The 72,089-nt window shown below is 42.8% G+C and overlaps 1 protein-coding gene across 1 annotated transcript; it reads right to left on the bottom strand.

Moving 5' to 3' along the window:
* Positions 1 to 16,920: 16,920 nt before the first annotated feature.
* Positions 16,921 to 43,594, bottom strand: LOC141095874 (uncharacterized). The gene is made up of 3 exons (XM_073582251.1): positions 43,477 to 43,594; positions 39,217 to 40,496; positions 16,921 to 16,994 (listed from the first exon to the last, which is right to left on the bottom strand). Exons 2-3 carry the CDS (start codon positions 40,376 to 40,378, stop codon positions 16,921 to 16,923), a joined length of 1,236 nt encoding a protein of 411 aa, XP_073438352.1. The 5' UTR covers positions 40,379 to 40,496; positions 43,477 to 43,594.
* Between the last annotated feature and the right edge of the window lie 28,495 nt (positions 43,595 to 72,089).

Below are 72,089 nucleotides of genomic sequence, written 5' to 3'. Positions count from 1 at the left end.
AGCACTGTTTTTGTACTCAGGACACACGCACTGGCTCAGTGAGCAAGTGCAGTGCGGGGTTCCTGACATTATAGCTGACCATTTCAGTTTTTTTTTTCTCTGAAGTAAAAAAAAAAAAAAGTGTGTTATCCTCATGGATCCCATACAAGCTTTGGCTGATCAGGTCAAGCACCTGACCCAAATGTTCCACAAACTTAATGTGGAACAGCGCACGATGGCCCATACCCAGCAACAGTTGGTGAATACTGTGCAGAGGGCTGTCGCTGCAGGAGCTCCTAGTACTGGGGATAGAGATGTGTCATTGGCATCCCCCGAATCTCCGGTCAAATTGCCAGACCTTTTCTCAGGGGATAAAAGGGAGTTCAGGTCGTTCAGAGAAGGATGCAAGCTTTTTTTTTTCTCTGAGGCCCCGCTCCTCCGGGGATGAGTTCCAGAGGGTGGGGGCTCTACTTCGGGGGGCTACACAGGCATGGGCTTTCTCTCTCTCTTCCTCTGCTCCTGAACGTATGTCTGTGAATTTGTTCTTTGAGGCTCTGGGGCACATTTATGATGAGCCTGATAGAGTGCGTCTGGCAGAGGATATGGTGATGAGTGTGACCCAGGGGAGGCACTCTGCTGAATGGTTCTGCTCTGAGTTCAGACGCTGGGCAGCGCAGGTCTCCTGGGATGATGCTGCCCTCCGGGGTTTGTTCTGTAGAGGCCTGTCCGAACGTTTGAAAGATGCCCTAGCCCTTCATCCTCCACCGGATTCTTTGGAGGACGCTATGTTCCAGGCTGTCCGCATGGACCGTAGGCAAGAGGGGTCATGCTGCAGGAGACCCTTTTATTCTCCAATCTGAGAGACTCTGCATCTAGTCCTGAGCCCATGGAGGTTGGTGCCACGTCATTGAAGGAAAAAGAGAGGAGACACCGTAGAAGCAACCAATTGTGCTTTTACTATGGATCCGCTGGACATTGGAGAAGGAAGTGTCCTTCTTGCCCTTCTTCAGTGAAGCCATCAGGAAAACGACTGAGTCTGGGTAACAATCGAGGAGGTTGCCCAAACTCCCAGGTACCCTTTTCCTCACTTACTAAAATTCTGCTTCCGGTGGAACTAGAACTTACAGGCGGTCCGGTTGTGACTACCGCCTTTGTTGACTGTGGTTCTTCTATTAATCTGATCGATGCCAAAGTTGTGACTTTTCATAAGATAGGGACAGTCAGGTTAAAAGATCCTGTTAAAATCGTGGCAATTGATTCTTCTCCTATCACCCAGGAGGGAATTTGTTTCATGACTGATACCTTTTCTCTGAAAGTGGGTTCCACTCACGTGGAAAAATTAAGGTGTTTTGTTCTAAATAATCTGCCGCTTGGACTGGTACTGGGTATGCCTTGGCTTCAACGTCACAATCCTACTATTGACTGGGTCACGGGGGAGATCATTCAGTGGGGTTGTATGGCTAACGGTCTATGTTGTAACTTGACAACTCTTATCACCCCAGTAAAATCTGTGTCAGTGTCGTCTGTCAATCTGGAAGGTATTCCGGAGTACCTGAAAGATTTTTAAGACGTATTTTCTGAAAGCGAGGCTGAGGCGCTACCACCACATAGACCCTTTGATTGTGCTATTAATCTAGTCCCTGGAGCCAAGTTACCCAAGGCTCGCCTGTTCAATTTTTCCGGGCCCGAACGTCTAGCCATGAAGGAGTACATTACTGCGAGTCTCCGCAAAGGGCATATTAGGCCTTCTGTTTCACCTGTGGCAGCGGGCTTCTTTTTTGTTAAGAAAAAAGATGGTGGTTTGCGGCCGTGCTTTGACTTTCGGGAATTAAACAAAATTACTGTGAAAAATACATACCCTCTCCCCCTAATTCCTGATCTATGTAACCAACTCACCGGGGCCAAGTGGTTCTCTAAACTGGATTTACGTGGGGCATATAACATTATAAGAGTCCTGGAAGGGGACGAATGGAAAACAGCATTCCTGACGACTGAAGGGCTGTTTGAAAACTTGGTTATGCCCTTTGGTCTCACCAACACGCCTGCTGTTTTTCAGAATTTTATTAATGCAATTTTCTCTGATTTAATTGGTCGTTTTGTGGTTATCTATTTGGATGACATTCTGGTGTACTCGGTGGACAGTCAATCTCACTTGCACCATTTGCGGATGGTTCTCATGAGACTGAGGGAGAATCATTTGTATGCCAAGTTGGAAAAATGCTCATTTTTCATGCAAGAAGTATCCTTTCTGGGGTTGATTGTGTCAGGGGAGGTGTTCCGCATGGATCCTAAGGTCCAGGCTGTTACGGATTGGGTGCAGCCTCATGACTTGAAAGGGTTGCAGCGATTTTTGGGTTTTGCCAACTTTTATAGGAAATTTATTAAGGGCTTCTCGCAGGTGGTAAAGCCTCTAACGGACCTCACTCTCAAGGGAGCTGATGTAAAAAATTGGTCTGTAGCTGCAAAAAATTCTTTTATGACATTAAAAAAGTGCTTTTCTTCAGCCCCTGTATTGGTACAACCCGACCCGTCAAGACCTTTTGTCGTGGAGGTTGACGCCTCGGAAATAGGGGTGGGGACAGTTTTGCCTCAGGGCTCTCCTACCCTTACTAATCTGAGGCCTTGCGCCTTCTTCTCTAAAAAATTTTCCTCTGCCGAAAGAAATTACGATGTCGGCAATAGAGAGTTGTTGGCGGTAAAGTTGGCTTTTGAAGAATGGAGGCATTTCCTGGAGGGGGCTGTTCATACCATTACAGTCATCACTGATCACAAAAATTTGGCCTATATCGAGTCTGTCAAGAGATTGACCCCCAGACAGGCTCGGTGGGCGCTTTTTTTTTTTCGATTTCAGTTTACCATCACATTCCGCCCGGGATCTAAAAACATCAAGGCTGATGCCTTATCCCGAAGATTTGATTCGGTGACCCCTCCAGAACCTCCCTCCTTCATTCTTCAGCCAGGAGTAGAGGTAGCCGAAATCTCATCTGAGTTACAGAGAGGGATTTTGGAGGCCCAGGCTCAGGCTCCGGGTGGTAAACCCCCGGGTTAATTGTTTGTACCGGAACGTTTCCTGTTATGAATGAGTCACCGTAGGAGGCAAAAACAGAAATACTACCTAAGTCCAGAAAACCAGAGAAGTTGGCAGCTATCGGATTGCAGATCCCTGAACCTATCAACAACAACTAGCAGTAGCCGTGGGGGGTTCCTACGGTGCCCTAGACCCCTTGATCACAGCCGGAGAACTAAATAGCCTAAAGACAGAAAGGGAAATCTAAACTGCCCCAGAGCAGACCCCAAAGCAAAAGGCAACCCCCAACATATAATGACGGTGAAGCAAGATGAAAAAACACTAACACAGATAGAAAGATAGGCTGAGCAAATGATGGGGCCCAAGCTAACTAAATAGGACAGGATAGAAAAGCTGCTGTCTGCAATCCGCAAAAACCCTATCAAAACAAGAGCCAACAGACCGATCGGAAAAAAGCCCTGAAGATGCTAGGCTTCAAAAAGACTAAATCAGTACTGAGGTATTTTCTGAAGACAGAGCAAAAGGAATTCAGCTCACCCCAGCAGGGAATGGCAGAAATCCAGAAAAACAAGGCAAAACAAAACCAAAACACAAATGCAAAAAGCAGAGCAGAAAACTTAGCTTTTGAGGAGCAGGAATCAGACTGGTCTCCTAGAATCCCTCAGAGAAATCACCAGCAAGGCAGAAGGGCGTCGGCTGCATTATATCCAGTCAGCAATTCCCGTCACCCAGTCATCATCATCCTGCTCAGGTGCTTGGTAATCAGCCTCACTACCTTCCTTCACCAGAAGAGGGAGTTCATCAGACCTCAATGGTGAAGGGGAAAATGAACTCACAACAGTACCTCCCCCTTGAGGAGGGGTCACCGAACCCTCATCCACGCTACCAGGGCGATCAGGGTGAGCCCGATGAAAGGCACGCACCAATCTTTTGGCATGAATATCAGAGGCAGAGACCCAGGAATTATCCTCCTGACCATAACCCTTCCACTTAACCAAATACTGGAGTCTCCGTCTAGCCAGACGGGAATCCAGTATCTTCTCTACCTCATATTCCATGTTACCTTCAACCAATACAGGGTCCGGAGGTGCCACCCCAGGAACTACTGGTTCAACAAACCTCTTCAACAAGGACTTATGAAACACATTATGGATTTTAAATGTGACAGGAAGAGCCAACCGAAAAGAGACCGGATTAATAATCTCCAAAATCTTGTAAGGTCCAATAAATCTAGGCTTAAACTTAGGAGAAGCCACCTTCATAGCGATATTTTTTGATGATAACCAAACCATATCACCAACCTTAAACTGGGGACCAATGGTCCTATGTCGGTTGGAAAACCGCTGGGACTTTTCCTGGGAGAGAGATAACTTATCCACCACTTGGTCCCAGATCTGGTGCATTCTCTCCACCACAGTGTCAACACCTGGGCAGGCAGAAGGCTCCACCTGCCCTGAAGAAAATTGAGGATGAAACCCAAAGTTACAAAAAAAAGGTGACATCAAAGTGGCAGAACTAGCTCTATTATTTAAAGCAAATTCGGCCAAGGGCAAAAATAAAACCCAATCATCCTGATCAGCGGAAATAAAACATCTCAAATACGACTCCAAGGTCTGGTTTGTTCTCTCCGTCTGCCCATTGGTCTGAGGGTGAAAAGCAGAGGAGAAGGACAACTGAATTCCCAGCTTGGAACAGAAAGTCCTCCAAAATCTAGACACAAACTGAACTCCTCTGTCAGATACAATGTTCTCAGGAATCCTGTGCAAGCGAACCACCTGTTGCAAAAACAAGGGCACCAACTCTGAGGAAGATGGCAACTTAGGGAGTGGTACAAGATGAATCATCTTAGAGAACCTATCACAAATCACCCAAATAACAGTCATTCTCTGAGAGACAGGCATATCAGAGATGAAATCCATTGAAATATGGGTCCATGGCCTCCTGGGGACCGGCAAAGGCATCAACAACCCACTAGAGCGAGAACAAGGTTTAGACTGGGAGCAAGTCCCACAGGACTGCACAAAATTCTTGACATCACGAGACAAGGCGGGCCACCAAAAAGACCGACTCACCAGATCTCTAGTAGCAAAAATACCTGGATGACCAGCCAATGCAGAGCAATGAACTTCAGACATCACTCTCTTCTTCCACTGGTCAGGAACATACAACTTTCCACTGGGACAACGCTCAGGTTTGTCCTCCTGGAACTCTTCCAGAGCACGTATCAAATCGCGCGAGATGGCTGAAAGAACTACCCCTTCGCCTAAGATGGTAGCAGGCTTGGTCACCACAGGAGAATCAGCAAAGAGGCTCCTAGAGAGAGCGTCAGCCTTGACATTCTTAGTGCCAGGAAGAAAAGAGACCACAAAATCAAAACGTGTAAAAAACAAGGCCCACCTAGCCTGTCTAGGGTTCAATCGTTTGGCCAACTCCAGGTAAATCAAATTCTTGTGGTCAGTGAGGACCATGACTTGATGTTTAGCTCCCTCCAACCAATGTCTCCACTCCTCAAATGCCCATTTCATGGCTAACAGTTCCCGATTCCCCACATCATAGTTATGTTCAGATGGGGAGAACTTTCGGGAAAAGAAAGCACAGGGATTCATTTTAGATGTTACAGGATCCTTTTGGGACAAAACAGCTCCTGCACCAATCTCAGAAGCGTCCACCTCTACCTGGAACGGGAGTGAGACATCAGGTTGCCGCAAAACCGGGGCAGAAGTGAATCTTCGCTTCAGCTCCTGAAAGGAAGAAACAGCCTCCGGAGACCAATTCAACACATCAGCACCCTTCTTAGTCAGATCAGTCAATGGCTTGGCAATACTAGAAAATTTTGCTATAAATTTCCGATAAAAATTAGCAAAACCCAAAAACTTCTGGAGGGCCTTCAAAGAAGTGGGCTGAACCCAATCATAAATGGCCTGTACCTTGGCCGGGTCCATTTCAATAGTTGATGGAGACAAAATAAATCCCAAAAATCAAATCCTCTGTACCCCAAAAAGGCATTTCGATCCTTTGACATACAGGGAATTCTCCCTCAAGATCCGGAACACAGTCCGAACATGTTCCACATGAGAATCCCAATCCTTGGAGAAGATCAAAATATCATCCAGATAGATAATCAAAAATTTATCCACAAAGTCTCGGAAAATGTCGTTCATGAAGCACTGGAAGACAGAAGGGGCATTAGTGAGCCCAAAAGGCATCACCAGGTACTGAAAATGTCCCTCCGGAGTATTAAACGCCGTCTTCCATTCATCCCCATGCTTAATGCGGATAAGATTATACGCCCCCCTGAGGTCAAGCTTGGTAAACCAGCAAGCACCTTTAACTCTGGAGAATAGATCCGAAATCAGGGGTAACGGATACTAATATTTAATAGTAATTTTGTTGAGGGCACGATAATCAATACAAGGCCTTAATGAACCATCCTTTTTGGCCACGAAAAAAAAACCAGCACCAAAGGGTGAAGAGGATGGTCTAATATGACCCTTCTCCAACGCCTCCTTAATATAGGATCGCATAGCCTCGTGCTCGGGTACAGATAAATTGAAGAGCTGACCCTTGGGAATTTTACACCCCGGGCTCAGTTCAATTGCACAGTCATAACTCCTATGAGGAGGCAAAGACGCAGACTCATTCTCACTAAATACATCATAAAAGTCAGCCAAATAGTCAGGAACATCATGCGACTGGGGAGAGGTGGAGAAAACAGGAGCCTCACTAAGGGCACACCGACAACCCCAACTCACCACAGACACAGATTTCCAATCCAAAACTGGATTATGAATTTGCAACCAGGGAAACCTCAGAACAATGGTATCATGTAAATTATGCAACACCAAAAATCTGCAATTTTCTTGATGGTCTGGGGCGACCCGCATTACCACCTGGGTCCAAAGCTGTGGTTTATTTTTCGCCAAAGGAGTAGCATCAAACCCACTCAAAGGGATAGGCGTCCGCAGAGGTGTCATAGGAAATCCACAACGTTTAGCAAAATCCAAGTCCATTAGATTCAGGGCTGCTTCCGAATCCATAAAAGCCTTGGCGGAAAATGTGGACAGGGAGCAGATCAGAGTAATTGCCAGAAGAAACTTAGGTTGAACACCACCCACAGAAAACGTGTGTGCAAAACGTTTCTCTCGTTTAGGACAGACAGAAATAATATGCGAGGCATCTCCACAAAAAAAAATCAGCTTATTACGCCTTCTGAACTCCTGACGTTGCTCCCTGGACAAAACTCTATCACATTGCATAGGTTCAGACACTTGTTCAACAGGTGGCAACACCTCTCGTGCAGTCCTGTGTTCACGTAAACGCCGATCGACCTGAATGGCTAATGACGTAGAATCGTCAAGACCAGAGGGAACAGGAAATCCCACCATAGTATCTTTTACGGCTTCTGACAAACCCTTCCGAAAGAGAGCTGCCAAGGCATTATCATTCCAGGTAGTAAGGACCGCCCACTTTAGGAATTTTTGACAGTACAATTCTGCAGAATCTCGACCCTGGCTCAATGCCAACAGGGTCTTTTCAGCCTGATCAATAGCATTAGGTTCGTCATACAACAACCCCAAGGCTTGAAAAAATGTGTTCACATTAGTCAGAATAAGATCATCTGGTTTCAAAGAAAACGCCCAATCCTGGGGATCGCCACGCAGCAAAGAGTTGACAATTTTAACCTGCTGCGCGGAGCTCCCTGGCGAGTTAGGCTTCAAGGCAAAAAATAATTTACAATTATTTTTGAAATTCAAAAATTTAGACCGATCCCCAAAAAACACATCAGGAGTAGGGATCTTTGGTTCAGCAGCATGTGAATGAGCAAGGTAGGCGGAAATTCCCCGCACTTCCGCAGCGAGCTGCTCCACACGATCAGACAATTGCTTTATCTCCATTGAGAGAGAAAAAATAAATTCCCCCTACGGCCTCAAAGATATAGAGGAAAAAGTATACACACTTTTTTTTTTTTTTCAATTCTTTCCTGCTATTGAGTACCCTAGGATCTGCGGTATGGCTGGTGATTCTGTTATGAATGAGTCACCGTAGGAGGCAAAAACAGAAATACTAGCTAAGTCCAGAAAACCAGAGAAGTTGGCAGCTATCGGATTGCAGACCCCTGAACCTATCAACAACAACTAGCAGTAGCCGTGGGGGGTTCCTACGGTGCCCTAGACCCCTCGATCACAGCCGGAGAACTAAATAGCCTAAAGACAGAAAGGGAAATCTAAACTGCCCCAGAGCAGACCCCAAAGCAAAAGGCAACCCCCAACATATAATGACGGTGAAGCAAGATGAAAAAACACTAACACAGATAGAAAGATAGGCTGAGCAAATGATGGGGCCCAAGCTAACTAAATAGGACAGGTTTAGAAAAGCTGCTGTCTGCAATCCGCAAAAACCCTGTCAAAACAAGAGCCAACAGACCGATCGGAAAAAAGCCCTGAAGACGCTAGGCTTCAAAAAGACTAAATCAGTACTCAGGTATTTTCTGAAGACAGAGCAAAAGGAATTCAGCTCACCCCAGCAGGGAATGGCAGAAATCCAGAAAAACAAGGCAAAACAAAACCAAAACACAAATGCAAAAAGCAGAGCAGAAAACTTAGCTTTTGAGGAGCAGGAATCAGACTGGTCTCCTAGAATCCCTCAGAGAAATCACCAGCAAGGCAGAAGGGCGTCGGTTGCCTTATATCCAGTCAGCAATTCCCATCACCCAGTCATCATTATCCTGCTCAGGTGCTTGGTAATCAGCCTCACTACCTTCCTTCACCAGAAGAGGGAGTTCATCAGAACTCAATGGTGAAGGGGAAAATGAACTCACAACAGTTTCCGTCTCGGACTTATTCAGGAATTTTACGATTCTATGTTGAGTGCTCACCCTGGGATTGCAGCTACCCGGGGGGCACTTGCGAGGGGTTTCTGGTGGCCCTCTATGGTAACAGATATTAAAAAGTTTGTGACTGCATGTGGGGCGTGCGCTTGTTCTAAAAGTTCTCAGGTCCGTCCGGCCGGGGAGTTGGTGCCTTTGCCAATTCCGGATAGACCATGGACACATTTGTCCATGGATTTTATCACAAATCTTCCTCCTTCCAGGGGCAACTCGGTGATATGGGTGGTGGTGGATAGGTTTTCAATACAAGCCCACTTTGTACCTCTCCCCGCGTTACCATCTGCTGAAACCCTGGCCCGCTTATTTATGCAGCATATAATTTGGTTGCATGGAGTGCCTATGAATGTGGTGTCAGACAGAGGGGTACAGTTTGTAGCCAGGTTCTGGAGGGCTTTTTGCAAGAAGCTGGGGATTTCGTTGTCCTTCTCCTCTGCCTACCACCCAGAGTCTAATGGACAGACGGAGTGCATGAACCAATCGTTGGAGCAGATTCTGAGATTCTTGGCCTCTTCCAGGCAGGAGGACTGGTGTGAGGTATTGCCCATGGCAGAGTTTGCATTCAACGGTCGTGTGAGTCAATCTACTGGGAAGTCTCCCTTTTAGATCAACTATGGGTTTAACCCACATTTTGGAGAGTTTTCCAGCATGGATTCAGGTTGTCCTGGAGCTGAGGGTGCGACACAACGCCTTAGAATTCTTTGGAGGGAGGTTCAGAGGAATATTTCCAAGGCCCAGGAAAACTATAAGCGGTTTGCTGACAGGAGGGGGCCAGGTCCAGCATTTGCAGTAGGGGAGAAGGTGTGGCTATCCACCCACAATATCAAGCTTAAGATACCATCTATAAAGCTGGGCCCCAAGTTTATTGGCCCATACAAAGTTGTGGAGGTTGTTAACCCAGTAGCCTACCGACTGCAGCTGCCCACCTCCTTTAAAATTTCTGATGTCTTCCACAGGTCCCTGTTAAAGCCTGTGGGGATGGTGAGAGAGGATCCCTCATCAAATGCTCCACCAGTGCTGGTAGAGGGGCAGCTGGAGTATGAAGTAGGGTGCATTGTTGACTCCCGGTCGGTGCGCCGGAGACTCCAGCATCTGATACACTGGAAGGGGTACTCTCTGGAGGATCGGTCATGGATTCCAGCCAGTTCGGTGCATGCCGATCGTCTGGTGCGGTGTTGTGAGTTCATTTTCCCCTTCACCGTCGATGTCTGATGAACTCCCTCTTCTGGTGAAGGAAGGTAGTGAGGCTGATTACCAAACACCTGATCTGGTAGATGATGACTGGGTAACAGGAAATTCTGACTGGATATAAGGCAGCCGACGCCCTTCTGAGTCGCTGGTGATTTCTCTGCTGGATTCTTGGAGACCAGTCTGATTCCTGCTTCCCAAAGATAAGTTTTTGCTCTGCTATTGAACTTATTAGTTTTGTTTTGTTTACCTTGTTTTTTGGAGTTCAGCCATCCCCGGTCGGGGGTGTGCTGAGTTCCATTTTTGTCTCTGATCAGTTTGTCTCTTTGCTCTGTCTTCAGAATTTATCTGAGTGCTGATATAGTCTTTTTGAAGTCCTAGCGACTTCAGGGCCTGTTTTTTCTATCAGACGGCTGGGACATTTTTTGGTAGGGTTTTTTGCGGATTGCAGACAGCAGCTTTTCTATCCTGTCCTTTTTAGTTAGCTTGGGCCCCATCGTTTGCTCAACCTATCTTTCTATCTGTGTTAGTGTTTTCATCTTGCTTCACCGTCATTATATGTTGGGGGCTGCCTATTGCTTTGGGGTCTTCTCTGGGGCAGTTTAGATTTCCCCTCTCTTTCTTTAGGCCTATTTAGTTCTCCGGCTGTGATCGAGGGGTCTAGGGCATCGTAGGAACCCCCCACGGCTACTGTTAGTTGTTGTGGATAGGATCAGGGGTCTGCAATCCGATAGCTACCAACCTCTACGGTTTTCTGGACTTAGCTTGTATTTTTGTTTTTTCCTCCTTCGGTGACTCATTCATAACAGAATCACCAGCCATACTGCAGATTCTAGAGTACTCAATAGCAGGGAAGAATTGTAAAAAAAAAAAAAAGTGTCAGAATTTTTTTTTTGTGTATATTTTTTCCTCTGTTTCTCTGAGGCTGTAGGAGGAATTTTTTCTCAATGGAGATTACGCAATTGTCTGATCATGTGGAGCAGCTCACTGCTGAAGTGTGGGGAATTTCCGCCTATCTTGCTCATTCACATGCTGCTGAACCAAAGATCACTACTCCTGATGTATTTTTTGGGGATCGGTCTAAATTTTTGAATTTTAAGAATAATTGTAAATTATTTTTTGCCTTGAAGCCTAACTCATCGGGGAGCTCCGTGCAGCAGGTTAAAATTGTCATCTGTTTGCTGCACGGCGATCCCCAGGATTGGGCGTTTTCTTTGAAACCTGATGATCCTATTCTGACTGATGTGAATGCATTTTTTCAGGTCTTGTGTTTTTCACACACATTTGCTGTGGGTGATGTTCATCCTAAGTTTCTTCTGGCAATTACTCTGATCTGCTCCCTGCCCACATTTTCCGCTAAAGCTTTTGTGGATTCGGGAGCAGCTCTGAACCTGATGGACTTGGATTTTGCTAAACGTTGTGGGTTTCCTATGACACCTCTGTGGATGCCTATCCCTTCGAGGGGTATTGATGCTACTCCTTTGGCGAAGAATAAACCTCAGTTTTGGACCCAGGTGGTAATGCGGGTCGCCCCAGACCATCAAGAAAATTGCAGATTTTTGGTGTTGCATAATTTGCATGATACCATTCTTCTGGTGTTTCCCTTGTTGCAAATCCAATCTGTGTCTGTGGTGAGTTGGGGTTGTCGGTGTGCCCTTAGTGATGCTCCTGTTTTCTCCACCTCTCCACAGTCGCATGATGTTCCTGACTATTTGGCTGATTATTATGATGTATTTAGTGAGAATGAGTCTGCGTCTTTGCCTCCTCATAGGAGTTATGACTATGCAATTGAGCTGAGCCCTGGGTGTAAATTTCCCAAGGGTCGACTTTTCAATTTATCTGTACCCGAACACGAGGCTATGCGATCCTATATTAAGGAGTCGTTGGAGAAGGGTCATATTAAACCATCCTCTTCACCCTTAGGTGCTGGGTTTTTTTTCGTGGCTAAGAAAGATGGGTCATTAAGGCCTTGTATTGACTATCGTTCCCTCAACAAAATTACTGTTAAATATCAGTATCCCTTACACCTGATTTCTGATCTATTCTCCAAAGTTAAAGGTGCTTGCTGGTTTACAAAGATTGACCTCAGGGGGGCGTATAATCTTATTCGCATTAAGCATGGGGATGAATGGAAGACAGCGTTTAATACTCCGGAGGGACATTTTGAGTACCTGGTAATGCCTTTTGGACTCACTAATGCCCCTTCTGTCTTCCAGTGCTTCATGAATGATATTTTCCGAGACTTTGTGGATAAATTTTTGATCATCTATCTGGATGATATTTTGATTTTTTCCAAGGATTGGGACTCTCATGTGGAACATGTTCGGACTGTGTTCCGGATTTTGAGGGAGAATTCCCTATATGTCAAGTGATCGAAATGCCTTTTTGGTGTACAGAGGATTTGATTTTTGGGATTTATTTTGTCTCCGTCAACTATTGAAATGGACCCGGCCAAGGTACAGGCCATTTATAATTGGGTTCAGCCCACTTCTTTGAAGGCCCTCCAGAAATTTTGGGGTTTTGCTAATTTTTATCGTAAATTTATAGCTACAGTTGTGGCCAAAAGTATTGACACCCCTGCAATTCTGTCAGACAATACTCAGTTTCTTCCTGAAAATGATTGCAATCACAAATTCTTTGGTATTATTATCTTCATTTAATTTGTCTTAAATGAAAAAAACACAAAAGAGAATGAAGCAAAAAGCAAAACATTGATCATTTCACACAAAACTCCAAAAATGGGTCAGACAAAAGTATTGGCACCCTCAGCCTAATACTTGGTTGCACAACCTTTAGCCAAAATAACTGCGACCAAACGCTTCCGGTAACCATCAATGAGTTTCTTACAATGCTCTGCTTGAATTTTAGACGATTCTTCTTTGGCAAACTGCTCCAGGTCCCTGATATTTGAAGGGTGCCTTCTCCAATCTGCCATTTTTAGATCTCTCCACAGGTGTTCTATGGGATTCAGGTCTGGACTCATTGGTGGCCACCTTAGAAGTCTCCAGTTCTTTCTCTCAAACCATTTTCTAGTGCTTTTTGAAGTGTGTTTTGGGTCATTGTCCTGCTGGAAGACCCATGACCTCTGAGGGAGACCCAGCTTTCTCACACTGGGCCCTACATTATGCTGCAAAATTTGTTGGCAGTCTTCAGACTTCATAATGCCATGCACACAGTCAAGCAGTCCAGTGCCAGAGGCAGCAAAGCAACCCCAAAACATCAGGGAACTTCCACCATGTTTGACTGTAGGAACCGTGTTCTTTTCTTTGAATACCTCTTTTTTTCTCCTGTAAACTCTATGTTGATGCCTTTGCCCAAAAAGCTCTACTTTTGTCTCATCTGACCAGAGAACATTCTTCCAAAATGTTTTAGGCTTTTTCAGGTAAGTTTTGGCAAACTCCAGCCTGGCTTTTTTATGTCTCGGGGTAAGAAGTGGGGTCTTCCTGGGTCTCCTACCATACAGTCCCTTTTCATTCAGACGCCGACGGATAGTACGGGTTGACACTGTTGTACCCTCGGACTGCAGGGCAGCTTGAACTTGCTTGAATGTTAGTCGAGGTTCCTTATCCAACATCCGCACAATCTTGCGTTGAAATCTCTTGTCAATTTTTATTTTCCGTCCACATCTAAGGAGGTTAGCCACAGTGCCATGGGCTTTAAACTTCTTGATGACACTGCGCACGGTAGACACAGGAACATTCAGGTCTTTGGAGATGGACTTGTAGCCTTGAGATTGCTCATGCTTCCTCACAATTTGGTTTCCCAAGTCCTCAGACAGTTCTTTGGTCTTCTTTCTTTCTCCGTGCTCAATGTGGTACACACAAGGACACAGGACAGAGGTTGAGTCAACTTTAATCCATGTCAACTGGCTGCAAGTGTGATTTAGTTATTGCCAACACCTGTTAGGTGCCACAGGTAAGTTACAGGTGCTGTTAATTACACAAATTAGAGAAGCATCACATGATTTTTTGAACAGTGCCAATGCTTTTGTCCACCCTCTTTTTTATGTTTGGTGTAGAATTATATCCAATTTGGCTTTAGGACAATTCTTTTTGTGTTTTTTCATTTAAGACAAATGAAGATAATAACAAAGAATTTGTGTTTGCAATCATTTTCAGGAAGAAACTGATTATTACCTGACAGAATTGCAGAGGTGTCAATACTTTTGGCCACAACTGTAGTTAGGGTTAGGGCTATAGTTACCCTATAGTTGGGGTTAGGGCTATAGTTATGGTTAGTGTTGGGGCTAAAGTTAGGGTTAGGTTAGTGGTTAGTGTTATGGATACTGTTGGGATAAGGGTTAGGGATGTTTTGGGGTTGGAGATAGAATTGGGAGGTTTCCATGTGTCTGATCTCAATTCCAGCCAGTTCAGCATTGAAAAAGTCAAATGGTGCTCCTTCCCTTCTGAGCTCTGCCATGCACCCAAACAGTGGTTTGCTCTCACATATGGGGTATCAGCGTACTCAGGACAAATTGCACAACAACTTTTGGGGTCCAATTTCTCCTGTTACCCTTGGGAAAATAAAAAAAATTGGGGGCGAAAATATCATTTTTGTGAAAAAGTGTTTATTTTTACGGTGCTACATTATAAACTTCTGTGAAGCACTTGGGGGTTCAAAGTGCTCACTACACATCTAGATAAGTTTCTTAGGGGGTCTACTTTCCAAAATGGTGTCACTTGTGGGGGGTTTCCACTGTTTAGGTACATCAGGGGCTCTCCAAACACGACATGGCGTCTGATCTCAATTCCAGCCAATCTTGCATTGAAAAGTCAAACGGCGCTCCTTCTCTTCTGAGCTATGCCATGCGCCCAAACAGTGGTTTACCTGCATGCTCAGGAAGAATTGTGCAACAACTTTTGCAGTCCAATTTCTCCTGTTATCCTTGGTAAAATAAAACATATTGGATCTGAAGTAATTTTTTGGTGAAAAAAAGTTATTTTTTTTTAATCATTCCAAAAATTCATGTGAAGCACCTGAAGGGTTAATAAACTTCTTGAATGTGGTTTTTGAGCACCTTGAGGGGTGCACTTTTTAGAATGGTGTCACTTGGGTATTTTCAATCATTCAGACCCCTCAAACTCACTTCAAATGTGATGTGGTCTCTAAAAAAAAAAATGGTTTTGTAAAAAATAAGAAATCGTTGTTCAACTTTTAACTTCCTAAATAAAAAAATGTTGGTTCCAAAATTGTGCTGATGTAAAGTAGACATGTGGGAAATGTTACTTATGTATTTTGTGTGACATATTTCTCGGTTTAAAGACATGAAAATTCAAATTTGGAAAACTGCGAAATTTTAAAAACATCCGCCAAATTTCCGTTGTTTTTTTTTCCGCAAATAAACGCAAGTCATATCAAAGAAATTTTACCACTAACATGAAGTACAATGTCAGAATCACCGGGATACATGGAAGCGTTCCAGAGTTATTTCCTCATAAAGGGACAGTGGTCAGAATTGTACAAATTGGCCTGGTCATTAATGTGCAAACCACCCTGGGGGTAAAGAGGTTAAGTGGTGAAAAAAAGTTTTTGTTTTTTTTTTAAAAATAAATAAAAAAAAATTGCATAATTTTCTGAGACTCTTATCGTCTGGACTTTTCAGGATCTGGGATTGGGTGAGAACTTATTTTTTGCACGCCGAGCTGACATTTGTATTGATACTATTTTGGTGTAGATACGATGTTTTGATTGCCAATGTTGTCGCAGCTAAAAAAAAAACAAAAAAACACAATTCTGGCATTTTGACTTTTCTCGTTAGGCTGTTTACCGATTGGATTATTATATATTGATCGGGCAATTCTCAGTGTGTTTGTTTCTTTTTGTTTTATTTTGATTGTGGCGAACTGGGGTGACTAAACTTTTTTTTTTTTAATGGTTTTTAATATTTTTAAAAACATTTTTTTTTTTTTTTCTACTTCTGACTAGCTTCAATTTTTTCCATGGGAGATTGGAAGCTGTGATCATCCTATCGCCTGTGCCACTAATAGGAGGACTTCAGCCCTGCTTTGTGTAACTAAAAATGATCACTTCCTATGAGCAATAAAAAGTCACTGGATAGATTAACTAACATTTATTTTTATTGTTTTTTACAGATGCTGTGAGTTTTTTCTTTCACAAATTAAAAATGCCAGTCTGTTACGTTGAACATTGTAAAACTTGTTGGAAGCCTAACGATCCCTACAGCATGATGCATTCCTTTCCACGGAACAGACGTTTACTAAGGGAATGGCTTAGTCGCCTTCCAAACAAAAACCTAAATATTGACCAGACTCTGGAACGCATACTGTCCAGTAAGCAGGGGGTGTATCGGATATGTACCAAACATTTTACCGTGGACTGCTATTATGCTACAAATAGCTCTCGTAGATTGAAAAAAGGAGCCCTTCCCACAATTTTTCCACTGCCGCCATGTAAGGAAAGTGAAGATCAACCTGAATTAGATGATTCCGACCAAAGTAACGGACTTAAAAAACGGAAACCATCATCTTTCATTGAACACAGCTACGCGGTAACATCAGAGCCTATTACTATAAATATAGAACCGGATATAGCTTCTGAAGGACACATACAGACAGTAGTGGAAGAATACTTTACTGTGACAATTGAGTAATCTGATGAAATTACGTTGTGATTAACTAAGACTTCACCAAGCTCAAAAAGATCCTAAAAATCGACAAAATAAATTTCTGAACCATTCCATCATCTGTATGGTACACGTAACGAGCATATAATGGTCGACCCTACCTGTTTTACCTGTATTGTAGCAACCTAGCCCAATTGTCGCCACTTGATTTGCCGGGTCCGTTTTCAGAAATATTGCGTCGCAATCATTCTAATAGTTCTAATCCATCGGATATGACAAAGCTTTGTTAGTTGAAGCATCTTGCGATACACGTAATGGAGAAAAGCTGCTGCCTTAAAAAGGAATTGATTCAAAAGTGCTAAGTGTTTTAATAGACATTAAAAATGTCACATTTGGGGTTTTATTTATGTATTTGCCGTTTGTACATGGTGCTTCTATCGGGGACTAATAATTTGCACATTACCTTCTACAGCTGCAAGAGAAAATGAACTCTCTTGGAATTTCCGTGTTGATTACTAATAAAATGTGATCGGAGTGTGTCAATAAGTACCGTATTTTTCGGACCATAAGATGCACTTTTTCCCCAAAAAACTTTGGGGGAAAACGGGGGTGCGTCTTATGGTCACAATATACTTAAAAATCCTGTGGCGGCGGTCCTGATGCAGCCTCCCTTCCCAGGCTGGTGTGGTGGGGCTCTGTGGTGTGGTGGTAGCGGGCTGTGCTTTGGGGCAGTGGCAGCGGCTCTCTGTGCTCCGTGGGGGGCTCCGCCGGCATTTCGTCAAAGCCCAGAGGCCCCCGCACATCCGTTGCTGCCATGTTGCGATGGCCTGCGGGAAGATGGCCCCTGGGCCGGAGGCAGCACATGCTCAGATTTCAGATCTCTTTTCTGAGATTTGAATCTGAGCATGCACCGGCCCAGCAGCGATGTTCCCGGAGGCCACCGCAACATGGCAGCAACAGATGTGCTGGGGCCTCCGGGCTTTGACGAAATTCCGGCGGAGATCCCCACGGAGCACAGAGAGCCACTGCCACCGCACCAGCTTGGGATGAGATTTCCCGGAGGCCACTGCACCAGCCTGGACCACGGAACGACCCCTGCGACCACTCCTCCACCTGTACCGATCCCTTCCCTGGTAAACTGAATTAGGACTGTAAAATGGACCCCCATTTGACACTATTTTTTTTTCCCCCCTATTTTCCTTCTAAAAAGTTGGGGTGCGCCTTATAGTCCAAAAAATACAGTATGTAGATTTATTAACTTTTAGTTGAACACACTTGGTAAACATCCACAGCACAGAAAAAAAGCATGAGAACCATTACTCCCTACAATTGTATTTCAGCCCATCAATATTCCTTGTGTGCACAACCCTTTACAGATCATGCCATGCTTCTGAAGAGGGCTCCGGACAGGACTCTGCCTTGATGTTTCCAAAAGACAAATCTTCAATCTTTTTTTAAAACTATAATTCAGTTAATTTACTCGTGTACATTGTTGCCATGGCCTCCTGACCTTATATACTCCTGTAAAGTATTTTAATACCTTTTGAAGTTCCCTCAATTATTGTATTACATCCAGGTTCTGAGTCCGCAAAAATAGCCTTAAAAGAATTTGCCCTCTTCTTTTTCATCCATGCATAGTTGTCTGGTTGTGCTTTATGTCCTCAGTCTATAAAACAATGTGGAGCATCAAGCTGTTTCTACCAAACTTGAGCCTGGGCACAATGTATTTGCCTAGCTGAAGTTTAAAGGGGTTTTTCAATACTTCATATTGAAGGCCTATCTATAGGATAGGTCATCAATATCAGATGGCTGGGGAGACACCTGGCACCCTCGCTGATCAGCTTTATCTTGTTGCCGGCCATATGCGTTCAATTGTGTAGCAGAGCTACACAGCTTAACCAGCTTATGTAGACAAATACTGCAGATCATCAGGGTCCTCTCTCCTTCTGTACTTGAGTGTCCCTTGTCTTTCACATGTTTATTATACTTGTCTATATTTCCCCTTTTCACATGTAAAGCGCCATGGAATAAATGGCGCTATATAAATGCATAATAGCACCTATACAGTTGATGGACCTTTGCAGTTTCGCTCTGCAAGTGTGACATTTGGCTGACATGACGAAACCTAAATGATTGGAGGGAGGGTCGAGTACCCATGCACCCATGTACCTTTCTTACAAAAACCATTTCAGTATCCAGGCTTTTTGTGCATATACAGTCACGGCCAAAAGTATTGACACTCCTGCAATTCTGTCAGATAATATTCAGTTTCTTCCTGAAAATGATTGCAAACACAAATTCTTTGGTATTATTATCTTCATTTAATTTGTCTTAAATGAAAAAACACAAAATAGAATGAAGCAAAAAGCAAAACATTGATCATTTCACACAAAACTCCAAAAATGGGCCGGACAAAAGTATTGGCACCCTCAGCCTAATACTTGATTGCACAACCTTTAGCCAAAATAACTGCGACCAACCGCTTCCGGTAACCATCAATGAGTTTCTTACAATGCTCTGCTGGAATTTTAGACCATTCTTCTTTGGCAAACTACTCCAGGTCCCTGATATTTGAAGGGTGCCTTCTCCAAACTGCCATTTTTAGATCTCTCCACAGGTGTTCTATGGGATTCAGGTCTGGACTCATTGCTGGCCACCTTAGAAGTCTCCAGTGCTTTCTCTCAAACCATTTTCTAGTGCTTTTTGAAGTGTGTTTTGGGTTATTGTCCTGCTGGAAGACCCATGACCTCTGAGGTAGACCCAGCTTTCTCATACTGGGCTCTAAATTATGCTGCAAAATTTGTTGGTAGTCTTCTGACTTCATATGCCATGCACACGGTCAAGCAGTCCAGTGCCAGAGGCAGCAAAGCAACCCCAAAACATCAGGGAACCTCCGCCATGTTTGACTGTAGGGACAGTGTACTTTTCTTTGAATGCCTCTTTTTTCTCCTATAAACTCTATGTTGATGCTTTTGCCCTAAAAGCTCTACTTTTGTCTCATCTGACCAGAGAACATTCTTCCAAAATGTTTTAGGCTTTTTCAGGTAAGTTTTGGCAAACTCCAGCCTGGCTTTTTTATGTCTCGGGGTAAGAAGTGGAGTCTTCCTGGCTCTCCTACCATACAGTCCCTTTTCATTCAGATGCCGACGGATAGTACGGGTTGACACCGTTGTACCCTCGGACTGCAGGGCAGCTTGAACTTGTTTGGATGTTAGTGGAGGTTCTTTATCCAACATCCGCACAATCTTGCGTTGAAATCTCTTGTCAATTTTTCTTTTCCGGCCACATCTAGGGAGGTTAGCCACAGTGCCATGGGCTTTAAACTTCTTGATGACACTGCGCACGGTAGACACAGGAACATTCAGGTCTTTGGAGATGGACTTGTAGCCTTGAGATTGCTCATGCTTCCTCACAATTTGGTTTCTCAAGTCCTCAGACAGTTCTTTGGTCTTCTTTCTTTTCTCCATGCTCAATGTGGTACACACAAGGACACAGGACAGAGGTTGAGTCAACTTTAATCCATGTTAACTGGCTGCAAGTGTGATTTAATTATTGCCAACACCTGTTAGGTGCCACAGGTAAGTTACAGGTGCTGTTAAATACACAAATTAGAGAAGCATCACATGATTTTTCGAACAGTGCCAATACTTTTGTCCACCCTCTTTGTTAAGTTTGGTGTGGAATTATATCCAATTTGGCTTTAGGACAATTCTTTTTGTGTTTTTTCATTTAAGACAAATTAAATGAAGATAATAATACCAAAGAATTTGTGTTTGCAATCATTTTCAGGAAGAAACTGAGTATTATCTGACAGAATTGCAGGGGTGTCAATACTTTTGGCCATGACTGTATTTCATGGTCTAAGAACTGATGTGGGACACTCGCATTTCCATTCTCCTCTACTAGTTGAAGGGAATTTCTGCCAATTTGCTGTTAGAGAAGTGATTCATGCATAGGTTCACTTTTTTATCTGCACTTTGTGCTCATAAAACAGATTACCAGTGTATGTCTGGGTTATTACTTTGGGTTTGTGAAATAATCATATTTTATTAGGAATCGGTACAGAAATATGGGGATTAAAAGTTCACTGTTTTATTGCAACTGGCTGACAGTAATTAAAATGGTAAAGCACAGCCTAGGATCCCCTGCCACGTTTCACCACAGCTCCTGCTTCATCAGCGGTAGAGGGAGTTGAACCTTGATGGGTCAAAGTATTTTGGCTAACAACCGTTAAAAGTATTTAATTTATAATGGACATGATTGATGAAATGCTCCGTTTAGTTTATGAACAAGATTTTGAAACTGGTATTGTTTAATTTCCAGAGTGCTATTATGACTTGTGCTCATAGCTAGGGATGAGCGAGCATACTCGTGAGGATTCGGTACTCGCCGATTAATGCGGTACTCGAATCCTCGCGAATATTTCACTACTCGCCTCGCAATATTCTCAACAGCACGGCACAGTCCCCGCACAGCCCACCACAGTCCCACACAGCCCAGTACAGTTCCGCACAGTACCTGCAAAGCCCTGCACAGTCTGCCACAGTACCTGCAAAGCCCTGCACAGTCCCTCACAGTACAGGCCGGCACAGGCTGGAACAGTCCCGCATAGCCTGGCACAGTCCCCGCCCAGTCCATCAGTCCCCGCCCATTAATCGCATTTCCCATAGACTTACATTGGACTCGTTACGAGGAGGTACTTGTAACGAGTACAGCGAGTCCGAATACTACAGTACTCGCTCATCCCTACTCATAGCCGTTGTAATCATTTATTCATGAAGATTCAGCTAAACCTGCAGATTGTCTAAGTCTAGTTTCACACTAGCGTTTCAATGACCTGCGTCTGTCTGCGCATGGCCGCCGCTAAGCTCCACCCTCCAATGGGCGCATGACGCTGCATGCGACCTGCGTACCCTATCTTTAGCATTGGGTATGCAGGCCGTGCGCAGGTATGCGTTTGCCGGCGCATGGGTCCTTTTGGCGCAGGTCGGCGTGCCGGCAAAAGCATACCTGCGCACGGCCTTCGTACACATTGCTAAAGATAGGGTACGCAGGTCGCATGCAGCGTCATGTGCCCATAGGCAGAGTGGCTGGGAGGAGGCGTGTCCAGGGGCGGAGCTTAGCGGCGGCCGTGCACAGACTGACGCAGGTCAATGAAGCGCTAATGTGAAACTAGCATAACGTATATGGGCTCCTCACGTCTCTGCCCTGACAAATGGTTTTAAAGGATCCGGCCTAATGTTTTTTTTTTTTTTTTTTTTACACAAGCCACTGACAGAGGAGTCTGGCAGCCACATTTTTTATAGAGAACACAGGAGTGCTCTGCACGGGGGGGGTGGGAGGGTTGGGAAAGATGGCTGTCAATCGAAGGATCATTTGGTCCACAATCGTGGACGAAAGTGTTGGCATCCTTGAAATTGTTCCAAAAAATTGAATATTTCTCTGCCAAAATTATTGCAGCTGTTTGGCACTGGGTACTACATTGCAACCTAAAATCTTTTAATCTTTAAATTTCTTGATGCCTTGCACACAGTCAAGGCATCCAGTGCCAAAGACAGCAAAACAATCCCAACACATCTTTGAACCGCCACCATATTTGACTGTGGGTACTGTTTTTTTTTTTTTTTAAGGCATCATTACAATTATGGTAAACAGTACCATGATGTGTTTTACCATATAACCCTCTTGGTCTCATCTATTCACAATATGCTTTTCCAAAAGGATTTTGGCTTACGCTCGTACATTTTGGCAAACTGCCATCTTGCCTTTTTATGTCTGTGTCAGCAGTAAGTCATCTTGGGTCTCCTGCCATAGCATTTCATTCAACTGTTGACTGTTTGCACTGACATTGCACCTTGAGCCTTCAAGACTGCTTGAGTTTCTTTGGAACTTGATTGGGGCTGCTTATCCACCATCTGGACTATCCAGCATTGCAACTTTTCTTCAATTTTTCTCTGCTGTTCACTACGTTTCGCTATAGTGCCACGAGTTGTAAACATCCTGATTATGTTGTGTACTGTGGACAGAGGAACATCAAGATCTCTGGAGATGGACTTGTAACCTTGAGAATGTTGATATTTTTCAACAATTTTGGCTCTCAAGTCCTCAGACTCTTCTTTCTGTTCTCCAGGCTTAGTGTGGCGCACACAATGCAAAAGATTGAGTCAACGTCTCCCCTTTTATCTGGTTTTAGGTGTCATTTTCATATTGCCCATGCTTGTTACTTGCCACAGGTGAGTTTGAACCAACATCACATGCTTGAAATAAAGTTGTTTACACACAATTTTGGAGTGGTAAAAATTTTCTTGTCCCATTTTTGGGAGTTTTTTGTGAAATTATGTCCAGTTTGCCTTTTTTTTGTGTACCAATACTCACAAAGGAAATAAGACTATATCAAAACATGTGTAATTCCAAAAATTTTCTGGGAGAAATGCTTCATTTTCTGAAGCAATTTGAAGGGTGCCAACACTTTTGGCCATGACAGTGTGGAGGGCTTAATGTTCTGTCCAATTTTTTTTTAATCAATTGATTTAAAAGTGTACACAGTGATAGGAAGCAAAGTAGCAGAGTAGTAAGGACACGTTCAGTATTTTACATCAGTATTTGGATGACAAAAACTGGGAGTGGGTGAAGAATGCAGAAGTGGTGACGTGTTTCTATTATACTTTTCCTCTGATTGCTCCAACATGATATTGTCTTACAAATACTGAGCGTGTGAACGTGACCTAAGGAAGGGTCCTCGTACCTTGACTGCAAAATAACAAAAATTGATGGCATCCTTTTTGTTTTGGTTTGAGCGCTGTTGCAACAATGTATACAGGAATGGAAATTTTTTTTATGCATCCTCTTTACAAGAACGAAAGAAGAAAATAAAATATTTTTGTTTACAGGAAAATTTGATAAGAGAAGACTGGAAAACGCGTGAATTATGTAATTATATATTTTTTTTCATGTAATCATGATATTTTTGTTGGGTATACATAATTTTATTTTCAAGATTTTAAAAAAAAAATTATCCTCTAGCAAACAAAATTAAAAAAATAAAGTTGTGGTTTATGTTGTAGTTATACACAGTTGACCATTGATGTTGAATAAAGAATGATTAGATAATATTTCTGGGTCATTTTGAGAAAACTGCAATTCTGTGTGTTCATTCGCTCTTCTTTGTATTTCTACTAAAAAAATCAACTCGGCTAGAGCGGAAAGATGCAGCTGGCAGACGGCCTTTATCGACAGCTCAGCTGCAGAAGCATAATAGGACTTTTAGGTTGCAGGGTTTTGTTTGAGGTGACGTCCTAAGGGCAGGGTCTCCTGACTGTAGAGTCTCGTATCTGAAAGAATCGGGTCGGTTATGCTATTGACACTCTGATAAAACATTGCTCCAAGTTTGATCAGAGTGTCAACGTAGTGAGATTGATTCTCTATGATGACCGCGTCGGAGCACACTCTGAAAAGAAGCCGTAGAAGAAAATTTCTGCATTCTGGGTCCACGGAAATTGGACTACTCAGATGTCATTAGAGTGTAGTCGGATGTTTTCCACGCATCTGAAAGACACAAGAACAATTGAATGGTGGAAGCTGGCATGTCAGCCACCTCAGGGAACAACGGAATCCCACTTCGTAGGGCAGCAAAATCCAGCCACCAGACAGACGCCATGGACTGCCATGTCAAGTGACCCAACTGCACCCCTACTGGCTACACCTGGGGAAAATGCACTGCCTAACTCCCCGATCAGGGGCACTGCGGTTGCATAGGGTGTGACCAGGCCCATACAGAAGTGGGGGGAGCCGACCCCAGTACCTATTTCAGCTGGATGTACTTTGAACATGCACATCCAGCTGAAGTGTATTGCAGCGCACAGACCTTGCGGTTCACTGCTCTGCAATACACACTGCAAGCCAATTGGAGGCAGACTACGTACCAGGCATTGGCGTCACATGGCAGTGATGTCATGCAACGCCATAGAAGGCACGACGATGTTTGCTGCTGGCCTCTCCGCTGGCTACAAAAGGATACAGTACATTTTGTGTTTGGAGTAAGGTGTGAATTTATTTTCTATGCGGAGGCAGAATGCGAATATGTATACCAGGAAGGAGCCCAGGATGGGGGACGTGTCTACCAGGTTGTGGGTCAAATATGCCAAAAAGGGGCCTAAGATGGGGGACAAATGTACCACGAAGGGGCCCAGGGTGACATGTATACCAAGATGGGGGTCATATATACCATTAAAGGACCCTTATCACTAACAACCCATCCAATCCACACAGGCAAATCAAAGCATAGATGTTCATAACTTAAGTGTAATTAGAAATGACACAAGCAAAAAGTATTGAACACACGTACTGAAATTTAATACTTTGTATATAAGCCTTTGTTGGTGATGACAGCTTCAAGATGCCTACTGTATGGAGAAACTAGTCGCAGGCATTGCTCAGGTGTGATTTGGCCCAATCTTTCACACAAACACTCGACACCCTTAAGGTTCTGTTGGCTCCTTCTATGATCTGTGAATTTTAGTTGTTTCCACAAAATTTTCTATTGAATTCAGGTCAGGGCAATTCTAGCAGCTTTATTTTCTTTATCTGAAACCAATTCAAAGTTTTCTTGGCTGTGTTTTTGGGATCATTGTCTTGCTGAAATGTCCACCCTCGTTTTATCATCATTCTGGTAGATGGCAGCAGATTTATATCAAGAACGTCTCGGTACATTTGTCCATTTATCCTTCAATCATATGAATTTTTCCAGTGCTGTATGCTGAAAAACAGTCCCACACCATGATGTGGGAATTTCACTGTTGATATGCTGTCTTTTGGGTGATATGCAGTGCTTTTTGGCCTCTAAACATGGTGCGTATTATGGCATTCAAAGAATTCCATTTTGGTCTTATCTGATCAGACTGTATTCTCCCAGTATTTTACAGACTTGTGTAAATGTGCTTGAGCAAACTTTAAACTCTCCTGAACATGCTTTTTGTTCAGCGTGGTGAGCGTGCACACAGGCCATTGAGGTTGAGTGCATTACTTATTGTTTACTGCGAAACAATTATACTTGCTGATTCCAGGCCTCTCTGTAGCGCTCCACAGGTCGTCCTTGGCTATTGGACAACTTTTCTGATATTCTTTTCACTCCTCTATCAGAAATTTTGTGAGGAGCACCTGGTCGTGGCCGATTTATGGTCAAATTATGTTTTCCATTTCAGGATTATGGCCCCAACAGTGCTTACTGGAACCTTCAGTAGTTTAGAAATTCTTCTGTAACAAATGACATCAGTATGTTTTGCAAAAATAAGGTTGCAAAGGTCTTGAGACAGCTCACATAATAATCTTTATATAGCGCCAACATATTCCACAGCTCTTTACAATTCAAGAATTCATATACAAGTCATAAGTAGCAACGTTAAAGATAATAAAATAATTAAAGCAAAGATAATGATCCTGCTCGTGAGAGCTTACAATCTACAGTCTAAAATAGAATCTACAATCTATTTTACCCATCATGAGATGCTTCTTGTGTGGCATCTTGGTAATGAGACACCTTCTTATAAGCCATCAGTTGAACCTGCTGATATTTTTCACTAAGTGGCAGGATTGCTTTTTAATTGCTGATAGATTTCATTTGGTGTCATGACTTTCCATGGCTTTTTACAACTCTCTTCATGTGGTCAATACTTTTTCCCAGTGTCTTTTCTCATTATTACACAGAATTTATGGTTTCATTTCTTTGCCTGTGAGGATTGGATGGCTAGATACTGAGATCTGGTGAGAGTTTCGTGGCAATAGCACCTTTCAAAATATATTTACTTAGGTAATTGGTGACGTGTTTAATACTTAATTCACCCTCTTTATATACCAGCAAGGGGTCCAGAATGGGTAATATATACACACCAGGAAGGGGCCCTGGATGGAGAAATAGTATACCAGGATCGGAGACATATTCCAGGAAGGGGATCAAGACGGGGGGACATTACTACATAATGAAGGAGGGGCGAACACATATGTCCTTTATAGGATCTAACACACTACTAGGGCCCATACATCTGACCACATGCAGAGGGGAGTAGTACAAATTTCACACCGTGGCCCATCGGACTCTAGTTACGTCACTGGCTCCAATATACACTCCTGTACATAGTACTCTTTGTACCATGATTTCCATTGCGATCAATAAAGTCTATCTTATCGTAACATCTATTAATTTTAACAAATATCCAACTCAATTTTAAAAGGTTCCAAAGGTAATGAAAATGGGTTACAGTATGTGAAGCTCAGTTTGGCTGGACAGCCAGGTCTAGGAAGACTTCTGGTGGTCCCAAACTTCCATTTAGGGATTATGGAGGCCACTGTGCTCTTAGGAACCTTGAGTACTGCAGAAATTCTTTTGTAACCTTGGCCAGATGTGTGCCTTGCAACAATTCTGTCTCTGAGCTCCTTGGCCAGTTCCTTTGACCTCATGATTCTCATTTGGTCTGACATGCACTGTCTTATGCAGACAGGTGTGTGCCTTTACAAATCAAGCCCTATCAGTTTAATTAAACACACCTGGACTCTAATGAAGGAGTAGAACCATCTCAAGGAGGATCACAAGGAAATGGGCAGCATGTGACTTAAATATGAGTGTCTGAGCAAAGGGTCTGAATACTTATGACCATGTGATATTTCAGTTTTTCTTTTTTAATACATTTGCAAAAATGTCTACATTTCTGTTTTTTTCAGTCAATATGGGGTGCAGAGTGTCCATTAATGAGAAAAAATTAATCTTTTTTGAATTTACCATATGGCTGCAATGAAACAAATAGTGAAAAATGTAAAGGGCTCTGAATACTTTCCATACCCACTGTATGTAGGTTTTCTCAAATTTTTTTATGTAGTTACGGACAGACTCGATGATGTTGAGATCGGGATTCTGTGGGGACCATATCATCACTTCTAGGACTCCTTGTTCTTCTTTACACTGAAGATAGTTCTTAATGGCATTGTCTACCTGTTTAGGGTCTTGTCCGGCTACTAAATAAGTTTAGAGCCAATCGGACACCTCCCTGATTGTATTACAAGATGGATAAGGCTCTGTCTTCATGTCTCAGCATTGAGGATACCCTTAATCCTGATAAAATTCCCTACTCCATTTAATGAAATGAAGCTTCATACTTGCAAGGACCCTTCACTGTGCTCCACTATAGCCTGCAGACCCTCATTATTCTACCGCTCTTCAGCCCTTCAGCGATCAAACTTTCACTTATCCGTCCAGAGCACCTGCTGCTCTTTTTTCTGCACCCCAGTTCCTATTCTTGTGCGCAGTTGAGTCACTTAGCCTTATATCTATGTTGAAAGTATCGTATGTTTCTTGGATACAATTCTTCTGTGAAGACCACTTTTTGTCAGCATGGAAAGGAACACCGTTGAAATATATATATATTTTTTTATTGTCAATAAGTTGCCATACATTCTGGGAAAGTTGCTTTAGACTCACAGGAGTAAAGCATTTTTTTCTTCATTTTTACACTTTATAATTTTGATGAATTTCCATTTTAAATGATTTTCTTTTTGGAGTAGTCTAAAAATTGCAATAAATAAAAAATGGAGATTTTTTCAATAATTACTCTTTGGAGAAGTGTCTAAATACAAGCAAAATATTTAGAATTGAGAGTCCTCAGTGGTTGATACCTTTCAATGGCTAACTGAAAAGATGGCAACACATTGCAAGCTTTTGAGACTACTCAGGTCTCTTCATCAGGCATAGAATAAAGGAAAATCTGAAGAATTACATATTTATGCACAGCACAGAAAGAAAGAATGCAATAAATAAAACAAGTGCTAAACAGTTGTGGCTATAAATATTGGAACAGTTTATAGATAAGGAGTGTGAATGTTTTATAGTCTGGTAATGTGTTGTGATTCCCCCATAAGGTCTGAGGGGCAATTCCTTAATTGATATAAAAATACATATATCCATGCGACACATTCATTCCTGCACTGAGTGTGTCAAAGGTCGTCATGAGTTTGTACTCCCAGACCCTTCTGTCTTTCTGAGATTTGAAATTAATAAATTAACAATTTAATGTCCATCATGCTATGACCGGGGATACAAAAATGTTTTGCCACGAGTAGATCCATTCTTTTTTCTCTTATCGTGTGACGATGAGAATTCATCCTTGTTCTAAGCTTTTGCCCTGTCTCCCCCACATACAGACCTCCAGTTGGACATTTAGTACAAATAATTAAGTACACCACCTTAGATGTAATGCAGCTGAAAGTACCTGGGATCTCGTAGTCCTGATCTGAGTTGGGGATCTTTATCTTGTCTGTGGTCATTATAAATGAACAGGTTTTACATTTTTTCTGGTTGCAAGGAAAGGTTCCTGCAGCTGTTGGGGAGGACAGGAAGCTTCTGACAATGATGCTTCTTAAATTTGGGGTCTGCCTAAAACACAGTAGTGGGAACTCTGGAAAAACGGATTGTAATCGGGCATCTTTTTGTAGTTAAGCTTGTAATTTCCATGCAGCTCCCCTTAGCACCTCCAGATTTGGATTGTAGGTGACCACTAGAGGCACCCGGTTATTTTCATCTTTAGCTTTGAAATATAGGAGGTGATTCCTTGATATTCTGGTGGCTCTTGTAATTTGGTTTTCAATTGTTCTTGGGTGTTAGCCCTGATTCAAAAAGGTCTTTCTGAGGCGACCAAGGTGTTTGTCTCTATCCATGGGGGTGGAACATATATGATTGTATCTGATGGCTTGGCTGTAGACAATGAAGTTTATGTGTTTTGGATGGAAATTGTCCCATTTAAGGTATGTTGTAAGGTCAATTGGCTTTCTGATACAGGGATGTCTCTATTTCATTGTTGTTGAGCTTAATGATGGTGTCCAAAAAGATAATTTCTGTGCTGGAGTAGTTGAGTGTTAAGTCGATGGTGGGATGAAATTGATTAAACTGTTCGCGGAACGTCTTTAGCTGTGGCTCAGACTCCGTCCAGATGATAACAATATCATCAAGGTAGCGGTAGTAGGCCAGAGGCCTGATGGGGCGTGAGGACAAAAAGTCACTTTCAAGCTTGTCCATGAAAAGATTTGCATACTGTGGAGCCATTTTCCTTCCCATAGCTGTGCCAGTCTCCTGTAGATATATCTTGTTGTCAAATTCTAAGTACGGTAATTGTTGGTGAGGATGAATTTTGTGAGTTTCTCCACAGAATCAGCATCATTCTTGGTGTTTTCCATGAAGACTTTGGAGGCAATTAATCCATCCTGGTGTGGGATATTAGAGTACAAAGATTCCACATCCATGGTGGCCAGGATGGTTCCTTCTGGAAGAGGACCTATTGCTGCTAGTTTAGTCAATAGGTCAGTTGTGTCCTGAATGAAGCTGGGTGTATCCTTTACCAGGGATTTAAGAACACCCTCTACCCATCCAGATACCTGCTCAGTAAGGGTGCCCACACATGAAATCATTGGCCTCCCTGGATTTCCAGATTTGTGGATTTTGGGAAGCATGTAGAATGTCCCCATTCTTCAGACCTTATGGGGGCATCGCAACACAGAACCAGACTATAAAGCATTCACACTCCTTATCTATTAACTGTTCCAATATTTGTGGCGACAACTGTTTATTACTCTCCCATAATGATAAATTTCTGCTTCATGTCACTTCTCTTATCTATTGCATTCTTTCTTTCTGTGTTGTGTTGTGCATAAATATGTGATTCATCGGATTTTGTATTAGTCAATGCCTGATTAGTCTCGAAAGCTTGCAATGTGTTACCATCTTTTCAAGTAGCCATTAAAAGGTATCAACCACTGAGGATGCTCAATTCTGAATATTTTTGTATCTACTGGCTAACATGGAACAAAAAGATATATATCCTTCCTGTATGTAAATACAAGCAGTGTTTCGGATGGATACCAGATATAAGATACCGTACTTGTAAAATCTCCACATTTTGAGTTTATGTATAATGTGCTATCTATTTATTATTAGTTAAGAAGAGTCATGATACTGGCTGACTGAGGCTATGTGCCCACGATGCGATTTTTAAGCGTTTTTGCCGCGATTTTCGGCGCGAAAACGTTTAAAAATCTTGTACATGACGCCCCCCATGCATTCCTATGGGATTCCGCACATGCTGTGCTAATGCTGCGCTTTTTTCCGCGGTGGAATCGCATCGCGGAAAAAATCGCAGCATGATCATTCTTTTGTGCGGAATCGCAAAGAATTGCCGCGATCCCGCACCCATAGGAATGCATGAGAATCGCTTAATTCCCGCATGTGGCTATGCTCACCATGCGGGAAGTTAAGCGTCTCATGTGCGGTTGGTACCCACGGTGTGGAGGAGAGGAGACTGTCCTCCAGGCCCTGGGTACCATACCCCTGTAAAAAAAAGAATAAAAAATAAAAAATCGGGGTATATTTACCTTCCGGCGTCCCGCGCTGCATTCCCGGCCTAAGCGTTCCCAGTAATGCCTTGCGGCAAGGCCCTGTGATGACGTGGTCTCGCGAGATCGCTATAGTAACGCGAGACCAACGTCATCACAGGTCTCGCAAGGCATCGCTGGGAACGCTGATGCCCGGGATGGCAGCGCGGGACGTCGGAAGGTAAATATACCCCGATTTTTTATTTTTTTATCATTTTTAACATTCTATCTTTTACTATTGATGCCGCATAGACAGCCTCAATAGTAAAAAGCTGCTCACTCTTGTCAAACACTATGTTTGACGAGTGTGACCAACCTGTGAATCACTTTCCAAGCGATGCTTCAAATCCCTTGGAAAGTGCTTGAGAAAATCGCGGCAAAATCGCAGTGAAAAAAACGCGCGATTTCTGGGAAGGAGTCTGGTTTTCACTGTGCGTTTTAACACGCAACGTGGGCACATAGCCTAAATATTTATCAGTCTATTTGTACACAAACATGTGCTTAGCTTTCCATTGTTGTTCCACTAGATGGTGCTATAACTCCATTGATTTAGTGCTACTGTGCAGGACATAAATGATAAAAAATCAAGAGAAGCCTACAACCTATACAGGCAGCACACCAATAGCTGCTTGTCATTTGAAATTACTAAGATTTAACCCCTTCACCTCCTTGGGATTTTCCGGTTTTGCGTTTTCTTTTTTGCTCGCCTTCTTCCAAGCCATCACTTTTTTTATTATTGTTCCAGCAATATGACTGTAAGAGGGCTTGTTTTTTGTGGCACAAGTTGTACTTTTGAATAACACTATTGGTTTTACCAGATAATGTACTGGAAACCGGTAACAAAATTCCAAAAGCGTGGAAATTGCAAAAACATTTTTTACCATGTTCACTAAATGCTAAAGAGAGGCCTGGAGTCAGAACCAGAACCCTTATTGGAATTGCCCTAACTTCCATACTGTGATACTTGGGCGAGTAACGAGTAGTGGCGAGCACGTTCGCTCATCACCAGTCACCACCCCTGCCACCATATACACTATGATGTTCACCACCGACCCCCATAAATAGTATGATGTTCTAAACAGCTCTCATGTATACTAAGATGATCCCCACAACACACCATACATTATAATGGCATATAAACAACACCCCAAACAGTATGATATTCCCCACATCCCCCTATCCAGTATGGTCCCCACAACCCCCAGTATGATGACCTCCACAGCCCCATAGACAGTATGTTCTCCACAGGTACTCATATATACTTCGCTGTCCCACATTCACAGCCCCTCATTTCATGACCCAAATGGACATCCCCTCATTTTATTGCCCCCGCACTGCCTCTCATTTCATGCACCCCTGCACAGCTCACAAGTATTTATATGTTTTTTGCACTTTTTATATTTTTCGGGGTGCAGTTGGGCCCAGATAGCTCTGTAAACTGTGGCCTCTGTTCACATAGGATGCATTATAGTTAGCACTGGGCAGCCCGCCATAGGGCGTCATTAATAGGCTGTAAGCCAGATGCTCTGCCTCCTTTGTGTGTGAACAGTGCCGCATACAGATTATATTTGTTTGCACTGGTGTACCAAATGGCCAATCCCTGATTGTAGGATGGCTGTCTTATCGGTATTACTGCACCTGTGTAGCCACCATCTATATTTGGGTCTGCTGCATCGTGTTAGTACATTTGACTTGAGTCCTAAACATATAAGCATCTCTGCCTGTTTTGTGATGTTTCATTTCTTGATCCCTGCACAGCGCCTCATATTATTCATCCCATCTGCACAACCCCTCAGTTTATTGCCCCATCTGCACAGCCCATTTTTCCCCCATCTGCATAGCCACTCTTTTTATTTTTCCCATCTGCACAGATCCTCGTTTTACCCCCTCTTCACAGTCCCTCAGCTGATTCTCCCATCTGCACAGCACCTAATTTTATTCCCTTATCTGCACAGACCGTCAGTTTATTCCCCCATCTGCACAGCTCCTCACCTCATTTTATTCTCCCCCATTAGCACAGCCCCTCACCTCATTTTATTTCCCCCATTGGTACAGCCACTCACCTAATTTTATTTCCACATCAGCACAGCCCTCACCTCATTTTATTGCACCCCCATCAGCACAGCCCCTCCACTAATTTTACCCCCATCTGCACAGCACCTCCCTCCATTTTATGCCCTTCTGCACAGTGATATAAAAATTAAAAAAAAGCTCATACTCACAGAATCCAGGCTCCCAGTCTATCGTCTCCTCCATGCAGCAGTGAACATTGGATGGCGCAATGACACTGCGCCGCGCCATCCAGAGTCCTCTGCGTGTGCATCTTCTCCAACAAAGAACAGTCCAAATGTGGCCTGTGTCTTGCTGGAGATCCTGGCGGAGCAGGAGAGATGACAGTTCCTCTGCTCGTGTCCCATGCGGCACACACAGCGCATGGAGGGAGCGGCGGTCGATGCACGGGACAGAGAGAGGGGTGAGTGGTGTCAGTGGCTGACATCGCTCACCTCCATGCCTGCACACCCCTTGGGTAGGCAGGAGGAAGCACTCTAGGCCGGTGCTTACCATCCCTACCACTCATCCTAACCAAGTGTGGTGTAATGTCACGTGTGACTGGATACACCGCCTCCAGCAGGGCGAATTTCTATAACACCCATGAACCTGGATACACTGCCTCCAACAGGGCGAATTTAAACAGAGTTAAGGGAAACACTTTGGAAGCTGTTACAATGGAAGGCCTTGCAATAGGGAAGGGGACGTGGAGACCTCCTGCACTCCCCTGAGTCAGTGTCCCTACACTCCTGACGATCCCTAGAAAGGTTCCGCACCTGGCGACGAGCTGGATACCTCAAATCCCTAGCTCGCCCTGCACCTATCCCTTTCTAGTGAATTGGACGGTGCAGAAACTAATCCCACCACTGAACTAATACACACACAAGGAAAGTAATAAACAGGGAAAAACACCACTTAGCTTAGCTCTGTTACTATTGCTCCCAGCAACAGAGTACAACACCAAAGTTTAGCTTCACCCCTGAAGCTCGACACCTGAATTCAGCTTCCGCCAGGAGTTCCTCTCTATAGTTCCTTCCTTCACCAAACTAGGTTGGAAATGAGCAATATCACCAACAGTGAGTGAGACCACCTGCTACTCCTTTATAGGTAGGGAATCACACCTGCTTCATAATAACGTGCAATAACACTAGCGGCCACCGGGGGGCAACTAAACTAAAGTAACCAGAGCGCAATGACCCTAACGGCCACCGGGGGCAAAACTAGAACTAAAACAACCACAGTGTAATGACCCTAATGGCCACCGGGGCCAAAACTAACTTTAAGCAAACAGCTTAAAGGAAAAAAAAGGTTACTTGTGCAAAATCCGTCATAATCCAACCTGGATCATGACATGTGGGTTATGTCATGCTCTACCTGCCATCTGTGTGGAGTCTGTCACTATCTACCTGCCCACTGTGTATAGTGCAGGATTCTGTCACTCCCTACCTGCCCTCCATGTGTAATGCAGGGGTCTGTCACTATCTACATGCCCTGCATCTGTATTGGAGAGGTCTGTCACTCTCTACCTGCCTTCCATTTGTAGTGCGGGATCTGTAACTACCTTTCCTCCATATGTAGTTCGGAGTCTGGCACTCTCTATCAGCCCTCCATGTGTAGTGCGGGGTCTGTCATTCTCAACCTGCCCTCTGTGTACTGTGCAGTCTGTCACTCCCTACCTGCCCTCCATGTGTAGTGCGGGATCTGTCACTCTCTACCTACCCTCCATGTTTAGTGCAGCGGTCAGTCACGCTCTACCTGCCCTCCATGTGTAGTGCAGCAGTCTGTCACTCTCTACCTGCCCTCCATGTGTAGTGCAGGGTTTTTCACTTTCTACCTGCCTTCCTTGTGTAGTGCAGCGGTCTGTCACTCTCTACCTGCCCGCTATGTGTAGTGTGGGGTCTGTCACTCTCTACCTGCACTCTATGTGTACTGTGGGGCTCTGTCACTCTCTACCTGCCCTTCTTGTGTAGTGCAGCTGTCTGTCACTCTCTACCTGCCTGCTATGTGTAGTGCGGCAGTCTGTTACTTCCTACCTGCCCTCCATGTGTAGTGCGGCGGTCTGTCACTCCCTACCTGATCTCTATGTGTACTGTGGGGTTCTGTCACTCCCTACCTCCCCTCCATGTATAATGCAGTGGTCTGTCACTCCCTACCTGCCCTCCATGTATGACGCGATGGTCTGTCACTCCCTACCTGCCCTCCAAGTGTAGTTTGGGGTCTGTCACTCCCTACCTGCCATTACTGTGTATTGTGGGGTCTGTCACTCCCTTTTTGCCTTCCACGTGTAGTGCAGGAGTCTGTCACTATCTACCTGCCCTCCATGTATAGTGTGGGGTCTGTCACTTTCTACCTGCCCTCCTTGTGTAGTGCAGTGGTTTGTCACTCTCTACCTGCCCGCTATGTGTACTGCGGTGGTCTGTTACTTTCTACCTGCCCTCCATGTGTAGTGCGGCGGTCTGTCACTCCCTACCTGCCCTCCATGTATAATGCGGTGGTCTGTCACTCCCTACCTGCCCTCCAAGTGTAGGTTGGGGTCTGTCACTCCCTACCTGCCGTTAATGTGTATTATGGGGTCTGCCATTCCCTTTCTGCCTTCCATGTGTAGTGCAGGCGTCTGTCACTATCTACCTGCCCTCCATGTATAGTGTGGGATCTGTCAGTCCTTACCTGACCCTCCATGTGTACTGCGGGGTTCTCTCACTCTCTACCTGCCCTCTGAGTAGTGCCAGGTCTGTCTCTCACTCTCTACCTGCCCTCTATATGTAGTGTGGGTTTTAACTCTTTACCTGCCCTCCATGTGAAATTTTCTCTATCTTCCTACACTTCCAGCAAGCATCGGACTGGAGTACCCTGGGCCTACCAAAGAAAATCATTCTTGGGGCCCACTTTGTAGCTACATAGAAATAAATACAATACCACCAATTGTACTGTTATACACGCTAATATCAGGGTATAATATAAGGTAGTACACTTCTTAATAATATAGTAGGGATTGGCACCCACATTTTGATACAAACTCAATGATAAATGTCTTCTGGTGCTTATTAACCATATAGAGTCTGCCTATGGGGCATGCATTGTGCAATATAGAGTCTGCCTATGGGGTTGCATTATACTATAGAGTGTGCTTATGGGGGCTGCTTTATACAATATATAATCTGCCTATAGAGGCCTATAGGGAGTGCATTACAGTATATAGAGTCTGCCTATGGGGAGTGCATTATACAATATAGAGACTGCTTATGGGTGGTGCATTATACAATATGGCATCTGCCTATGTGGGGTGCATTATACTATATAGAATCTGCCTATGGGGGTGCATTATACAGTGTAGAGTCTGCCTGTGGGGGTGCATTATTCAATACAGAGTCTGCCTATGGGGAGTGCATTATTCCATACAGAGTCAGCCTGTGGGGCTGCATTATTCCATGCAGTCTGCCTATGGGGAGTGCATTATTCCATACAGAGTCTGCCTGTGGGGCTGCATTATTCCATATAGTCTGCCTATGGGGCTGCATTATTCCATACAGAGTCTGCCTATGGGGGGTGTATTATACTACAGTTGAAACTAGATAAATGCCTTAAAACATTCTCTCTCTCATTTGGGAAATAATTGTGCTAATCCTAATTGACCTAAAACAGGAAAAGTTTATTCTGATTTCATGTCAGATTTTGAGAAAAACATGCATATTATTATTAGTATTTATTTATATAGCACCATTGATTCCATGGTGCTGCACATGAGAAGGGGTTACATACAAATTACAGAGATCACTTACAGTAAACAAACTAACAATGACAGACTGATACAGAGGGGAGAGGACCCTGCCCTTTCGGGCTTACATGCTACAGGATGGTGGGGAAGGAGACAGTAGGTTGGTGGGTTGCAGCAGTTCCAGTGTTGGTTGAGGTGATATTTCCGGTAGTGGTGAGGAGGTAGCGGGGTCATTGCAGGCTGTAGGCTTTCTTGAAGAGGTGGGTTTTTCAGGTTCCGTCTGAAGGATCCGAATGTGGTTGATAGTCGGACATGTTGGGGCACAGAATTCCAGAGGATAGGGGCTATTCGGGAGAAGTCTTGGAGGCGGTTGGGTGAGGAGCGAATAAGTGTGGAGGAGAGAAGAAGGTCTTGGGATGACTGTAGATGTAATTTTAAATAGTGTATGTAAACTTCTGGTTTCATACATACAGTATATGTGTGTCCCTATAGTTAGATTCCCTTTCTATGGTAGAAAGATAAATAGTTTTGGATGATTACCATTGTCCCTTCATTGTCTGCGCCGTTGCATCCAAATAACCTGTTCACAATATCAAAGTATGTCATTGGATGGGCAAGGGTTAAACAGTCAGTTCTGATGACATCACAAAGCACATAAACATCATAGACATCATATGACATCACAATTGGAATAGAATGAGCAAAGTGCAACACATGAGCCATCTTGTTTCATTAGAGTCTGACAGCTTGAAGGAAACAAGTCCAGGTAGGGAACTCTTCACTTATGACCTCACTCACAAATTGTATAGATGGGGGGTTATGATGAGTTTGTGATTTGATCTTTATCTCTCAATGGGAGATCGATATGCTGGAAGGTTGCCAGATTATGGTCTGAGGCCTACTCGAGTAGCGGAGAACAAACACACACAGAGACAGGGTATGTATCTGCAGGATGTTCCCCCTTTCCTGATTTAATTAGGTAGCTTATATGCTCATTCGAGTAGGCGGTAACATTACATCATCACATTTCATTGGACAATTAATCATTCAACAGTAAGCATAAATGGTTCCAACCAATCATATTCATATTCGTTAACCAATCAGATTGTACTCGGCTGTTAATTATTAGTATTTGTGTAGACGTGCTGAAAGCTTTAATAGGTCTTGGGTAAATTACACAAGATCCCAATATCATTCTCATAAATCTATCCTCATGACAGTTTATAGCTCAATTAGCCTCATTAACCTGTCTTACTAAGTATTTATGGCCCCAGTATCTACCTAATATGTGGACGTGTAGTTTCAATGTCCAACTGGGTGCAGTAAACAGTTTATCCATCACGTACAAGTTCTTATGAAGAATAAGGTTATAGGTAATCATTATCATGAGACAGCATTTTCATATACAGAGTATGCATGTAAGACCCCAGAAATACATTGATATTAAAAGGACATACAGAATTCCCTGTCAGTCCCCCCTTTTGAGAACAGATATGACTCTACCATTCACATATAGGTACATTCAAAGGCCTAATGCCAGTGTCGGACTTCCTAACCCTTCTTCTGCCGAATTCCCCATAGGGAAAGGGAGATCATATCTAATTCTCAACCTCAAACCATTTGCTCATAATCATTATTGTAAGGTTTCATTGTAATATACATAGTTTTAGTAATAGACGCATCAATCAGTCTTTGAAGTAGTCCTCTGATACATGGTATGCAGCAGCATCCACAGGTCACAAGTACTGCTGCTACTACTGCCAGAGAGATGAGGAGGCTGGACACAAGATGACTCCATCTACCGAACCAGGATTCCAACCAGTCCATGAAGGGATTGTTGATACCCGAATTTTCTGCCAATTCTTCGGACAGGGATGTAAGACCCTCCAACGCCTTGGTGATACTCCCATCTGGACTTGTATTATTGGGGATGAAGGTACAGCAAAACGTTCCAAACATCTTGCACACGCCCCCTTTTTCCGCTAGCAACATATCCAAAGCCATCCTATTCTGATGTGTCATTAAAGAAGTTGGGCCTAATTGTTCAGCTATCCCTTTTACTGCATCCCTCGTGTAATTTATAAACCTTTGCTGATTATAATAAATATAATTTATCCAATCCACATTTTTATTAATTGTCACCCACCAAAAGAAAATTGATTCAAATCCTGCTGCTATCTGGTTCCTGGCCTTGTACTCATCCGGTACCCCTCTGGGTACCCCTATATTGTCTATATAAACTCTAGGATCAAAGGACCCAGCAGGTACTGACCTTCTATTTCTGTGTAGGGTTTCAACATTCATTCCACCTCCTTTAATCTCTTCTGATGAAATTATTTTAAATGGCATGAGCACTTGAACTAGAGCACAGCTGCCAACCCAACCTGGTGGCAACCTAGGCCTCAATTTCATATCTCCACATAACCACCATATGTCACTCCTTGCTATAGTTTGATTTTGAAACCAACTGGCTTTAAAGCCTCCTGTATCTGTATTTATTGGGATGGTGTTGTGACAAAACTCTGAAGTTAGATTTCCTACCCATCTTCCTGGTCCTGTTCTCAGGAAGCAAGTGTAGTCACCTGGATATGCATAAACTCTAGGTGGTACCTGATCAATTTTTGCTATTGGATACCGGACTGATAGAGATTGACACAGAACATTATCACTAGGGTCATATGTGGCATTATACAAAGCTAGAATACACTGTAAGTCTACTTGATCCTGTTCTGAATATCTGAGGGGAATAGTCCCTAAATGGGGCCTAGCGGTTGCACATGCAATACAATCAGTTTTGTTATTTTGCTCTGTAGTATACTTCATCCATAGCAACCATTCATTCCTCTCTGTGTAGCCTGTTTCTACGGCTAACTTCTCCTCATAGCCTAATTCTCCAATTCCATCAACATCCAACATTTCTCCTGACCTTTGGGGTTTGTCCTTCTCTTGTTCCTTGTCCTGTGCAGGAACAGCTTTTAACCAAAATGTTCCCTGCTGAACCTGTCTACCTGGGGTATACAGTCCCAATACATAGAGACCTTCATCTCCAAGAGAGGGTTCATCCAGTGTTATAAGGAGAGGATTGCAAGAGAATCTCCAGTCCAAAACCTCTGGATCACAACCCCATTTTGGAATGGGTACAGCAATATTCATCCTCTTGAGGAGAGGCTTTCCTGATGAACTAACACGAGTCATGGCTTCCTCTGGCTTATACCCCCATGACGTTCCCGTGTTCCAAGCTGCATCTGACCAAGAATTACAGTTCTCATTTCCAGGTCTAGTTACACAGATATATACCACCGCCCCTTCAACTCCTGTTAGATATTTATAATTGGTGTTGCTACTCTTCTTCCCAAATTTAAGATTCCATTGACACTTCACTATCTGACACAAGTCCATCCTAAATGTAGCTGTTGCTGCCTTGGTGTCAAACCACAAGGTTACTGATGTGCTGTTCTGAAGTGTCTCGTCCATTTGTCCTTCTTGCAGTAGAGCTGCCAACATCATCAGGGACAGGACCCATATTCTTCCACTCCAGGACCTCATAGTAGCTTGTGTAGACCGGTCTTCCGTTTAACTCTACGGATGTGGCTTAGCGGGGACCATCAACCAGTGGCTCCAGTGGTCTTCGTGTCTTTTGGTCAGCAACCAATGTCTGGATTAACTAAAATAGAATCAAAAACTTATTTATACACAAATGGGAGTCCCTTTTGGACTCCGGACCTGCTGCAGGGGTTGTCAAATAGTCACAACATCTATGTGGACAAAAGAGTACCTCAGTTGTGGTAGCTTCTGACATCAGGAAGGCCTCCAGTCCCCTGAAAAGAGATCAACACACACGAGCACATACTTCATACATCTTACCTTGGGCAGCCTGTATGAAGTCAATCTGCAGTCATTGAAACGGATAGGAGGGCCCAGGCGCACGTGTATGTCTATGGCATCTTTCTAGTCTATCTGTGTTGTGCGCATCTAATCTATGTTAATATAAAGCTAAACAGGTGGACCCAGCATCTTTCTTCAGAGCACATAGTTTTTGTCTTCACTCACGTGCGTTGAGTCATGAGCCATCACATGGTGCAAGGATTTTGGCAAACATACCCACTGTCCCACCATCCACGGTTCTGAGCTCCAGCTTCCGACCAGACTTCAGTCTCTTCCCCGGTTGGTGACCGAGTCAGAGCCTGTAAGATACTTAAGTCTAACTGGTTATCTTTAATGCTCACCATGACCAGTGGAGGCGCCTCAGGGGTCTCCCAGTACCTTGGTCTTCTGGCTGATTCCCAGCCACTTTGTTTGCTTCGTGCTCCACGGGTTCCTTCTCATATGTACCCTCACTTCCACTATGGCAACCTCTTCCAGGGCCTGTTGATGTAAGAAAAGACCTTTCCTCCCCATATGGGGCTGCAGTTGTAGGTTCACCTGAAAACAATGACTTGTATATGTGGTGTCTTGCTTACCTTAAAGCCCCCTAAACGCCTCAATGAGTGCCGTCAACTCCACCTCCCCTGTAGAGTTATGAGGGAGGAGTGGTTCTGCTTTCTACTATCTCATGCTGTGTGATCGCCATACAACCAGGTTCTTGGACCTTCCGGAAAGAAAAACTCAAAATCCAGATTAATGAGAGATACCTTTATGGATTAAAAATATTTAAAAATAGCTGACTCACCTCTCTTCTCCCCCCCTTTGGAAATCACCATATTAATACCGAATAGGTGGCAGAGTGGTGGATTTCCATTACACATATAACGGGATTTCCTCTTTTTTTTTTTTTTTTTTTTTTTTCCTTTCTAACACATACTAAAAGCATTCCTTATCTTTACTACCTGACAATTGCCTTCCATGGATATCTAACACTGCTTCAAGTCAAAGGCAACGTTGTACCTTGAACCATCTGCCTCTCCTTTTTTTCTTATCAACATGCATTCTAAAAAAAAAACTTGACATTATGAAAAACTAGCTGTACACCTTCTACAAATACGTATTATGCTATAATGTGAATCCAGTGAGCAAAGCAGCAAGCTGCGCTTCAACCAGGTACGTCTCTGGTTGCCCGTTATTTAATGGACATCTGACAAGATTGTAATTTTCTATGTCACTTAATGAAATTCCGTCGACCCAGGGAATTGCAGGAATACCATGCACATTGAGCCTAAACACTTTATACTCTGGAAATCTGGCTGACAGAAATCCAAAACCAGTGAGCTGTTGGATATACCCTCCTGGTATAATTTTGACAATTCTCCAACCGTCAGGAGATATAAGCAACATTAATCCAAATGTGCAATTAGGGCACGACATTTTCTCATGGAATATCTGGCACACACACACCCACACACACACACACACACACAAGGCAAGCAATACAACAGAATTTCACACATGAGATCATGCACTTCCACTTATCAGCAGAGAGTCTCAAAGGTCATTCACATTCCTTCACACAGATTCAGTAAACTGTTAACTGCTTAAGCTTATCACCTCCTGGTGCTCCTGCTAAAAATCCTATCTATGTTTTCTGGTTGATACTTGACTGTATTGGGGCGAAAAATTCTCCTGGCTTGTCCTAAAATGTAAAATGCCTATGGCTTGCAGACCCGTACTGACTGCACTTCGCTAACTCAATGTACAGGCCGCACCTAGACCGTATCTCTCTATCTGCCTCTTTCTCTGGTTGCTATTCACTTATTCTCTTAATATACGCTATTACTGTGTGCCCACATCTCAACAAGTCTACTTCTTCTTTATCACTTAGCAAATATCTATGCCGACATAGACTGCATCCCGTTGTTATATGAGGTTCCCGCTCAATGTTTGAACTTGCGTGTCCTAAACTGAAACTGGTCAGTTGATAGGTATCAAACCCATGGGAACCTTGATAAGAAGGTTAACTATTTAGTGGTCTGGCCATGACCCTCCTGGTCATCTAACACTAAATCTCTACGTACTCAGTATGAGATGGCACTTCTCTACAATTAGTCCTAGCGTATTCAGCAATTCTATATATCAACCAGAGAGCAAATCCAATTAACTATAGGCAGACTAATGTGCCCCAAATTTTCTTATTAGCCCAGTAAAAATCTTTTCCCTCAACTAAACCTGCTGAGCCTTGTATACTCAGAGATCTTATTTATCAACCAGAAGACTAAAGCTATCATTAGTATGCAGGCTAATGTAATCCCTATTACCTCAAAGTTCTTTAGCACCATTAGAGGGCAGTTTGTGCGTATCAGACAGAATAGAAGGTGGATAGACCTATCCTGTCTGTAACGGCGTTTTAACACCGTAATAGTACCTCTAGCACTCTCCAAGAGGACGTAAGCAGCCTTCTTTATGCGTATGCCGCCAGAGACGTGTCCTCACATGAATCCTGGCAAGCCAGTTACCATGGAGAGACGCTCCCAAGGGGCAAAAACACAGTAAAGAATTCCTAGTACCCTCAAGGTTGGTTCAATCATTCATGCGCAATCATACGTAGCAGCTTTTAGGTTTCTCCCTCCAGCATACGTATTATGTATCACAAGGATATTCTACGGTTCTTAGCGCTGGTATGTAAGAAGACAGACTATACTGTACCCCAAAAGCCGGTTCAGAGCATTTAGCAGAGGGGAGACACAGAATTTGTAAGACTCAATGGCTCTTACCTTCACCGGTGATTTTGATCTGTGTGTCCTCTAGGCCGTCAGTCTGCGGGTGCCGGATTTCAGGATACTGGGGTCTTCTGTTGTAACCAGCCCACCCAGGGACGCCAACTAATGAGTTTGTGATTTGATCTTTATCTCTCAATGGGAGATCGATATGCTGGAAGGTTGCCAGATTATGGTCTGAGGCCTACTCGAGTAGCGGAGAACAAACACACACAGAGACAGGGTATGTATCTGCAGGATGTTCCCCCTTTCCTGATTTAATTAGGTAGCTTATATGCTCATTCGAGTAGGCGGTAACATTACATCATCACATTTCATTGGACAATTAATCATTCAACAGTAAGCATAAATGGTTCCAACCAATCATATTCATATTCGTTAACCAATCAGATTGTACTCGGCTGTTAATTATTAGTATTTGTGTAGACGTGCTGAAAGCTTTAATAGGTCTTGGGTAAATTACACAAGATCCCAATATCATTCTCATAAATCTATCCTCATGACAGTTTATAGCTCAATTAGCCTCATTAACCTGTCTTACTAAGTATTTATGGCCCCAGTATCTACCTAATATGTGGACGTGTAGTTTCAATGTCCAACTGGGTGCAGTAAACAGTTTATCCATCACGTACAAGTTCTTATGAAGAATAAGGTTATAGGTAATCATTATCATGAGACAGCATTTTCATATACAGAGTATGCATGTAAGACCCCAGAAATACATTGATATTAAAAGGACATACAGAATTCCCTGTCAGTTAGAAGTGGGATTCAGAACTGCATCATTCACCTGAACATCTTATCAAAAAGTGCTATATCCTATGTCCTGTGATTGTTATAATGATTCTATGATTAAAAAAGGTATTGATCAGATTCTATGAAAATCGGGAGAAAACAGACCAAGCAGAAAATGGCATGCACACCAAATAAGTCTATGAGAAATCAATATATGAAAGAATACTTTATTTGGAAAAACAGGACACACAATTAACGCCAATTAAAAAGGACAAAAAATGTCCCAATAACACCCCTGCATGTAAATACCACATATAACCTAAACTGATTTAAAAGCCCCCTATACCTATTTAGGTTATATGTGGTATTTACATGCTGGGGTGTTATTGGGACATTTTTTGTCCTTTTTAATTGGTTATAACTGTGTGTCCTGTTTCCAAATAAAGTATTCTTTCATACACTGCGTGCAGAATTTTTAGGCAAGTTGTATTTGAGAGGATTCTTTTTATTATTGAACTATGTTCTCAATCAACCCAAAAGACTCATAAATATCAAAGCTTAATATTTTTGGAAGTTGGAGTGGTTTTTTTTAGATTTGGCTATCTTAGGAGGATATCTGTTTTTTCAGGTAACTATCTCTGTGCAGAATTATTAGGCAACTTAATAAAAACCAAATATATACCCATCTCGCTTGTTTATTTTCACCAGGTAAACCAATATAACAACACAAAATTTAGAAATAAACATTTCTGACATTCAAAAACAAAAAAAAAAAAATCAGTGACCTTTCTTTACGATGACACTCAAAAGCCTTCCATGCATAGATTCTGTCAGTTGCTTGATCTGTTTGCGATCAACATTGCGTGCTGCAGCCACCACAGCCTCCCAGACAATGTTTCGAGAGGTGTAATGTTTTCCCTCCTTGTAGATCTCACATTTTATGAGGGACCACAGGTTCTCTATGGGGTTCAGATCAGGTGAACAAGGCGGCCACGTCATTATTTTTTCTTCTTTTAGACCTTTACTGGGCAGCCACGCTGTGGAGTATTTGGATGCATGTAATGGAGCATTGGCCTGCATGAAAATCATGTTTTTCTTGAACGATACCGACTTCTTCCTGTACCACTGCTTGAAGAAGGTGTCTTCCAGAAACTAGCAGTAGGTCTGGGAGTTGAGCTTCACTCCATCCTCAACCCGAAAAGGTCCCACAAGTTCATCTTTGATGATACCAGCCCTTACCAGTACCCCACCTCCACCTTGCTGGCATCTGAGTCAGAGTGGAGCTCTCTGCCCTTTACTGATCCAGCCTCGGGCCCGTCCATCTGGCCCATCAAGAGTCACTCTCATTTCATCAGTTCATAAAACCTTAGAAAAATCAGTCTTAAGATATTTCTTGGCCCAGTCTTGACGTTTTATCTTATGTTTCTTGTTCAAAGGTGGTCATTTTTCAGCCTTCCTTACCTTGGCCATGTCCCTGAGTATGGCACACCTTGTGCTTTTTGATACTCCAGTAATATTGCAGCTCTGAAATATGGCAAAACTGGTGGCAAATGGCATCTTGAAGCTTGATTTTCCTCAATTCATGGGCAGTTATTTTGCGCCTTTTTTATCAACACGCTTCTTGCGACCCTGTTGACTATTTGCCATGAAACGCTTGACTGTTTGGTGATCGTGCTTCAAAAGTTTGGCAATTTCAAGACTGCTGCATCACTCTGCAAGACATCTCACAATTTTTGACTTTTCAAAGTCCATCAAATCTCTCTTCTGACCCATTTTGCCAAAGGAAAGGAAGTTGCCTAATAATTAAGCACACCTTATATAGGGTGTTGATGTCATTAGACCACATCCCTCCTCATTACAGAGATGCAAATCACCTGATTTACATAATTGGCAGTTGACTTTTAAGCCTATACAGCTTGCTAAGTAGGACAACATGTGTAAAAAGGATGATGTGATCAAAATACTCATTTGCCTAATACTTCTGCACACAGTGTATATTGATTTCTCATAGACTTATTTGGTGTGCATGCCATTTTCTGCTTGGTCTGTTCTCTCCCGATTTTCATGGATTATTCCATGCAACGTTTTTGCACCCTTTTATATGTTTATATTGGAAATTGACATTTTGACATTTTGGTGCACCCTATATCCTTTCACTTATTGCATTGACCAGATTCTAAGGAAAATCTGCACATTTGGGTTCTTTATTAAGCCAGTGTGAGCCCAGCTTAACAGGAGTTACCAATCTGGGCCACCTCTTCCCTAAATGAGGACTTGGTGGCAATCAACTCATGATTGTCACTGGTCTTGAAGACCTTCAGCATTCGGCTGGTTTTGCCCTCTATGACACCCAGGTGCTCTAATAAAAACATATAGAAAGGGGTGGGCCAGTGAGACAACTCCACTGGGTTCCATTTTAGGGCAGTTTTGCCATGAATGTGAAAACGTTATCATAACGAATTTAATTCCAGACTGCTACAGTTCTCCATTGTCAGCTCTCTTGGTCCTGTTGGATCAAGGGTGACCGGGAAGTGATGGTTTATCGTAATCAGGAATTGCAGTATGGCGTCCTCTGTTTTCCTTTAGTGCATTGAAAAGTAGGTGATACAGATTAGAACAAAAAGGTGCAAATGCTTAGGTTTTAATATGTGTCTTCACTCAATAAAAACTGAGGCTGGTGGGTATTTGCGGCCTGTGATTTTGTTTTATTAATTCTACTCTTGATGTTGGAAACTTGATACATAACACAACAGTGGCAGTTATTACGACAGGACACATGATGTCACAGGGCACATGACATCATAGATATCACAAAACATCACAGGGCAGATGACACCATAGATATCACATGACATCACAGGGCACATCACATCCTGCACATCACAATTGGTACAGAATGTATGAAGATATTATCCTGAACCACTGTGTGTTCCCAGAGGAAGCATCTTGAGGAAGACAAGTCCAAATAGGTAGCTACTCAATTAACGGTAAGACCCCATTCACACATTGTGTAGCGGTGGGGTGTTTGTGGTGAAGTTTAGAAATGCACCATTTACCCCTAAAACATCTCTCTCTTGTGTATTAGAATGATTTCTTAAATAGAATTGAACCCTCTTTTTTGTATTGATAGATGTGATGTCTCATCTAGTTCAGATGATCTGCTGTAATGAAGAACAGGACAGATGATGGCGGCGCAGCAAGAAGGCTGAGAAGAAACAACAGAGAACGTAGAAGCACGACGGAACCAGGAGGACCACAACTGGAACCACAGGATATCATGAGTAGAATTGAGTTAACGGCAGCTGCGGTAATAGAGTTGCAGACTCCGATCAGGCACAGATTAGAGTTGCATCAGTTTTCTTCAGGCATGGAAAGGGGGCAAAAAAGGTTTCTCCACCTTCTGCATTAGGTCAGTGTGTGAAAATCAGACACACTTAGATGTCATCCAAGTGGGGTCCAATTTTTCATGGGCCTATAGACTTGCATTGCCAATTTTGATCTGACCCTGGGGTCAAAAATCAGACTTTTCTCCAATTTTTTTTCCATGGAGCACTGGGTCCGAGCAAAAAAATCTGCCATTTGCACAGCCCCATAGAATATCATAGGTATGAATGTTATCCGTCAAAACCACAGATTGCAAACTCATTTACTTTACTCATTTAAATAGCGCCATTAATTCCACAGCGCTATGTATACATACTATATATAGAAATAAATTAAATATTTATAAATAAATACAGATGTATTTACACATATATATTCACTCATATACATGCTCTCCGATTTTCATAGACTGACAAAATGGAGAAACTTTTTTTCCACCTCTCCACCTCCGAGACAAAATTATACCACTTTGATCAAAGCATGATCGGAGTCTGCAACTCTATCTTTAGTTAATTGTATGGCCGGGTATATTTATTTATCTATCTATAGTTGGTTGTATGGCCGGGTATATTTACTTATCTATCTATAGTTGGTTGTATGGCCGAGTATATTTATTTATCTATCTATAGTTGGTTGTATGGCCGGGTATATTTATTTATCTATCTATAGCTGGTTGTATGGCCGGGTATATTTATTTATCTATCTATAGTTGGCTGTATGGCCGGGTATATTTATTTATCTATCTATAGTTGGTTGTATGGCCGGGTATATTTATTTATCTATCTATAGTTGGCTGTATGGCCGGGTATATTTATTTATCTATCTATAGTTGGTTGTATGGCCGGGTATATTTATTTATCTATCTATAGTTGGTTGTATGGCCGGGTATATTTATTTATCTATCTATAGCTGGTTGTATGGCCGGGTATATTTATTTATCTATCTATAGCTGGTTGTATGGCCGGGTATATTTATTTATCTATCTATAGTTGGTTGTATGGCCGGGTATATTTATTTATCTATCTATAGTTGGTTGTATGGCCGGGTATATTTATTTATCTATCTATAGTTGGTTGTATGGCCGGGTATATTTATTTATCTATCTATAGTTGGTTGTATGGCCGGGTATATTTATTTATCTATCTATAGTTGGTTGTATGGCCGGGTATATTTATTTATCTATCTATAGTTGGTTGTATGGCCGGGTATATTTATTTATCTATCTATAGTTGGTTGTATGGCCGGGTATATTTATTTATCTATCTATAGCTGGTTGTATGGCCGGGTATATTTATTTATCTATCTATAGTTGGTTGTATGGCCGGGTATATTTATTTATCTATCTATAGTTGGTTGTATGGCCGGGTATATTTATTTATCTATAGTTGGTTGTATGGCTGGGTATATTTATTTATCTATCTATAGTTGGCTGTATGGCCGGGTATATTTATTTATCTATCTATAGCTGGTTGTATGGCCGGGTATATTTATTTATCTATCTATAGTTGGTTGTATGGCCGGGTATATTTATTTATCTATCTATAGCTGGTTGTATGGCCGGGTATATTTATTTATCTATCTATAGTTGGTTGTATGGCTGGGTATATTTATTTATCTATCTATAGTTGGTTGTATGGCCGGGTATATTTATTTATCTATCTATAGTTGGTTGTATGGCCGGGTATATTTATTTATCTATCTATAGTTGGTTGTATGGCCGGGTATATTTATTTATCTATCTATAGTTGGTTGTATGGCCGGGTATATTTATTTATCTATCTATAGTTGGTTGTATGGCCGGGTATATTTATTTATCTATCTATAGTTGGTTGTATGGCTGGGTATATTTATTTATCTATAGGTGGTTGTATGGCTGGGTATATTTATTTATCTATCTATAGTTGGTTGTATGGCTGGGTATATTTATTTATCTATCTATAGTTGGTTGTATGGCCGGGTATATTTATTTATCTATCTATAGTTGGCTGTATGGCCGGGTATATTTATTTATCTATCTATAGCTGGTTGTATGGCCGGGTATATTTATTTATCTATCTATAGTTGGTTGTATGGCCGGGTATATTTATTTATCTATCTATAGCTGGTTGTATGGCCGGGTATATTTATTTATCTATCTATAGTTGGTTGTATGGCCGGGTATATTTATTTATCTATCTATAGCTGGTTGTATGGCCGGGTATATTTATTTATCTATCTATAGTTGGTTGTATGGCTGGGTATATTTATTTATCTATCTATAGTTGGTTGTATGGCCGGGTATATTTATTTATCTATCTATAGTTGGTTGTATGGCCGGGTATATTTATTTATCTATCTATAGTTGGTTGTATGGCCGGGTATATTTATTTATCTATCTATAGTTGGTTGTATGGCCGGGTATATTTATTTATCTATCTATAGCTGGTTGTATGGCCGGGTATATTTATTTATCTATCTATAGTTGGTTGTATGGCCGGGTATATTTATTTATCTATCTATAGTTGGTTGTATGGCCGGGTATATTTATTTATCTATCTATAGTTGGTTGTATGGCCGGGTATATTTATTTATCTATCTATAGTTGGTTGTATGGCCGGGTATATTTATTTATCTATCTATAGTTGGTTGTATGGCCGGGTATATTTATTTATCTATCTATAGTTGGTTGTATGGCCGGGTATATTTATTTATCTATCTATAGTTGGTTGTATGGCCGGGTATATTTATTTATCTATCTATAGCTGGTTGTATGGCCGGGTATATTTATTAATCTATCTATAGTTGGTTGTATGGCCGGGTATATTTATTTATCTATCTATAGTTGGTTGTATGGCCGGGTATATTTATTTATCTATCTATAGCTGGTTGTATGGCCGGGTATATTTATTTATCTATCTATAGTTGGTTGTATGGCCGGGTATATTTATTTATCTATCTATAGTTGGTTGTATGGCCGGGTATATTTATTTATCTATCTATAGTTGGTTGTATGGCTGGGTATATTTATTTATCTATCTATAGTTGGCTGTATGGCCGGGTATATTTATTTATCTATCTATAGTTGGTTGTATGGCCGGGTATATTTATTTATCTATCTATAGTTGGTTGTATGGCCGGGTATATTTATTTATCTATCTATAGTTGGTTGTATGGCCGGGTATATTTATTTATCTATCTATAGCTGGTTGTATGGCCGGGTATATTTATTTATCTATCTATAGTTGGTTGTATGGCCGGGTATATTTATTTATCTATCTATAGTTGGTTGTATGGCCGGGTATATTTATTTATCTATCTATAGTTGGTTGTGTGGCCGGGTATATTTATTTATCTATCTATAGTTGGTTGTATGGCCGGGTATATTTATTTATCTATCTATAGTTGGTTGTATGGCCGGGTATATTTATTTATCTGTCTATAGTTGGTTGTATGGCCGGGTATATTTATTTATCTGTCTATAGTTGGTTGTATGGCCGGGTATATTTATTTATCTGTCTACAGTTGGTTGTATGGCCTGGCATTTTTTTGGACTATAAGACACACCTAACTAAGATGCTTATTAGTTAGGGTGTATATTGTTTATTAGAGCATAAGCTCCTTGGATCAGGGTGTATATTGTATATTAGAGTGTATGCTCTTAGCATCAGGGTTTGTATTGTTTATTAGACTGTAAGCTCCTTGGATCAGGGTGTATATTAGAGAGTAAGCTCCTAGGAGCAGGGTGTATATTGTATATTAGAGTGTAAGCTCCTAGGAGCAGGGTGTATATTGTATTGTGTAAGCTCCTAGGAGCAGGGTGTATATTGTATTTTAGAGTGTAAGCTCCTAGGAGCAGGGTGTATATTGTATTTTAGAGTGTAAGCTCCTAGGAGCAGGGTGTATATTGTATTTTAGAGTGTAAGCTCCTAGGAGCAGGGTGTATATTGTATATTAGAGTGTAAGCTCCTAGGAGCAGGGTGTATATTAGAGAGTAAGCTCCTAGGAGCAGGGTGTATATTGTATTTTAGAGTGTAAGCTCCTAGGAGCAGGGTGTATATTGTATATTAGAGAGTAAGCTCCTAGGAGCAGGGTGTATATTGTATATTAGAGAGTAAGCTCCTAGGAGCAGGGTGTATATTGTATTTTAGAGTGTAAGCTCCTAGGAGCAGGGTGTATATTGTATTTTAGAGTGTAAGCTCCTAGGAGCAGGGTGTATATTGTATTTTAGAGTGTAAGCTCCTAGGAGCAGGGTGCATTTATCTTTTCCCTTCTATGTCGACTCTCCTGTGTTTATAATACATGCAGATATACAGCAATATGCAGCAGGACAGATGTGATCCAGGGAAATATCCGATCGCCACAACTGGGGTCAGGAAGGAATTTTTTCCCCCCCTGAGGCAGAACTCTCCGGGGGGTTTCTTCGCCTTCCTCTGGATCTTGTGGTCCAGTGGCTCTCAGCCGGTCCTCAATGCCCACAGCTAGTTCTGTGGTCTGTATAGAGACTGACCTGAGAGTCATTGTGATCATGGTTTAATTTCTGAAAGGGCCAGTAATATTTTTTATTACAGTGTTGCTTATTGCTATTCCAATAAAATAAATAATAAGAAAGAAAATAAAAAGTGTCATCGGAGTTTTTTTCTTTTCACTTTCTTTTTACACAGTTACTGTGATGGGAGTGATCATTACTACCCTCAGTACTCTACAAGTTGAACCAGGAGTTATGGGGGGCGCTATTTACAGAAGGCAGACCACATATCTCCACCCATTGTGGTATTGTAATGTCATCTCCTCTCCCAAGTTACATTAAAAGTGTTATGGAGGCAGTGCCCTAAAATAGTATATGTCCTACACAAAAAAAATACTCGATAGAAGATTGAAGACGGAGACACAGAGCAGCAGAATACAAGAGACACAAGCAGTGTCGGACTGGGGTGCCAAGGGCCCACTAGTAACCATCTCCAGGGCCCCACTTTTACAGCTACATGCAAATGTGACATTATCCTCAATCACAAATTTATATAACAATGAACTGGGAAGATTGTTACATGAATAAGATGCTGCCTCTGTAAGTACATAGTGAATAAAGGATATTTTGCCAAGAACTGCTATATATGAGGGTGGTGGCCCACTGATGCACAGTGACCCACCGGAGGATTTATCCTGTTCTCCTCTAGGCCAGTCCAAGCCTGGGTATAATATGTGTAATATATGTAAATGTAATACTTTGTGTTTGTGGCGGAGATCTGCGCAGCTACATACTGCAGGGACAGACATAGTTAAAGCTTAGGACTGGCCCATAGTGGATGGGGACCCCCCCAGTAAAAGAGGACTACTTCCTGATAGTCAGATAGGGAAGTACAGTAACCAAGGTCATGTTGAAATTGCAGTGGGCGGGCACTTATCGTTCAAGGCAGTGGGAGGCCTTACTAGAATCTCTTGCGGACATTCCTGCAACATCCAGCGCCTAGGGTTCGGTACAGATACTGCCAAGAGTGCCTTATCCTCTAGTATACAGAGGAAGCGGATGTGAAACTGTGTGAAGAGAAGGTAACGGATGCCCGGTGCACTGAGGAACTGGACAGGAAATCCCTGGAAAACCAGTTAACATGAGGATAGTCCAGGAGGAACGGAGAGCGATGCTGGAGACATACTGTACTAAAGAAACAAAGAATATGAAGTGTTGTGCCAGAAACTGCATGTTACAGTCTGATGAACATAAACTGCCCAATAAATGTTTGCTTGTTACAATGAACTGTGTGTTCTCCGAGTTATGTGTGTCGTCTCCTGAGAAGGGAGATCTGGGGAAAGCGGAGGTCTGCAGTCTACAGGTGAATGTGATGCACCCCACACATGCCAGTAAGTTGGGACTGTGACCAGGGCCGGTTTTAGACAAAGTGTGGCCTTGGGCAAAAGTTTAAAGTGGGGCCCTAAATGCTCACATATTGCACCATCACACAGGCACATTTCTATTGTATTTACATGCGCAGAGTTCAGGCCGTTAAATGAGCGTGATCAACAATATTGAAGTCGTTCAACGCTTGTTTCCTGGCCTCTTTACTCAGGCTGGGGAAGAATGATGGGGGCAGATGCAGAAATCTACAAGTCATTAACCCTCATCCACTTTCAGACTCCCTACACTCATCGCTGTCCCTACTCTCTTTTTCATGTGCTGATCTGGCTGTACATCACTACAATGACATGACACTCTCAGAACCACCCTGGACCAAGTAGCACCCCTCACCCTCAGAACCTCCAAACACAGAGTATAACAGCCCTGGCTCACATTGCAATCTCGTTTTCTCCAGCGATGCTCTAGAAGTACCGCACGCCTATGGAAGAAAACTCGATCACCAGACAACTTTATCCACTACAAATTCATGTTACGGACCTATAACGCTGCTCTTCCCCTCGCCAAACAGACTTCACTAACCTCATCTCCTCACTGTCTAACAACCCCCAAAAAATTGACACCTTTCACTCCCTCCTCAGTCCAAAAACACAGGCCCCTATCACAGACATCTGTGCTGATGAACTGACCTCCCACTTTATAGAGAAAATAGAGAATATCTGTCAGGAAATCAGCTCCCAGCAATCAAGTGCCACAACTCCAATCCCTCCCCACATTTGATCCCATCACAGAAGAAGTCTCCAGGCTCCTCTCTTCTTCTTGTCTGACATATCCTCCAGTCTCTCTCTCCTGTCGTCACTACCCATCTAACTATAATCTTCATTTTCTCCCTCTCTTCTAGTATTTTCCCCTCCTCCTTCAAACACTATCATTACTCCATTATTAGAAAAACCCTCTCTCAACCCATCCTGCACAAATAACTGCAGACCAGTCTCCAACCTCCCATTCATCTCGAAACTCTTGGAGCGCCTGGTCCACTCGTGCCTTACCCGTTACCTTTCCACTCACTCACTCCTAGATCCATCACAGTCCGGCTTCCGCCCCCTACATTCTAAAAAAACTGCACTCAAAGTGACTAACGACCTTCTGATAGCAAAACGTAACAGTGACCACTCTCTGCTCATTCTTCTTGACTTCTCTGCAGCTTTCAACACTGTTGACCACCATCTCCCACTCTCTATGCTCCAGTCAAAAGGCATAGAGGACACTGCTCTCTCCTGGTTCTCCTCCTATCTGTCTGACTGCTCCTTCAGTTTTTCGGTCGCTGGATCCATTTCCTTTCCTCTTCCTCTAACTGTTGGGGTCTCTCAGGGCTCAATTCTTGGCCAACTTCTCTTCTCTCTCTACACAGCCCCAGTTGGACAGACCATCAGCAGATTTGGCTTTCAGTATTATTATTATTATTATTATTTATTGTTATAGCGCCATTTATTCCATGGCGCTTTACATGTGAGGGGGGTATACATAAAAACAAGTACAATAATCTTAAACAATACAAGTCATAACTGGTACAGGAGGAGAGAGGACCCTGCCCGCGAGGGCTCACAATCTTCAAGGGATGGGTGATAATACAGTAGGCGAGGGTAGAGCTGGTCATGCAGCGGTTTGGTCGATCGGTGGTTACTGCAGGTTATAGGCTTGTCGGTACCATCTTTATGCTGATAACACTCAACTATACACATCATTCCCCGACCTTACGCCCCCCCGGCCATACTACTGAACACCAGTGACTGTCTGCCCGCAGTCTCCAACATCATGTCAGGTCTCTATCTGAAACTCAACCTTTCCAAAACTGAACTTCTGCTTCCGCCATCCACTAACCTCCCCTAAATCTGACATCTCCCTCTCTGTGGGTGGCACCACAATAACGCCCCAGCAGCAGACAGCACTGTCTGGGTGTTACGTTTGACACCAATCTTTTCTTCACCTCCCATATACAATCTCTTGCCGCTTACACTTAAAGAACATCTCTAGAATCCACCCTTTTCTCACCATTGAAACAACGAAGACCCTCACTGTCGCCTTGATCCACTCCCGCCTGGACTACTGTAATGCTCTATTAACTGACCTCCCCCTCACTCGACTTTCCCCTCACCAGTCCATCCTTAATGCAGCAGCCAGGGTCGTACATCTGTTAAATCAGTATTCAGACGCGTCCACTCTTTGCTAGTCATTGCACTGACTGCCCATTCTTTATAGGATCCAATTCAAACTGCTTGTTCTCACACACAGTGAGACACCCCGCTACATCTCCTCCCTAATTTCTGTTTATCGGCCTACCCACTCATTACACTCTGCAAGTGACTTTCGACTAACCTCTGCACTAATCTGTACCTCCCACTCCCAGCTCCAAGACTTCTCCCAGGTCGCATCAATCCTATGGAATGCTCTACCCCAGGTACTTTGGACTATCCACAACTTACACAGATTTAGGCACTACCTAAAAACACTTCTGTTTAGGGCAGCCTATCACATTCCCTAATCGAAGTGAGTGTGTGTGCACCAAAAAAACTGTCTGGTGACTAGCTCATGCAGTCTTTATCTATCTCCCACTCTGTCAAGATGGCTGGACCATCAATGTAAATCACCCCTGTACCTTGTCTTCCCCCACCTCATTGTAGAGTGTAAGCTCTCACGAGCATGGTTGTCTTATTTTGCTTTAATTATTGTATTATTTTTAATGTTGAAACTTATGACTTCTGTATGAACTGTTAAATTGTTAAGCATTGCGGAATATGTTGGCGCTATACAAATAAAGACTATTATTATGTATTTACATAGTCCTTGATACAGTATAATGCAGGTTCTATAAAGTACACAGTTTAATCCACTGACCTTGGCTCTTGATAGAGTATAATGCAGCCCCCCTCAGAGTATAATGCAGCCACCTTCATAGAGAATAATGCAGCCCCCATAGAGTACAATGCAGCCCCCCTCATAGAGTATAATGCAGCCCCATACACAGTATAATGTATCCCCCCATCATAGTGCATAATGTAGCTCCCTCATAGAGGATAATGTAGCCCCTTCAGAGTATAATGCAGCCCCCGACACAGTATAATTCAGCTCCCACTCACACAGTATAGTGCAGCCCCCCATGCACAGTATACAGTGGGTATGTTAAGTATTCAGACCCCTTTATATTTTTCACTCTTTGTTTCCTTGCAGCCATTTGGTAAATTCAAAAAAAGTTCATTTTGTTCTGACTGAATAAAAACAGAAATGTAGAAATTTTTGCAAATTTATAAAAAAAATAAAAACTGAAATATCACATGGTCATAAGTATTCACACCAGTGGCGTAGCTAGGGGTTCAGCTAAGGGGGGTCAAACATCTGAGTGGGAACCTAACAGGAGGACATATCATTTGTGCAACCTGCGTGGCCGCACATGGGTGCAAGAAGTAATGGGACCCTTTTCTGCCTCCAAAAAGGTGCAATTTTGCAATTTTAGGAGCTCTTGGGCTGCAAAGGGATCATATATTGGTCTTGCACAGGGGCCCTTTCTGTCTGTGTCTGCCTGTGGCCCCTAACCAGGTAATCCTGACTAACTAAGGTGGTATAGGGGAACCTCAGGAAATGTCTGCCCTGTTATTGAAAATAAAAGTCTATACACAGACCAGCACTGATATTACCACATTATGATGACATATAGTGGTAGATACCAGCCCTGCAGGACATATAGTGATTACTGCACAGTTATAGATGGTGACTTACAGATGACATTCTTTCTGGTGCCAGGAGACCCGCTCCTGTAAACTGGGAAAACAGTTTTAGTAGGCCATCCTCCACGTCTCTTCTGACACCACTACTAGATCACCAGGGTAATCATGGTCCGTGATGCAACAGCCACTAAACTTTTTTGCAAGATTGTTTATGATGGCCGTAAAAAAAATATTTACACAGTAGGTTGATGTGTACCCCCAGGGGGAAATGTTTGTCAGCCCATACACTTGGTGCATGGGCACTACAAGTATACGAGACCCGCTCCTGTAAACTTGGAAAACATTTTGCAGAGACAATCCTCCACATTTCTTCCTTGGAGGATTGGAGTGTGTGCAAATTTTGGGTAGACCTTGTACTCACTTCATGGGCAAACTTTCGGTGACTTAAAAAAATTAGAATAACGGGAACTTTGGTTTCATGTGGCCATCCCGTACGTGGCTTCAAAGACTTGTTGGGGTGCGTGTAACTTTGGTGCAGGGCAGGCCTTGCATTCAATGCATAAGCAAAACAGCATGGGAGTTCCAAATGAATACTGGGAACTATGGATGCATGTGGTCATCCATGACATCTCTTCAATGGGTTGTTGAGGTGCGTCAAAATTTTGGGCAGCCCTGCCACTCACTGTATACGCAATAAAAGTATAAGAGACCCAATGTTTAATAATGCGAACAACAAAGCATAGCCGGCCGATGGCTCTCTAAGAATAATGAGGGCCGACTGCTGGCCCTCTAAAAATAGACTTTGTGACTTTCAGGAGTCCCTCCTTCATAAATGAACCAGGAGTGTCTAATGTGTCACACGCCAAATGGCCAAAGAAGGTTGTAAACTGTTAAAATGACATTTCGCAGTGAATGTATGTGTCTTGGTTGAAAGTAATGCTAAAGTTGAAAAACGCATCAAAAACTCTACGTGTGAACATAGCCCAAGTGGTTGAGGAAAATTTTTGTTTTGGGTTAATTATTTTGCCTTATATAAAAGTCACTACCCTGGAAAGGATGTTCCTTAACATATTTCCCCGGAGAATCCATTTTGGTTTTGTTTTTGTATGTTTTCTGGTGCCCCTGTAAAAATAGCATAAGACTGACATTGTTCACAGCTGTGACCTGGGAGTCAGAAATGCTTCCAGGGGCATTCCCCATGATGTTCCCATGTCATTTGAGCACTGTTTTCATCATTTTCAGACGTTTTTGGACTTTAGGGCTCATACCCATATGTGAGAGAAAAAAAAAATAGCAGTCCAATTTCCAGACAGAAAAAACGGATGAGTGCCATGCGATTGTTATGCGAGTGTTATGTGAATGTAATGAGATTTCCATGCGATTTTTACACAGTACATCCGTATGACATGCGTACGCAATCCGTATGCAATGTGATTTTTACATGAGCTTTTAAATACTGCAGTTCTCTGTATGTAAAAGCTCATGTTAAAGTCGCATTGTAATGCACAACTGTAGAAGCAAGAAGTCCCAACTCACCCGTGATTGCATTGCACTGTCTTCAGGAACACGGACCCGCTGTGTCCAAGCGTAAACCATCCAGAGAAAAGAGAAATGTCCAGCTCGACTGATTCTGTGAAGATCAAATTTTATTCACACGAATTATTACATAGAGGATAAAATCTTCAGTACAATAAATGACAGAAATTGATATCAACGCGTTTCTGGAGACTAAGCTCCCTTAATCATGATATCCGGTACAAAAAATGTGCTCCACTTTTATACTCAAATCCGGTGAGCACACCCGTAGAATGAATAATTAAAGTAATTAAGATAGAGTGTGGGCACAGAACACATTTCAATAGACAAATACAAGAACAATAGAATCACAAAACGAAGGTTACAAAGAATTTTTATACACACCACTAAAACATTAAAAAAAATCATGAATATAATAAAAAGCTATAACAGCTGGAAACAGTTACTATCATATAATGAGAATGGGTGGTCATGAGAACTCAAAAGAATAATTTTCATTTAGTTGACGCAGACAGTTCTATGAACATGAGAAAAGCAGAAGACCCAAAAAAACACATATGGTGTAGAATTGTGATTAAAGGCCCCTTTACATTTAGCGATGTACCAGCACTCCTGACCACGATATGACCCGGTCAGGATCGCTGGTGCATCGCTAAATGGTCGCTAGTGAGCTGCCAAACAGGCAGATCTCACTAGCGATGCAGCAGCGGTTGGCGGTCGTACTCACCTTTCAGACGCAGCGAGGTGACCGTCTTCTGCCTGTGTCCATGGCTCGCTCGTCGGCACCAGCAGGAAGCCGCCAACGAGAAATGGACCAGGCCGATCTCGCGCGATCAGCGATAGCCAGCGGGGGAGCCGGTCGGAGGTAAGTATCACATGTAGCGATATCGCTAGCAATATCGTTACCGTGTCACAAAATCGGTAACGCTTAACGATATCGCTAGTGATATCACTATGTGTAAAGCCCCCTTTAATTACAAGGGCTGCATGTTGCTGACAAATTTTATGTAGATTTTCTAAAGTGCGGGCAGTTAAATTTATTACAGAGTTTTTTTTAAAAATATGAAAGACACAACCTATGTTGAAAAAACTGGCTATTAAATTAGCGGAAAATTGTAAAATGATTTCCTATGATACTAATATGTGCACATAGAGACCAAAGAGGATCTCCATGTAATTATCACAAACAATTTAATGAGCATAAGAGGCCAAAAACATATACAGACTATAGTGTTTAATTATAATGAAATTCAGTAGACTATATATCGCTGACAATTAGACTGCATCGAATTAATGCCAGGTAATTAATAAAGTTATTCATGATTACTCTGAATATATTCATACAAATAAAAAGTTCAGCAATGTTTTCTATAGATTCTTCACAAATGTGAGAAGACGCAGCATAAGAGCCCAAGACACATACCAACTATGACGTATTATTGTGATTGAATTACATGGGCTACATATCGCTTATTGTCAGAGTATGTGGAGTTTCTGCAAAGTAATTGGTGAAATTGTTCAAAATTCCCCCAAATAAATTTATGTAAATGAGTATTCTCAACTATCTTGTCTATACATTTTTCCAAATATGGAGAGCGCATCATATATTGGTGAGGCGCTGTATTGTCAAAATGAAAAATCGCACAAAAAATGTAATGGACATGACAGCCCAAAAAACCGCATGCAGGCTGTAATGTTTAATTATGACAAGATAGAGTGGGCTGTATGTCGCTGGCAATACAGGTGCACAAAATCTATGCCGGACAATCAATAAAGTTGCCCTAGACATATTTATTTGGATAAACTTTTCCACAAAGTTTTCTATAGATTTTTCACAGATATAATAAAGCATAACATAAAAGCCCAAGACACATACAAGCTGTAGCAAGTGACAGAGAGTGAATTACATGAGCTATATGTCACTAACTATCAAAATATGCAGAATTTCTACAAGATAATTAATGAAGTAGTTCAAAATTGCCCCAAATGAATTCGTTTGAATGAATTTTTGGCACCAATCTTATTTATAGATTTTTAGAAATAAGACGAGCGCAGCATATCCTGATAAAGCGCTGCTTATCAAGTTAGAAAATTGCACATAATGCTTGGCAGTTATTGTCTTGCAGAGGAAGGAGGAGAAAAGAACCAAATGATGTGCTGCATTCAAAATTTCAAACAGATGGATTAATAGTTTAATTTAAGGGTATGTGCACACGCTGCGAATTGCAGTGCGGATTTGGCCCCGCGGATTTTGTAAAATCTGCAGGTAAATCTGCAGGTCAAAAGACCTGCGGTTTTACCTGCGGATTGTTCTGCGGTTTTTCATCTCCACAATGGAGGAGATGGCAAACCGCAGCGGAATCTGCAGAAAGAATTGACATGTCAATTCTTTCTGCGGTTTCAAAACCGCTGAAAAACCGAGTGGAAAAATCCGCACCGTCTCCACTGTGGTTTTTATTCCCATAGGGAATAATGGTACTGTACACCGCAGCAAAAACTGCTGCGGACCCGCAGAGGCCAAAACCGCTGCGGAACCGCAGCAGAATCCGCAGCGTGTGCACACACCCTAATAGAACAGCATCATGTCTTTTCTTTTATTCAATCCCAGAGGTACCCTGGTGTTCAATTTGAACATCCACCATGCCTCCCTACGTCTTAGAGTGGTTTCAGTGTCACCTCCTCTATTAGATTTAAAGATTTTTTCTATGGCATAAACTTTTAGAGATTCTAGATTGCCACAATGGCAATCTATAAAATGTTTGGAAGTTTGCGATATGTTTCTATCAGAACTCACATTTTCATATCATGGATGTGCTCTCGAATCCTAATTTTAAGTTGGCGTTTAGTACTGCCAACATATTTGAGACAACAGGGAACACATTCCATGATATAGACCACATTAGAGGTGTTACAGTTCATGAAAGTTCTGATTGGAAACACATTTTGCCCACTGGAATCCATAAAGTTAGAACATTTCAAGGAAAATTTGCATGTTTTACAGATTTTAGTTCCACGCTTGAAAAAGAAGTAAATTTGTAGGATTAATTCTAGAGGGTTTCAGGCAGCTTGGTGAGAGTGTTTGACCTAATGAAGGCGCTCGCCTAGAAACTATCCTGCATCCTTCATTTAGGATTTTTTCAATATCAGGGTCTTCTCTCAGAATGCACAAATTGTTTAAAACAATTCTCCTAATTAAGGAAAACTAGTTCCTATACTGAAGAACCAGTGTAACAGAACCAGCACTACAGTATTGTTACCCGCTTTTTGTGTTGTATTGAAGTGTGATCTCCCCTCTACTATTTTCTCTGCTCGGTTCAAGCTCCATTTCGTGTAACCCCTTTTGCTTAATCTTTCTTTAATTTGGTTTACTTCCATTTTAAAATCTGCTTGCAAACACAGTTGCGTTTTGCCCTGATCATTTCACCCACAGGGATACTTCTTATGGTGTGCTTTGGGTGATGACTATTAGCGTGCAAGATGGTGTTGCCTGCAATAGTTTTTCTGTGTGTGGAGGTAACAACTATTTCTTCAGGTATACCCTTTTGGGTTAAATCAAGAAAATTTATATTAGTCAAATTTTGACAAACAGTAAATTTGAGATTGAAAGGATTACAATTAAAGTAAGAAATTAGATTTTGTGCAGCAGACACGTCAGATCCCCATATTATGATGACATCGTCTATATATCAGGCATACCACAAAATATGGTCAGTCAAAGGGTTCTCAACATACAATTCCTCCCAACAGCTCATTACGAGATTGGCGAGAGAAGGGGAGTATTTAGCCCCTATAGACATGCCATTAATTTGCCTTTAGAAAACATTGTTGAAACAAAAATAGTTATTGGAAATAAGGAGGGAAACTACTTCACAAATGAAATTTTGGAAATCTAATAGGAAATTGCTATATTAATGTAAATGGAATTTCAATGCATGTGGAGCTACAGCATGGGGAATAGACGAGTAAAGAGAGACTACATCTGAAGTAATCCCAGAAAACTAAAATTTCCAAACAAAATTCTGCAAAACATTCAGCACATCTGAACTGTCTTTGAGGTAGCCCGGGATTCTCTGAACGAGAGGCTGGAGGAACAAGTCAAGCCATTCACCAAGCCTCTCACTCAGAGAGCCAATACCCGAGACTATGGGTCTCACAGATGGGGATTAATACCCTTATGCATTTTAGGTAAAGCATACAGAATAGGGACTAAAGAGTTTTGTATCTTTAAATCTTCCATTTCCTTCTTACTAAAAAAACCCAAATAAAAGCCTTCATCGATGATTTTGAAGGTACGTTCCTTCATAACCTCTGTAGGAATATCCAATAAACGTTCATAAATAACGCTGTCCTGTAGCATAATTTCAACCCAGTCAGTATAATCTTCCTTATCCATTACAACTACAGATTTTTAATGACAAGGGTTTCATCATTTTTCAGCTGTTCAAAGGCAGTTACTGTTCAAAGGCAGGTACTGGATTGGCCCAGCAAAATCCACTTCACATTATTCATTTTGTTCCCACATTCTATTTTTTTTATGCATTGACTGCAAGGCCTGCTCTGCTACCAAGTCACATGCACCCAAATAAGCTTTTGAACCCAGGTACTGGATGGGCCCAGGAAAATCCACTTCATATTATTCATTTTGTACTCCCATTCTGTTTTCTTATGCACTGACTGCAAGGCCTGCCCTGCTACCAAGTCATATGCACCCCAATAAGCCTTTGAACCCACATACTGGATGGGCCCAGTAAAATCCACATCACATTATTCATTTTGTTCCCCCATTCTATTTTTTTATGCATTGACTGCAAGGCCTGCTCTGCTACCAAGTTACATGCACCCCAATAAGCTTTTGAACCTAGGTAGTGGATTGGCCCAGGAAAATCCACTTCATATTATTCATTTTGTACTCCCATTCTGTTTTCTTATGCACTGACTGCAAGGCCTGCCCTGCTGCCAAGTCATCTGCACCCCAATATGCCTTTGAACCCACATACTGGATGGGCCCAGTAAAATCCACATCACATTATTCATTTTGTTCCCCGATTCTGTTTTCTTATGCACTGACTGCAAGGCCTGCCCTGCTACCAAGTCACATGCACCCCAATAAGCCTTTGAACTCACATACTGGATGGGCCCAGTAAAATCCACATCACATTATTCATTTTGTACTCCAATACTCTTTTATTATGCATTGACAGCAAGGCCTGCCCTGCTACCAAGTCACATGCACCCCAATAAGCCTTTGAACTCACATACTGGATGGGCCCAGTAAAATCCACTTCACATTATTCATTTTGTACTCCAATACTCTTTTATTATGCATTGACAGCAAGGCCTGCCCTGCTGCCAAGTCATCTGCACCCCAATCTGCCTTTGAACCCAGGTACTGGATGCACACAGGAAAATCCACTTCACATTGTTCATTTTGTACTCCCATTCTGTTTTCTTAGGCATTGACTGCAAGGCCTGCCCCCTGCCCTGCTACCAAGTCATATGCAACCCAATAACCCCAATCCCCCCTTGGAAGAAACATGGAGGAGGGCCTCTTAACAAAAAATATCCCATTTAAAAGAAACAGGTCTCCTAGACTTGTAATGCCTATACCCTAAGTGTGTTGGCTGGCACACCTCAACCTTTTCCAAAACAAGTATTTAAAGCCCAGTAAAAACACCAACCCTTGTTAGGATTTTGACAATAGCTGTAGCAGCACGGAACATGTTAACGCTGGTGATCTAGTAGCGGCGGAAGATAAGACGTGGAGGAAGGCCTGATTAAAAACTATGCCCAATTTAAAGGAGCGGTCTCCTAGACTTGCAATGCCCATACACTAAGTGTGTTGGCTGGCAAAGATTTTCCCCTCTGGGGTACACCTCAACCTTTTCCATAACAAGTATTTTAGGCCCATCAAAACCACCCACCCTTGTTAGGATTTTGACAATGGCTGTAGCAGCATGGAACACGTTAACGCTGGTGAGCTAGTTGTGGCGGATGATGAGACGTGGAGGAAGGCCTGATTAAAAACTATGCCCAATTTAAAGGAGCGGGTCTCCTTGACTTTTAATGCCCAGGCTAAGTGTGTTGGCTGGCAAACATTTTCCCCTGTGGGGTAGATATCAACATAGTGTGTACCTTTTTTAGGGGGTCATCATAAATACCTTGCAAAACTGTAACGTGGTTTCCTACACAGTTGCTGCTGGAAAGGTGCATGTTTTTAGTAACAATATGGCAGACGAATCATTGGATAAAGTGATCTGGAAAAGGGGCATGGTGATGACAAGAATGGGAAAGTATGTGATTAATAACAGCAGTGGCTATGGGATGTATGAGATCCAGGATACAGCCAACAATAATTCATCGTTTTGCCACCATCAATTACCAGAATCGGTTTCATGCCTGTTTGAAGATCGGTGTAACAGATGCGCATTTGAGACTCGACCTAAGAAATGCCCATCCAAAATATGTTGCCAAAGATGCACATATCTGTATACAGCGTCGGACTAGGGTGTCTGGGGCCCACCAGGGGAATGGACTCTATGGGTCCACCCTACAGCTATATGCAAATATCTGTCAGTCGTTATCCCCATTATAGTGGAGCATCGGCTGTAAAATACAGGCGACTCCTGTACAACTACTGTGCGCCACCATAAATGGGATGTTTAATTACAGTAGTTTACATTAATGGGGTTCTTTGGTTAGATCAAGTTATCACCGATCCATGGGCTCCACAGGATAGGTGATCGCTTAGGTCCGACCATTAGAAACTGCACCGATCGGAAGAATGAAAAAGTTTTATCGTTGATAGGACACTTATCCTCATTTTAAAATGCAGCGGCAGGTGGGATATCTAACCGAAGCTCCATTCATTCTCTTTGGAGCGTCTACAAAAAAAAACAAGTGGAGCCACTGAGGGAAAGAATGGATTAGTGGTCAAGTCGGACATGCCACTCCAGTCTAATGGGGATAAAAAGTTCCACATTTTGCTGAATGGGTCCAAGTAGTCAGACCCCCACCAATCAATACATTATCATTTATTCTGTGGAGAGATGATTACTTTTTTCCACAGGAAACCCCCTGTAAGTGCATCTCTGCTGCTGTGTACACAGTATTTAACCTCTAGTTGAAATAAAGAATCTTCTCCTAAATAATATCAGAGAGAACAAATGACCGCCATACACATCACAATCCACTATACCAAGACCAATACCACCACATACAGGAAGAATTATCAAAACACCATGATCAGACCACATGTAGACCGAATAATACTACATACAAGGGACAAATACCGCCACACCATGACCAGACCACATATTACCACCACATAGTGACCGAATAATATGACATATTACCAGCATATAGGGACCAAATAATACCACATACAAGGAGAAATACTGCCACACTGTGACCAGACCACAAATTACCACCACATAGTGACTGAATACTACAATACTGATTATGAATACAAACCACAATACTAACAACATTTATTACCACCAGTGACATTATACACAGTACCTCTGTATAAAGTGTCAGCGTACAGGAAATACAGTGATCACCAGTGACATTATACACAGGAGCTCTGTATATAGTGTCAGTGTACAGGTAATGCAGTAATCACTGCTGACATTATACACAGGAACTCTCTATATAGTGTCAGTGTACAGGTAATACCAGTGACATTATACACAGCAGATCTGTATATAGTGTCAGTGTACAGGTAATACAGAGATCACCAGTGACATTATACACAGGAGATCTGCATATAGTGTCAGTGTACAGGTAATACAGTGATCACCAGTGACATTATACACAGGAGCTCTATATATAGTGTCAGTGAACCGGTAATGCAGTATTCACTGCTGACATTATACCCAGGAACTCTATATATAGTGTCAGTGTACATGTAATACAGGGATTACCAGTGACATTATACACAGGAACTCTGTATATAGTGTCAGTGTACAAGTAATGCAGTAATTACTGCTGACATTATACACAGGAACTCTATATATAGTATCAGTGTACAGGTAATACCAGTGACATTACACACAGGAGCTCTGTATATAGTGTCAGTGTACAGGTAATACAGTGATCACCAGTGGACATTATACACAGGACCTCTGTATATAGCATATAGTGTACAGGTAATACAGTGATCATCAGTGACATTATACACAGGAGCTCTGTTTATAGTGTCAGTGTACAGGTAATACAGTAATCACTGGTGACATTATACACAGGAACTCTATACATAGTGTCAGTGTACAGGTAATACAGGGATCATCAGTGACATTATGCACAGGACCTCTGTGTATAGCATATAGTGTGCAGGTAATACAGTGATCACCAGTAACATTATACCAAGGAGCTCTGTACACAGTATATAGTGTATAGTGTGTGTGTGCATGTAATACACTGACTCACCAGTGACGTCTGTAGTTGAAGTCCTTCATCTTTGCTTTTCTTCAACCAGCACAGACCGCCATCACCTCTTCCAGCCAGGACTCGTCTCTGCAAAAAATAACACAGTCATCAATAGCTGATCGCTTCCAGAGCATTTTCCTTACTTTTTCCCTGACTTCTACACTATGTCAGATGAAGAAGAAAAGCAGCGTAGTACTGCCCTGCACAGTAACAAGATCCCCTTTTGTTCCCTCCATGGAAAACCATTTCCTAAAAGGTAAATTATATTACAGTAGTAATAATGTCCCTAATTGGACCCTAAAGAAATTATGTTCCCCACTTGTCACCATAAACTAATATAGCATGTTCCTCATTTTAGCCCCCAAACAGTATTAAAGTCCCTCATTCTGGCCCCCTTTATTTAATAATCTCACCCAGCCTGAACCCCTATGTCCCTTGTCCAGACTAGCCCCCCAGATATCCATCCCGCTTCCCCAGGCATACATACTGGCCCTCATATGTCCCTTGTCCTGCCTCACCATATATCTCTCCTGGACCCGCATATATCCTTCCTGGTCCCTTGTCCTGCCCCCCTTATAGCCATCCTGGCCCCACATATATGCAACCTGCCCCCCCATATATATCCACCCTGGCCCCTCCCCATATATCTGCATCTTGGTCCCTTGCCCTGCCCCGCTCACCCGTAAATCTATCTTGGGCCTCCATATATCTGCATCCTGGTCTCTTCCCCCCATATATGAATTCTTGCCCACTCATATATATCCATCCTGCCCCCCCTCCATATATTCATCTTGGCCACCACCTCCCCCCATATATCCATCCTGGCTACCCCATAAATGAATCCTGGCCTGCCATTTATATGCATCCAGGCCCCCCTATATATATGCATACTGGTCCCTTGTCCTGTCCCTCCCCCATATATCCATCCTGGCCACCACCCCATATATATGCATCCTGGTCCCTTGTCCTGCCCCTCCCCCATATATCCATCAGGGCCCCCTCCCCCATATATCCATCCTAGCCGCTCCATATATGCATCCTGACCCACCATATGTCATGGCTTGAACAGGGTTCTTGCCCTGCACTCACAGGGTTAAGTGTTCGTGGCCTCTTTCTGGATCTGGGAGGGGTATTTATACTCACTCTTTATCAGGGTTCTCTGTCAGCTATACTGTTGTTCTGGTGTGTCTGACCCCTGGTGTGTGTGTGTATTCTGCGTTGCTTGCTTGCTTCCTGTGTATGACCCGGTCTGTTCCCTCACTCTGTACTCCGTCTCTCGTTTTGGTACTATTGTCTTTTCTGGTTCTGACCTCCTGGCTTGGCTATCGTTACTCCGTTACAGTTTGTCCCTATTGTACCGTCTATTGCCCGTTCTGGTTTTCTGATCTATTGCTACGTCCTGACTATCCATTCTGTCTAACCCTTTGGTACTGTATTGCTATCTTGTGCTTTGACCCCGGCTTCATCTGGTTTCTGTCTCTGTCTATGCCCCTTGGTAACATTGTCCAGTAGTTACCTTTCTAGGAGTTTCCCTGCAGCTCCTAGCTCTGTGGAGCTTAGGTCACGCCCCCAGCAGTCACGTGCTTCAGGTCCTGATACTCTGAAGCACGCATCGTCACCGCTGCTGCCCTGCTCCACAGGTATCTTTGAGCACTGTTTTTGTACTCAGGACACACGCACTGGCTCAGAGAGCAAGTGCAGTGCGGGGTTCCTGACATTATAGCTGACCATTTCAGTTTTTTTTTTCTCTGAAGTAAAAAAAAAAAAAGTGTGTTATCCTCATGGATCCCATACAAGCTTTGGCTGATCAGGTCAAGCACCTGACCCAAATGTTCCACAAACTTAATGTGGAACAGCGCACGATGGCCCATACCCAGCAACAGTTGGTGAATACTGTTCAGAGGGCTGTCGCTGCAGGAGCTCCTAGTACTGGGGATAGAGATGTGTCATTGGCATCCCCCGAATCTCCGGTCAAATTGCCAGACCTTTTCTCAGGGGATAAAAGGGAGTTCAGGTCGTTCAGAGAAGGATGCAAGCTTTTTTTTTTCTCTGAGGCCCCGCTCCTCCGGGGATGAGTTCCAGAGGGTGGGGGCTCTACTTCGGGGGGCTACACAGGCATGGGCTTTCTCTCTCTCTTCCTCTGCTCCTGAACGTATGTCTGTGAATTTGTTCTTTGAGGCTCTGGGGCACATTTATGATGAGCCTGATAGAGTGCGTCTGGCAGAGGATATGGTGATGAGTGTGACCCAGGGGAGGCACTCTGCTGAATGGTTCTGCTCTGAGTTCAGACGCTGGGCAGCGGAGGTCTCCTGGGATGATGCTGCCCTCCGGGGTTTGTTCTGTAGAGGCCTGTCCGAACGTTTGAAAGATGCCCTAGCCCTTCATCCTCCACCGGATTCTTTGGAGGACGCTATGTTCCAGGCTGTCCGCATGGACCGTAGGCAAGAGGGGTCATGCTGCAGGAGACCCTTTTATTCTCCAATCTGAGAGACTCTGCATCTAGTCCTGAGCCCATGGAGGTTGGTGCCACGTCATTGAAGGAAAAAGAGAGGAGACACCGTAGAAGCAACCAATTGTGCTTTTACTATGGATCCGCTGGACATTGGAGAAGGAAGTGTCCTTCTTGCCCTTCTTCAGTGAAGCCGTCAGGAAAACGACTGAGTCTGGGTAACAATCGAGGAGGTTGCCCAAACTCCCAGGTACCCTTTTCCTCACTTACTAAAATTCTGCTTCCGGTGGAACTAGAACTTACAGGCGGTCCGGTTGTGACTACCGCCTTTGTTGACTGTGGTTCTTCTATTAATCTGATCGATGCCAAAGTTGTGACTTTTCATAAGATAGGGACAGTCAGGTTAAAAGATCCTGTTAAAATCGTGGCAATTGATTCTTCTCCTATCACCCAGGAGGGAATTTGTTTCATGACTGATACCTTTTCTCTGAAAGTGGGTTCCACTCACGTGGAAAAATTAAGGTGTTTTGTTCTAAATAATCTGCCGGCTGGACTGGTACTGGGTATGCCTTGGCTTCAACGTCACAATCCTACTATTGACTGGGTCACGGGGGAGATCATTCAGTGGGGTTGTATGGCTAACGGTCTATGTTGCAACTTGACAACTCTTATCACCCCAGTAAAATCTGTGTCAGTGTCGTTTGTCGATCTGGAAGGTATTCCGGAGTACCTGAAAGATTTTTAAGACGTATTTTCTGAAAGCGAGGCTGAGGCGCTACCACCACATAGACCCTTTGATTGTGCTATTAATCTAGTCCCTGGAGCCAAGTTACCCAAGGCTCGCCTGTTCAATTTTTCCGGGCCCGAACGTCTAGCCATGAAGGAGTACATTACTGCGAGTCTCCGCAAAGGGCATATTAGGCCTTCTGTTTCACCTGTGGCAGCGGGCTTCTTTTTTGTTAAGAAAAAAGATGGTGGTTTGTGGCCGTGCTTTGACTTTCGGGAATTAAACAAAATTACTGTGAAAAATACATACCCTCTCCCCCTAATTCCTGATCTATGTAACCAACTCACTGGGGCCAAGTGGTTCTCTAAACTGGATTTACGTGGGGCATATAACCTTATAAGAGTCCTGGAAGGGGACGAATGGAAAACAGCATTCCTGATGACTGAAGGGCTGTTTGAAAACTTGGTTATGCCCTTTGGTCTCACCAACACGCCTGCTGTTTTTCAGAATTTTATTAATGCAATTTTCTCTGATTTAATTGGTCGTTTTGTGGTTATCTATTTGGATGACATTCTGGTGTACTCGGTGAACAGTCAATCTCACTTGCACCATTTGCGGATGGTTCTCATGAGACTGAGGGAGAATCATTTGTATGCCAAGTTGGAAAAATGCTCATTTTTCATGCAAGAAGTATCCTTTCTGGGGTTGATTGTGTCAGGGGAGGTGTTCCGCATGGATCCTAAGGTCCAGGCTGTTACGGATTGGGTGCAGCCTCATGACTTGAAAGGGTTGCAGCGATTTTTGGGCTTTGTCAACTTTTATAGGAAATTTATTAAGGGCTTCTCGCAGGTGGTAAAGCCTCTAACGGACCTCACTCTCAAGGGAGCTGATGTAAAAAATTGGTCTGTAGCTGCAAAAAATTCTTTTATGACATTAAAAAAGTGCTTTTCTTCAGCCCCTGTATTGGTACAACCCGACCCGTCAAGACCTTTTGTCGTGGAGGTTGACGCCTCGGAAATAGGGGTGGGGACAGTTTTGTCTCAGGGCTCTCCTACCCTTACTAATCTGAGGCCTTGCGCCTTCTTCTCTAAAAAATTTTCCTCTGCCGAAAGAAATTACGATGTCGGCAATAGAGAGTTGTTGGCGGTAAAGTTGGCTTTTGAAGAATGGAGGCATTTCCTGGAGGGGGCTGTTCATCCCATTACAGTCATCACTGATCACAAAAATTTGGCCTATATCGAGTCTGTCAAGAGATTGACCCCCAGACAGGCTCGGTGGGTGCTTTTTTTTTCTCGATTTCAGTTTACCATCACATTCCGCCCGGGATCTAAAAACATCAAGGCTGATGCCTTATCCCGAAGATTTGATTCGGTGACCCCTCCAGAACCTCCCTCCTCCATTCTTCAGCCAGGAGTAGTGGTGGCCGAAATCTCATCTGAGTTACAGAGAGGGATTTTGGAGGCCCAGGCTCAGGCTCCGGGTGGTAAACCCCCGGGTTAATTGTTTGTACCGGAACGTTTCCTGTTATGAATGAGTCACCGTAGGAGGCAAAAACAGAAATACTATCTAAGTCCAGAAAACCAGAGAAGTTGGCAGCTATCGGATTGCAGATCCCTGAACCTATCAACAACAACTAGCAGTAGCCGTGGGGTGTTCCTACGGTGCCCTAGACCCCTCGATCACAGCCGGAGAACTAAATAGCCTAAAGACAGAAAGGGAAATCTAAACTGCCCCAGAGCAGACCCCAAAGCAAAAGGCAACCCCCAACATATAATGACGGTGAAGCAAGATGAAAAAACACTA

Source organism: Dendrobates tinctorius, unplaced genomic scaffold, assembly GCF_039654945.1.
Source record: "Dendrobates tinctorius isolate UK_male_01 unplaced genomic scaffold, ASM3965494v1 ptg000070l, whole genome shotgun sequence".
Classification (NCBI taxonomy): Eukaryota; Metazoa; Chordata; class Amphibia; order Anura; family Dendrobatidae; genus Dendrobates; species Dendrobates tinctorius.
Note: the sequence above shows the minus strand (reverse complement) of the source record. Positions and strands in the feature narration are given on the sequence as shown.

Excerpts from the sequence above, each read along its gene's own strand:
- LOC141095874 (XM_073582251.1), bottom strand. The coding sequence starts at position 40,378 with ATGAGGTCCTGGAGTGGAAGAATATGGGTCCTGTCCCTGATGATGTTG. Across the intron at positions 16,995-39,216 it reads GAGGCCTAGGTTGCCACCAG|GCAGCAGCTTTTCTCCATTA; the intron begins GTTGGGTTGGCA and ends TTCCTTTTTAAG.